This window comes from Vulpes lagopus, chromosome 17, assembly GCF_018345385.1.
Source record: "Vulpes lagopus strain Blue_001 chromosome 17, ASM1834538v1, whole genome shotgun sequence".
Lineage (NCBI taxonomy): Eukaryota > Metazoa > Chordata > Mammalia > Carnivora > Canidae > Vulpes > Vulpes lagopus.
The window spans coordinates 35,849,719-35,920,951 of NC_054840.1; the positions used below are offsets into that span (position 1 = coordinate 35,849,719).

General features: G+C 51.0%; 1 protein-coding gene across 1 annotated transcript; it reads left to right on the top strand.

Moving 5' to 3' along the window:
- The first annotated feature begins 13,067 nt into the window (after positions 1-13,067).
- On the top strand, positions 13,068-53,893 carry UBE2QL1 (ubiquitin conjugating enzyme E2 Q family like 1). The gene is made up of 3 exons (XM_041731868.1): positions 13,068-13,437; positions 13,479-13,992; positions 52,550-53,893. The coding sequence occupies exons 1-3, from the start codon at positions 13,154-13,156 to the stop codon at positions 52,679-52,681; spliced, it is 930 nt and encodes a 309-aa protein (XP_041587802.1). The 5' UTR covers positions 13,068-13,153; the 3' UTR covers positions 52,682-53,893.
- The last annotated feature ends 17,340 nt before the right edge of the window (positions 53,894-71,233 follow it).

Below are 71,233 nucleotides of genomic sequence, written 5' to 3' on the forward strand. Positions count from 1 at the left end.
TATTTGATAAGACTCAGCAAATCCATGACCTTTAAAGAAAGAGTTTTCACCTGTCCTCATGACCTCAGACTTTGTGACGTTGGCATATCATCAGGAGATGGATCACACTTTCCATTTTGCACGCGGACTAGTTCTATGTCGCAGGCACGGCTTTTGTGTATTACTTTTAAAAATAACCCACTTTGGTTCCATGCCAAAGTTGGCTGCTCGTGTGCTTCTGCATTCGCTTGGAGAGGTTCCCAGGCTGGAGGGTCGGCGGAGATGTGTGGGAGACTGCAGATCCCAGCCAAACCTGATGTGGCCCGAGGCTTGGGGACAGCTAGCCAGAGGCTGCTGTTCGTTCCTGTCCTTGAAGCCCTTCCAGGAGGCCTGACCACTTAAGGAACATGTCTCTGAAATCCGGGGCTGGATTACATGTGTCTTTAGGGCTCATTCAGCTGGGAGTGGGGGAGCAAGGAGCCCCATAGACAGACGCCAGCCTCTCTACCCGCCTGACAAGTGCCAGGCTCAGCTCAGTTGGGCCACGTCTCTGCCCATGCTCCTTCTCCCCACTTCCTTCCTTTACAGAGTCCTGGGGGGCCTGTCCATTCCACCCTTCAATAACAGTATGAGGGATCCCTGGGTGGCGCAGCGGTTTAGCGCCTGCCTTTGGCTCAGGGCGCGATCCTGGAGACCCGGGATCGAATCCCACATCGGGCTCCCGGTGCATGGAGCCTGCTTCTCCCTCTGCCTGTGTCTCTGCCTCTCTCTCTCTCTGTGTGTGACTATCATAAATAAATAAATAAAAATTAAAAAAAAATAACAGTATGAAGGGACAGGGGAGAAAAAGTCATTTTTGTCACTGGGTGAATTTCCTATGTTGGGAAAGGGAAAGGAAGGGAGGGGAGGGAGCAGAGGGCAGGGGGAAGAAGAGAAGGGAAGGGGAGAGGAGGAGTGGGAAGGTCTCCTTTGCCCCTCACACCCTCCACTAAGGACAAGGCCCCCATCAGCACAATCCCTATGTCCTTAGTGAGGATCTAGGGTACCAGGTACTCTGCTGGGTGTTGAGGGTTACAGAAGAGAAGGTGAGGTCCCTGCTCACAGGCAGTTCAAAACCCATTTCAGGAAAAGAATAAGCAAAACCACCTATTAAAGCAATGTGCTTTCCAGTAGAGGGATGAAGGCAGAGCTGCAGGACTCGGCTTCCCTGGGTTCCAACCAGTGCTCCAGCACCACATTCTGGGAAAAGCAAAGGGAAGCTCCCAGTGGTACCAGCAAAACAAAACCCAAGTGAGCCCTCTGGGGGTAGAGGTTAAGTGTGTGTCTCTGTCAGTCTGAGGGATGGTGAGATCAAGTGCAGAATGAATGGCCAGGACATCATTCCATATGCTAAAAGTTTCAAAGGCCACTGGGCACTCATTCACTGCACACAATAGTGTTTCAAGGGCAACCACATTCTGTACTCTGGCAGGCTTAAAAGTGAGCCTTGACAGCACAGTGCTTCCCAAACTAGTTGGAGAGGGGGTTGAGATAGGATCCACGGCCATCGAGAGCCGACAAGGAATCCATCAAAGCTGTCTCCCTGTGCCCTGCACAAACGTAGGCTCATCCGGGTGGACTCCTTCGGCAGGCTGTGCTGGTTCGCTGGCACTCCCATTACGAAGTACTGTCTTCTCACAGTTCTGGAGGATCGAAATCCAAGATCAGTGTGGCACCAGGGTTGGTTTCTTCTGAGCCTTCTCTCTCTGGCTTGAAGACGGCCAGCTTCTCCCCAAGTCTTCCCACGCTCTTCCTTTGTGTGGGTGCGGTCTGTGTCCTAATCTCCTCTTTTCCTAAGAACACCAGTTGTGCTGAATCAGGACCCACCCGAATTACCTCATTTTACCTTAATTCCCTCTATAAAGGCCCCAGCTCCAAATACAGTTACATTCTGAAGTCCTGGGGGTTAGGACTGCACCATGTGAATTTGCAACGTGGGGAGGACACAAATCAGCCCATAAGAGGGGAGATCTGTGCATGGATGTCCTGGGGTATGGGGTGGGGGGACACAGCATCCCCCTCACCCCTGACCCACGCTCTTGTACATGTGGCTGAATAATCCAAGTACTGGCACTCTGGGGGGCCACAGAGGAAAGTGAGCTAAGGTCATCCCAGGGAGGGGTGAGCCCCTTAGGGTGAAGCAGGGATTATTTTCCAGCTCAGAGAACAGACAGGGGCGTGGGGAGCAGGGGCAGTGGGGAGACAGGCCAAGGCGAGTGCCTGGAGGAATCTTGCAGGAGGGAGGGGGTGCCAGGGCCCCAAGGTGGACAGGAGGGCTGGACTCCACCTGCTTCTCAGCCCAGAACTGGCCCCAGCAATCGGACCAGGCAGGTAGTCCAACACATGCATTTCACGTGAGTGAAATGGCTGATAACCAATTGAAAACGTTCCACACCCCCGCTTGGGGTTTCCTCCAACTCTCAAAAAATATAAATATGTTGGCAAAAGTGCTCTGCCCTTCAGGACAACAGTCTAAATTCTTCTATCCAAACCCCAAAATGTTGTTTATATAATGAGTTTGAAAACAAAAGGAAAATATCAGAAGGCCTTCTTCATGATTCTGATACACATATTATTCTGTTCAGAGGCCTCCTAATTATAAAGCTACACAATAAACCTCAATTCCCACAGAGTTATTCTTCTCTATCAGGCAGATGGTAATTGCTTTTTAAAATATATGTGTGTGCATGTGTGTGTGTCTGTGTGTGTGTACAACTCGCGGCTTATCTGTTTAAGTTATCTGTTTTGAGGAAGTAATATCTATCTTTTCAAATTGCCTAATTTTTTATTCTGCAGAGGCTAACTCTGAATAAAATTTCTTTTCAAGAAACATATTGCTGCCTAGATGAAAAAGCAGTGCTAGCAAAATAGAATAGATTCTCAGAAAAGATGAGGCTGCAGAGCAATGGCTTCAGGGGGCGGTGGTACAAGCCCCCCTCCCATGCACCCAAAGGGCAGAGCAGCAAAGGTTCTGGCTGTTCTGCTGGCAACATGCCAGGCAGGTTGGGACGGAAGTGGCCTCCAGGTCTGGCCACATCCCAGGGGCAGGTAGACGTGGCATTCCAGGCATTTTTGGAATAGCTGAGTCCTGGTTACTCCCAAGGATTTAGAGGATCATTCCCTTTCTTTAAAGATGGCTTCATATTGAGCTCCAGTCTCAGCCCAGAATAATGCTTTCCTGCCTATAAAATGTTCCACGGAGACAAATATTTTGTGGTGGAGAGAGGGGGTTGCCTTTCATTAGTGGAGGACGATGTAGGGCAGAATTTTAACGCTGTAGGTCAAAGCTTATTAGAAAAGAGTGAAGTCAATTTAGCATTTTCTGAAAGATGAAAGATGAGACCAGACTAGACCAAATGAGGACACGACAATAATAAGCAAAGAGCGCCGGGCCTGGCGCAGAGACAGGGTGAGAGCTATCTTGTAAGCCTGTAACGCTTTCAGAGTTAAATGCCAATCCAGCGTGGGTGTCCACTCACCAGCCACCCACGCTCAGGGCGGGAAGGGTTAGGGCTGCCCCTGAGCCATCAAGGCCTAAACCAAAGGCACTGGAAGTGGAGGAGGCCACTCAGACCGGCAAGCGTGACATCAGGTGCCACGCTTCATCAGGTGCCATCCAGTCCTGCTGGATGCGGCGCCCAAGCTCACAGGAAAGCCACATTATCCCGGCTTGCTCGCCCGCAGAACAACAAACAGGTCCGCCTAGTCTCATTTGTTGACTCAGGAGCTGGTTTCAACAAGAGGTGCAAGTCTGAGGCAAAGAGAGAAGGGTCATCGCAGTATCATTGTGCACTAAGATACACCATCCTTGCAAACACGATAATGAGACATTTTGGACAATTTTTTTAAGGGTCCACTTGCTTCTAATGAATTACTATAGATTTTTCTGTCATGGTGCCTGTGTATGTTACGCCCACCCACATATCCATCTGTCCCAGACACGTACATTTCTTGCAGAAATGTTTATAATTAAAACTTACATTTTTAACAAGATAAAGGACAAAATGAAACCCAAACATGGGTTTAGCAGTAGAGAGGCAACTCAGAGTCAGCAGCAGAATTCCAAAAATATCATTTGCTCCCGAAATAAACTGAAGTCTCGAACCACCAGCATCATTCCCCAAATATCTTGCTTTCATCCAGTTAAACACTCTTGCACTTTGGGATCCCGTGGGATTCTAGAATCATGATGGGACAGTGACAGCCTTAGGTCTTCATTACGGCCTCTGCATTCCATCAAAATCGTCATGGTGTTGGGCACTGGCTTCTCCCATCTTTTTCCCCCTCGTTAACGCGTACTCTCTATTAAACTAGAATTTAGCGTGTGGCTCTCCACCTCAAGCCCTTTCTAAGTGTTTGAAAGACTTCCATGCCAGGGCTGCCCAGGCAGCAGATTGGTCTGTCAGGGGCTCTTGTCACCCCGTATAGATACAACCCTTCTCATTCCTGGATTAATTCATCTGCACATGCATTCAATCCTTTGGTAAGAGTGCATTCAGAAAGGCTGTCCACAGAAAGACAGCAGACTAAATTTTATCTCACATTGCTCTTGGAGATATTCATTGCATATATTAAAATCTCTGGTCTTGCTCTTTTAGCATTGTTTCAGATGTTAGTTCTTTGTTTAGAGAAACGCTTTTTCTCAAATGTTTGGTGGAGTTTTATTCACTGTGAATATGTGATCGCTCAGGAATTCCTGCCCAAATCCTGAGTGAGCCTGATTCTGAATTTCTGGTCTCCCATGATTGAGGGTGAGGAGTATCCTTCCAGAAGGAGTGAACAGGTACTGATCAATCAGGTGAGTATCTTCCCCCTCATCCCGGGTCTCTAGCTACACCCATGCTTTCTCCTAAGTTTGGGGACATCTTGCCAGACACAGCCAGGATCACCTTGGTGACTATCTGGAACCACTTCCTGTTCTTTATCTCCACTCCCTCTGAAACCACTCCAAGCTTTGTGGAAGAGCTTCTGGGCTCCTTTCTCTGACAATCTGCTCCAATCTGCTATTGTCTTTCAAGGGCTCCTCCAAATTTCATGTCCACAGATGAGCCTCTTTCTTGTTTTCTGGCAGTGATGCTGGTGGGAGTGTTAACTGGTACAGTCAACTTGGAAAAGCATTTAGAAGATTCTTGTAAAGTTAAACATATGCCTAGCCTTTGACACAGCCATTCCACGCCTTGTCATAGACCCGAGGGAAGTGGAAATATAGGTCCGAGAAGACTTGCACATGAGTGTGCATAGAAGCTATATGCACCATATTCAGAACTGGGGAGCAACCCAAATGAGAAGAGTCAAAACAGAGGGTGTCTCCGGTGGAGTGGAGGGGCAGGGTGGGCTGGAGCAGAAAGGAACTTTCTGGAATGACAGAATCAGTCCATATCTTTATGAGGTATAAGTTACGCAGGTGCCTATGTTTTTTTCAAAACCCACTGAGATGAGCAGTTAAGATCTGTGCCCTTCACTGTATGTAAATCAATCCTCTATTTAAAATAATTTTTAAAATAAGATGCTATTTCTGAGCAGGAAATATGCAAGGTTTATTTTTAATTATATTTTTCAAAGCTGACATGAGGCAAGAAGACATTCACTGTCTTACACTGCTGGTAAGATAAACAGCAAAGAGGTTCAAAAGATCCCATTACATTCTAATGCTTTGAAAATGCATAAGATAAATATAATACATGTTCTCAGTTTCAGTTAATTATAATATTTCACTCACCACCCCTCAGCTGTGCCAGGAAGCAGAACTGACTTTCCTTCCTCAGAATACTATATTCCGACCTATATTTAGACCGAATATTTAAGGTAACTTTGAATAGAGATGCCACCTTGACACACAATATCAGCTGTCATTTCACACTTCCACACAACCAGAAAGTAGCTGCCTTTGCCTCAAGCGAAGATGAAAAGGACAGGAAAAATGAGATGATTATCTCTGGAAATCTCTCTAAGACCAAGCGGTTTCTTCTTCAGAAAAGAATGCATGACTCATTTCATCATTCAAGCATTCCTTCAACTGTCAGGGAAAGTCTATATTCCATAATTACAAAAGCTGTCTCAGACCCTTCCTTCTCTGCCCAAAAAGCTAAGCCTAGCCCAAGAGGAGCCCTGCAGAGATTGCCACGGTGATGGTTCTCCCGGGGCCTCCAGGTAGGCTGCACACTGACTGCTGTGGACAGAACCACCTGACTCTCCGAGGTCCCAAAGTAACCAAGGTGTCGTGGTGCGGTGCTGGCTCCCACGGATGCTCCAGGGACAGCAGAGGCCAAGCAGCTGTGGATTCAGGGGGCCCTGGCATGATGCACCTGCAGCCCTCCCAGCACCCACAGCAGCTTGGCCTGTGACCCCTTGTGCTCCAGCTGCTGGAGGTGAGCTGCTAACACCATAGGGTAACACACCCCTCCTTCTTGTGGCTTCCTTGGCACCCCTGTTTCTTCTTTTGTTTCTCAAACATTTCCATGTTCAGTGACCCTTGTCACCAGTTACCTGGATTGAATCTCTTGCACTGAAACACAGTGTGTCTCTGTGTTCCTCATCAGACCCCAATTAATACAGAGTTGAGGACGAGGAGCAGGTTCCAAGCCCGGGCAAACTACCTAATGCCTTTGACCTTGAGCCCAGTGATGATGGGCTTGACGTTGTGGTTAGGACGTAAAGCGGCAGCAGCACAGCTCTGTGATCACAGCCTCTGTGGTCTGAGATGAAGGACGCACGGAGAAGAGAGAAGGTAGCTGTGCACCTGGCCAGTGGGGCAGGAATGCAGACACCAGCTGGGAAGCGCAGGAGGGCTGCACCTGACTCAGGCAACAACTTACAGGAGAGAAATGGCAAGCCTTGGGATCCGGATCGGGACTCTGAGCTCAAGATGAGTCAGAGCCGGCAGGACACTCCATGAAGGTCCTAAGAGGCTATCACGATCCTTATAGCAGCTGTAGAACTGGCACAGCCGAAAATCAGTCCCCAAATTTGATTCCTAGAGTTGCAGAATTAAATAGTACCTTGAATTCACAGCCTTGCCAACCCTCTGGTGCAGAAGTTAGGGCATCAGTTGGGAAAAGTAGCACCCTGACCACCAAAATGAGTCCATTGAGTTGACCCAGAAAGCTTCGAGATCCTATGACCCTAAAACGCCTTAAGAGTCCCTTGCTTGAGAAATAGTTTCTCCTGGCCTGGTTGAGAATACTAGCCTCCCTGAAGACCCATAATAATCTTGCCCAAGGAAGCTGCCTTGTGAAGGAGGGCCTGTTGTCCTCAACACTCACCCACCACTTTTCATAGCCACCAAACCGGAGCTGGCTCACCCTGAGGGAACACATGCCGTGTTGGATCCAAGAGGAGAGATCTTATACTCCAAAGGAATTGCAAGATGATGTTATTCGAAATGGCAGAAACCTGTGTCCCAAACCGAAGGGGAGAGTGGGGAGCTGCTCAGGTGCAGGTCAGAGGAAATGTGAGCAAAGATTGCGTGCACGCATGACCCAAAGCCCTTCATTCTACATTCCACTCTCCTAAATTGAGCTATTAAAACTCTACCAGGAAGGTTCACGTGGTAAGGACTTCTAAGGGACTCCCAGACCTCCCCGTTTCCTTCTAGAGAGTGGCAGCTGGCACCTACTATCCAGGGCAAGACTGCATTTCTCAGGATCCCTTGGAGCCAGGTGTGGAGTGGGGTACGAGTCAAGGTGGTGTATCTAACCTCCAGGGCATTTAAGGACAAACATTTTCAGAACCAGGAAAAGACATCAACAGAAGCACCAAGGAAGCCATGGGGTAACTGCCCCGTCCCATTACATACAGGAGAAAGTAACTCCTTATATGAGCCTCTGGATTATTTTTTGTTAAAGCAACTTAACCAGTGCTCTAACCAAAACAAGACACACTCTTAAAACATAAATACTCCTAGGGAACTATACATTATTTCAAATTTCATATGAATTAGTTTCACCAAGGTGTTTTCTTCCAGAATCTTTGAAGTTAAGTCAGACAGCCTGGTGCTTCGAACACCGCCTGCCCAGCACTTAGGGCAGACAACCATAATTGATGATCATGTTCTCCAAGCCCATGCTAGTCCTCATCACAGCACCGCTGGCAGCGGTGATCCGAGTGGGTGAGGACATGAAACCCCACTTGCCATCCTGAGTTAGGTTTGGATGGGAAAGAGCAAGCTGGGTTGGTCACTGAAGAAAAGCTTTGATAACTAAGAGCAGCGCAAAGGCCCCAAGAGTTATGGAGTGAGGGACAGTGAATCGTGCAGAACGCTCAACCATTCCAAGTGGGGACAGTCACACTAGGATACAAGTTGTAGAAGTCAGAATACTTGCTTACAAACAATAGAGTTCATCAATCAAAAAGGAACATATAGATGTCACTCAAAGAATCTCCAGGATGATCAGGGATTTGTTTTGGAGGCTACACGGCCTGAATGCACCCACATGATACACCTGAACTACCCCAAGAGACAGTTCTAACCGGCGTAGGAGCCTATAGATGGAACCACCAGCCCCGAGCTCCAAAGCCTCCCAGGAGTGGCTACTGCCTCTGAAATGGCTCTCTACTCCTCCCCACTCCCCAGAATGAAGCCTTATTGGGCCCCTCCTGTCTTCTAACCCAAAGTTCTGCTGTTACTTGGGATTGGCTGAGACCTTAATTTCTCTGTGCCTCAGTTTACTCATCTATAAAGTGGAGATAAATGTAACACTTACTTAGTAGGTACCAACTTAAGGAAAATCACTTAACGAAATTTCGCTTAATGAAAATTAAGTGCCACCTAAGTGCTAGCTTTGATGATCAATTAATGAAAGGCACACATCGTGTATGACCTGGCGACCTCAGAGATCCACACTATGCTGCCTTGGAGTGAATTCTTCTGGCAGGAAATGTTACTGCATTTTGATAGTAAGAAATCTTAACACCTTTGCTTGAGAGCATGAACATTGTGTATGCTTGGGGACAGGTATTTTGAGGTGGTCTGGTTGACGCCTTGGTGACTACAAGATTGGAACTCATGAAGAAATAGAAAAACTGGGATGAGTCTTTTGGGGCAAAGAATAAAGGGGCAAATCCCACTTTGGCATCTCTTTATAAAAACTGCAACTGGAGACAGCTGACCCCTAGGACCATTGATTCAAATGCTCATGGGAGAGTCATTGGCAGGTACAGAACAGTTCCCAGAGGATCAGTGATTGTGACAACCAGCCTCCCTTCCTCCCTTCCTTCCTTTCATGGCAGATTGGCAAGGCTCTTTCTGCAGACAGTCCCTAAGTGTCCCCTCCCCCGCCCCAACACTATTTGATAACAGAGAAGCCAGAGACCCATACTGCCTTTGAGACCATTTTATTTAACTAAATGCTCTCAATTCAACTGTCTTGATGTAAACTTAATCTTCAATAAGCTAATTTTTGAATTTGCTAACAATTTTTCATTATAGCTGCAATATATTCCTTTTTAGAATATTTGAAAATCAAATTTTAAAAAAGGAATAACTATATCAACAAAAGGTAACCCCTACATATTGCTGGGCTCAGTAGGTATCCACTCATTTCTCTGGGGACGTAGAACTTTCCAGAATCTTCTGGGATAAAAGAATGACGGAGATTTACAAACCATAAAACCAGGGGCAGACCAGGTGGCTCATCAGTTTAGCGCTGCCTTCAGCCCAGGGCCTGATCCTGGAGACCCAGGATCGAGTCCCACATCAGGCTCCCTGGATGGAGCCTGCTTCTCCCTCTGCCTGTGTCTCTGCTTCTCTCTCTCTCTCTCTCTCTTGCTCTCCTTCTGTGTGTGTGTATGTGTGTCTCTCATAAATAAGTAAATAAAATCTTTTTTAAAAAAAACATAAAACCATACAGATCTTCCTTCCTTCCTCCCCTGCTGAAGTAAATGTCTGGATCCATGGACTGGAGCTGTACTGCCTATACTAACATCATAATTGTTACTATGTAAATTCTTCACCGTCTCTTCTTTTGTCCTATGCATAGTTTTATGTTGTTGTAGCCACGGTGTAGATATAATTTTGCACTCTGCTTTCTCACTTAAAATTATTATGTAGATCATAAATATTTTCATTTTGCTATATAATCCTCATAACTGTAATGTTATTGCTGCATAATACACCCTCAAGTGGATTAGGTATAATTTACTTACTGCTTCTCCTCTTGTTATAAATTTAGGTTGTTTCCATTTTTTTGCTAACATTTGGTTTTAGCCCTTTGGAGAGTTGATCAGAGATGCTGTAAGTGCGATAGATCCTAAGTAAGATGACTACCCATCCTGTGTGTTGGTCGGTACTGCTGTGGCCTCTCGTCCCAGCATTTCCCTCTCAAAAAGTATCTGCATTCAGACAATAAATTATGTGACTACCCTAGTAATAATCCCATTCAAACATAAAAGTTTTACACTAGATTTCTGGGATTTCGGCTACACTATTCTCAAATCACACTGGATGACTTCCCTGCTTCAGGTAGACATGGTCACCGTCACTGCCACAAATGTTTCTGAGGCCTGCTTCACCCAAGGTCAGCTGACTGTGGCGAGGACACTCAGGCCTGTCCTGGTGGAGGCTTTCTCATCCCCCCTGCCCCCAGGGGCTGGGGCTGATACCCCACCCAGAGTCCTGGCTGTGTGCTGCACTGTCAGGAACCCCTGGTCAACCCAGACCACCAGGCTGGGAGGCGTGGGACCAGGGTGTAGGTGGGGCACAAGGCTGAGCCCGGCCAGTTGCTCTTTGAAACTAGTTTTCTTCACCAGTAACGCTGGGTCAGACAAAACCCAAGAGGGCTTCTGAGGCCATAAAATGAGAACATTTGTAATGCCTGCCCGTACCCCTCAATGTCACCTTCCACTGCACACCCCTCTTCTTGCAGATTAAATGAACTCACAGTTCTTTACAGACAGACATCATCTTCCTTCTCAACCTATCCTTACAAAACAGAGCTGGACAAAACGAGGTCACCAGAAAAGCCCATGAGACCCAGACAAACAGACCTTCAGTCCGTTGCAGCTGAGATCTGATCACCATCGTTGGTCTTGAATGGGCCACTGCACGGCTCTCGGCTCCGCCCACCTGAACACAGCCTCCCGCTTCCGCACCTTTGTACACAGGCGGCTCTCTCTGGGGTCCTCGGCGTGCAGGCCTCTCAGCTCGCCCCCCCCCCCCCCCGTGGTGAGGAGTATGCTAACACCTCCTTTTCGCTGTAGACAACCCCAGAAAACCGAACCTCGTACCCGTTCGGTCTCTGCTAGTCTCCACAGTGACCTGATGCGTTATTTTTCTCCGTGAAAATATTTATAATTTGGAAAAAGTGAAAATAAGAAAGACGCTCAAAAAGCGAAAAACAAAAAACCGTGATGGCACCAGAATGAACACGCTCTGTGATGAACTCAGAGGCTCCTCAGGTTGAAAGCCAAGTCGGGAAGAGCGGCGAAGTTTACAGCGCTCAGCCCTTGAAGTTCACGGGGTGATTTCTCCCGTGTTTCACGGAGCTCGCACGCCTCCCAGCACCGCGCAGTTTGGCCGCACGCCCGGGAACCAGCGCGGCCGCGCGCCTCCCGCAGGCCTCCGACTCCGCCGTACTCGGGTCGTTCCGGCTCTGGAGCACCCGACGAGCTCTTGGCTTGAAATTTCAGCAGACCAGGAGAAGTTTCAGTGGGTTAAGGCAGAAAGGGGGGAGAAGGACCCCCTCCCCTTCCGCGGCGGTCCCGAGGTCCCCGCGGGGACCGGGGACTCCGGGCGGGGAGGGGGGCGCAGGGGGCCCGCCGTGCGCCTCGGGCACCCGCCGGCGCCGGATGCGTTTCCCCGGCAGTTTTGGGAACCTCTCCCGAAAGGCCGCGCTCGGCGGTCCCCTCCTCCCCTTTGCCGAACGCTGGGCCCCGGTGGCGTGGCCGGCCGGGGGGCGCGAACTCGCGTAACGTTCACCCCTTGGAGTCGGGACCCGCGGGAGCTGCGCTGGAGGGGCTGCGGCGGGCACGCTCCCCGCCCCCGCCCCCGCCCCCGCCCCCGCCGTCCGTCCTGATGGACGCGTCCCCGCTGCCGGGCCCCTAGTCCCGGGCCTCCGCCGCCCAGGACCGCTGCGCGGGGCCCCGGGCTCCCCCCGGCCCGAGAGAGTCGACAAGCAGGTTGCTTTCGGCCCTTGCCCCCGCCCCTTCGCCTCCAGGTTGTTCTAGCGAGGTCAAGCGAGGTCAGAGGCTCGGGCCGGCGGCCGCGGCGAGCCCGGGTCTGCGGCCCAAGGACCCTGAGCCTCCGCTACGCCCCCGAGCGCGCCGCCCCGCCCCCCGCCCCCTCCCTCCCCTCCCCTCCTCCCCGGCTGCTGCGGGCGGCTCGGCCCCGCACCCCGCACCCCGCACCCCGCGCCCGCGCCCGCACCCCGCACCCCGCGCCCCGCGCCCGCGCCCGCACCCGCACCCCGCCGGCCCGCCGCGCGCCGCTGTCTCCCCCCAGCGGCCGTGGCGTGTCGCGGCGGGAGCCGGGCGGCGGGGGCGGCACGGCGCAGGCAAGCCCGCGGCTCCGCCCCGCGCCCCCCCCGGCCGGCAGGGCCGCCCCCTCCGCGCCGCGCTCGGCTCAGACGGAGCAGCCGCCTCTGCAATGTCAGCAGCCGCAGCGGCGGCGACGCGAGCGGCAGCGGCTGGGGCCCCGCGGTAGCCGCCAGCGCAGCGCGGCACGGCCCGGCCCGGCGGGCGCTTACGGCGCGAGCCCGCGGCCACCTCGCTGCCTCGGGGCGCTGCGGGCGGCTCTGCGCGCCCCGGCGCGGCGCTCGGACTCGGGGCCAGCCCGGCCGCGGCCGCGCACAAAGGGCCGCGGAGAGCCGGCTGCGGGGGCTGCGCCCGGGGGCCCGGGACACGGCCCGCCGCCCCGCGCCAGGCGGCCGGAGCCCCAGTGGGAGCCCGGCGCGTCCCATGACAGCGGCGACCCCGCGGCCGCCGAGCGCGCGTGCTGCCCACGGGGCTGCGCCACGGCCGCCGGCGCCGGGGGTGGCTCGCGCCGCGCCCCGCTGAGCGCTCGCCCGCGCCCCGCGCCCCGCGGCAGGAGCCCCGCGCCCCGCGCCCCGCAGCAGGAGCCCCGCGCCCCGCGCCCCGCGGCAGGAGCCCCGCGCCCCGCGGCAGGAGCCGAGGGAGCCCCGCGGCCGGAGCCGAGCCTAAGATGGCCACGCTGCTCCGCAAGATCGGGCTCATCCGCCTGCACAACCGGGACACCGAGGACCCCAAGCACCACCACAACCACCGCGGCGGCGGCCAGCAGAGCGCGTCGCTGCGCGGCAAGGGCGGCGCCAAGAGCGGCCACAAGCCGCCGCCGCCGCCGCCGCCGCAGCTCCCCCACCCCCCCGGGGGCGCGGGCGACGCCAGCCCCGGGCCCGGCAAGGGCAAGGCCAAGCGCGCGGCGGAGCTGGCCCCGCGCGACAAGCAGCCGCAGCCGGGCGCGGGCGCGGCGGGCGCGGCGGGCGCGGCGGGGCGGGCGCGGGCGCGGGCGCGGGCGCGGCGGGCGCCGGGGGCCCCCGGGAGCGGGCGGCGGGCGCCAGGGCGGGGCCGGGCCCGGCGGCGGCGGCGGCGGCGGCGGCGGCGGGGGGCGGCGGCCTGGTGCCCGCGGCGCGCCAGCAGCACTGCACGCAGGTGCGCAGCCGGCGGCTCATGAAGGAGCTGCAGGACATCGCGCGCCTCAGCGACCGCTTCATCTCGGTGGAGCTGGTGGACGAGAGCCTGTTCGACTGGAACGTGAAGCTGCACCAGGTGGACAAGGACTCGGTGCTGTGGCAGGACATGAAGGAGACCAACACCGAGTTCATCCTGCTCAACCTCACCTTCCCCGACAACTTCCCCTTCTCGCCGCCCTTCATGCGGGTGCTCAGCCCGCGCCTGGAGAACGGCTACGTGCTGGACGGCGGCGCCATCTGCATGGAGCTGCTCACGCCGCGCGGCTGGTCCAGCGCCTACACCGTGGAGGCCGTCATGCGCCAGTTCGCCGCCAGCCTGGTCAAGGGCCAGGTAAGGCGGGGGCGGGGCGGGGCGGGGCGGGCCGCGGGCCTGGGACCGGGACGCGCGGGGCGCCCCCCCCCCCGGGCCCCCGGGGCTCGGGCTCCGCCGCGGCGGCCTCAGCGCTCGCGCTCCCGGGCCCGTGGACCTTGTGCTTTCCCGCCGGCTCTCCCGGCTGCGCCCACGCACACGCCGGCCGCCGCGTCTCTCCCCTGCTCCGACCGCGCGGAGCCCTCGCCGTCCTCCCACGCGCCCCGTCCCTGCACCCCCTGCCCTTTGCGGCCAGCCCCACGCCCGTCCACCCCTCTCCCTCCATCACTCGCTCCCCCTCTCCCCTTCCTCCCCCCCAGCCCCTCCCCTCGCCTCTCCCACCCCCTCTTCCCCCTCATCTGCTCCTCCGTAGCTCGGTCCCCCATAGGTCCCCCATAGCCTCCCGACGGTGGAACTTTACAGGTACCCCAGGACCTGAACGCCCAAGCCAGTTTATCACACACACACGTGTGCCCATGCGCACGCGCGCACACACACACACACACACACACACAAAGGTCTTCTCCCCAACATCTCAGGTGGGTGCTGTGCAGGTGGGGTGCGCTGCAGACACTCGGCCTGCTGGTGAATCTGCTCCCCGGCTCTGCTTTGCAGGCTCCTTCTGAGCATCATCTAGGGCAAAGGTGAAAACCGTGCTCTTGAGAAATTTCACTGGAGAAGCAGAGGTGTAGTTTGAGTGGTTCCTTAAGTGACAAGGCCAGACTCTGTCAAGGAAACGCCTGGCACCTGCTCCCTTGCAGAACCATCACCTCTGGTCCCCATCTCTCTCACATCGGTTTCTTCCCTGGGCTTCCTGGTGCCTCCAGGAGTTGAATCCTTTATCAGGGCTAAGGATTTTTAACTAAGTGCCGAGATGGGGGGTGGGGGGCTCAATGCCGGAGTCTTCTTCCCTGTTACACCAGATGGCAGCTTTATCGAAAGAAACCCAGAGAACCTAGAGCAGAGAATGAATGGATCTTCTGAAATGTGTTCCCACCTCGCTGCAGACAGGGGCATGATGGTTTTATCTTTCCACACTGTGTGCTCTTGCTCATGCTCAGGTTGGTTGATATTGTCCTGAATCAATAGTAAACAGTTAATAAAATCATGTTTTATATGGATAGTCGTATGGAGAACCGTCGTTTTGTTTAGAAGACCCTGCATGACCTCGATTTGATCATTCTGCAGCCGCATATCAGAAGCCATCAGTTCCCTGTCACCTGCCTCTGGCCCTTTCACTGCAGGATCTTTCACACCAGTCAAATCATGCTTGTTCTGCCAAGTTCACTAGAGGTGGAGCCCCTGGGATTCCACTCAGATAGCCTCCTAGCTCCAGCGGGGAAGGATTTCATTCTGGACCCAAGTCTGTTGTTACCAAGTAACGATCCTGCCAGTCCATCGTTTCTGGGATTTAGATTCCACTTATTCCTTGAGTTAGGAAAGGGATGGCTATGAGAGGTTCATTCCGAATTCTTTCCGTTCAGTGCTGGCTCTGATGGAAGGTGCCTGAGATTTAATAGAAGCCAGAGGAGTAGGGGCGGGGGATGGGGGGTTCGTGTCACTCTGTTTTTCAACAGGGTTTTTACAAATCATGTGGAAAAATATTCTGCAAAATGCCTTTGTTATCTGTTTCTTAAATCATTGGTAAACAGAAGTCTCTGGAACAGTTGCTTACCTTCTTTCGTTCTCCACAGTGAGATGACTTTGGGGATCAGGGGCAGAGGAACATCTTTTTGCCTCATAGAGTCACAGAATCATGACATGTTAGGTTTGGAAGGGATCCTAGAGGTCCCTTGGGCCACAGCCTGCATCTTGAAAGATGTAGAAAAATAAAGATTTCAAGTGGGAAATGAGGAAGTTTCTTAAAAAGAGATACATCTTTGTAAATTTAAGTGGTTTCCATGTTTAAACTCATGCTGTGCATCATAGCTGCATGGACACCTGGGCGCTTCTCTTAAAATAAGCGGGTCCTTTGGCATATATTCCTTTCCTTCATAATTGAAATTGAGAGCCTCACACACAGTTTGCAAGTTAGAGACTCCAGCGTTGAAAGTAATTATCAACATTTCTATTTATTATTTTTTAAATCTCACTTAAGTGAACTCAGGGCCCTCCAACCAGGCATACTGTATTATTATCTGTTCTGAATTCTAGTGTATAAAATATCTGCACTGAAGGCAAGAACACAGCAACTTATGAAAACACCAGTTCAATTTCTTTGCATTTTCTGTGCTGACTTCAACACCCAAAGGGCACTGACGTGACATACACATACATACACTCTAAAGAATGCAACGTAAGAATAAGAGAAATGAAATCATAATGTTTCAAGATCCTGTGCGCAGAGAGATCCTAATAGTGTTTCGGGGACCTGAGCGTTATGTGCCTTTCCCTTGATGAAGTCCCTGCCTGCAGACTGCTCAGTGCACATATTGTAGTTACCAAATTATTTCCATAGTTAAAGGTAATAGGCTTTGGGAAAGGAATCAAAGTACCTGATTAGCTATTCAAAGAGAACCGGGACTGCTACCAAACCAATAATTAGTTTAAAAGAAAGAATCTAGTTCGGTTTCTCCATCTGTTGGCATTTCTTTTTTTAGGACTCGTTTTTCTTAAGCGACAAAGTTAAGACTTGTTTTCCTCTTGCATAACTGCTCAGCTTTACTTTCTGAATTGAGCATATACTAAGTTGATTTTGTTTCTATGCCTTCAGAGATATCGTAAAATATTTTTAAAGGTTTTACTGGTAATACTAACAAAAGATTTGTTTAACGGTTTTGTGCACAAAAAAAAAAAAAGTTTGGGGTCATCACTTGATTTGAGAAATGCGGTCATTTCATCAGAACTTTATCTGGCTGTTTGGCCATGCTGTCAAATCCCTTCTGTGCTGCTTTATAGATTGTGGTTGTTTAAAATTAAATTAACATACATTGCTCATAAGATGTATTCTATGTAGAGGTAGTGAGAGACATGCCTGTTTATTGTCTATTACTAATCCTTCTCTTGACTCAGTGGAGACATTTTTGGTCATTCTTTTGGTTTTCTGCAATTGAATGAAAAATTCTCATACTTTTAAAATGAACCAGTGAAAATGTTAAAACTTTAAACAATTGTTTATATCCTTTATCATTGACCAAACCAAAAGAAGAGGATCCATAATCCAGGGTAGGATTTTCGACGTTCAGAAGCCATAAGATGTTGGTCTGGAAAGTAAAGCCAGTTGTAGTGGGACCACAGTACTTGCACCTAGTAGGTAGCCCCCCACACAGACCTTGTTTGCAGAGATTTCTGAGGACAGGCTCTGGAAGCCTAGGCTCACCAGCACTGGTGTTCGAGGGGCCTGCCAGGAAGCTCACTGTCTTACATACTGGGTTTGGAGCTTGTGATCATTGAGTGATTGGACAGAGACCCTCTAGTTGCAGCTGTCTGAGCAAAAGGGTTCCAAAAAGTCATCTGAGGGGGCTCTAACTCAGAGTCCTGTTTTCACATCACTTTACCTCCTGAGTGTCCCCTTTTCAATTAGCTAGATGTTGCCAGGGGCAGGGAACCAGATGGCACTTGAAAGACTGTTCCATACTCCTCCTCCGCTTCCTCGGAGCCAACCACACAGCGCAGGCCAGCAGGCACACCATGCTGCTGCTAACTGCACCTCGCTCTGTGCTGAGTCCCAGGCCAGCCAAGTAAGTACCGAGGCTGCTTCACCATACTTGGTGCTACTGTTTCCGTGGTCTCTGTACAGGTGAGGGAACTGTAGCTCCACAGAGTCCGGTGAAATCAATACCTCTTGTTCTCATTCTAGCAGCGAGTGGCAAAGCTCCAGAACCCGAGCCACGGTAGTGAGGCCTGTCCAGAATGGCAGAGCCAACCCCTCAGGGGCCACCCAAGACATTGGCTGTCTCCAGGCAGTGGTCTGCTCCCGGTGACCCACATGATAACCGTTCGTGTCCACAGAGAACAGGCACCCAGTCAGGCGTCAGCAGCAGAATGAGAACAGCAGGACTGACACACCTTCAGATGTTAGTTTTTGAACTACAAACTGGTAAGCGATTGCAGGACAATTATGTTTGCCTCCCAGAGTTAGTTTCTGGGATCTTTGAATAAGGGAAGCTGACACGTGTTGTGGTCAGGTTGTGGGGGACAAGTAACGGGCTCTGCAAATCCACTGTTTGATGCTGCGGTGGGTCTCTGAGCTCGACCCTAGGACTTAAAGCGCTCTGCATCATGAGTGTCCCTCAGGATGGTGCATGCACACACATGCACACACACACAAATACAGTCTTCTTCAGAAAACTGCCAAAGGATGAGGCCTAGGAACAGCATTTTACTTATGACTGGAACTTCCCCAGGTCTTAACAGAAAAGGTGATGAAGATGACCAGCCCTTTGAATCCCAAAGTGTAGTGACTTCCAAGCTGTTATAACAGGCACCTGCTTTGAAACCCTGTATTAGTCTGCTGGGGCTGCTGGATGGCTTGAACAACAGAAATGCACCGTCTCACAGTTCTGGAAGGCAGACATCTGAAATCAGGCGTCAGCAGGGTCGGGTTCCTGTGAGGCTGTGGGGGCGAATCTGTTCCCAGGCCGCCGGCTTTCCGTGGCTGAGAGAGACGGCTGTCTTCTTCCTGTGTCTTCATGTGCCCGTCCCTCTGTGCGTGTCCAGGTCCTAAATTCATAAGAACACCAGCCCTATTGGATTAAGACCCACCCTAACAACATCAGTTTAACTTGATTGCCTCGGTAAAGACCCTCTCTCCAAATACAGTCACATTCCGAGGCGCTGGGGATGAGGACGCCAGCCCAGGAATTGTGGAGGGTCTCAGCGCAGCCCAGAACCAAGCCCAAACAAGAGTTTTGTAATTCAACCTGGCATCTCTAGAGGCTTCTGCTGGTTTGCAAGGGTACATAAGTGGAGCCAACTCCTGTGAAGGTAGGACCACACTGAGGAGGGCCCAGGAGGGCCGACTGGGGTTAGAGTTGGTAGCCCTCGTAGAGGGAAGTGCTGGGGGATGCAGCACGTCGTAAACAGTGATCACCAGGGGTGAGTAAAGCCACGGGCTCACCAAGGAGAATGGGTTGGCGGGGAGTTCTTATGAGTCACTCTGTCATTTTGTCCTGTGCCGAGTGTAGGTGACAGAGATCATTGCCCACCCAGGATGACTCCGCAGCTTGAGGTAGCCATGTGCTTGACTGTTGGAAGAAAAAATAGCTTGTTCTGATATCAAGTAGGACGGGCAGGAGGACACAGACAGGACTCGGTATCCTAAAAATAGTCCCATGCCAAGTTGGCGGGCTCCCACGGCTCGCTCCCTGGCGAGTGTGCACCGCCCATGGCTGATGGTACAGTTAATAATAGTAGTGACTTACTTTACCCTGAGTTGAGGACCTTCGAGAATCTGAATTTGTGAGACGGGATTGTGAATGCATTTTTGTTTCTTTTTTCTGATGGATACGAAGGGATGTAAGACGTTAAGGGACAGCATAGTTTTGAGGGTTTTCATTTGTTCGTGGAAACTGCCAGTAAGTTAGAACAATTCAAAGTTGGTTTTAAAGCCTGAGGCCCACAGTCCAGAGTTCTTCCCTTTCTCTTCCCTAGGAAGGGGTGTGTGTGAACCACTTTGGGGACAGCTAAGGAACCCACCAAAATGGCTTTCACGGTTGGTTTGGGGGTTTTTTTTGAATACTTTTCTTTTTTTCTTTTTGAAGATTTTACTTATTTATTCATGAGAGAGAGAGGCAGAGACATAGGCAGAGGAAGAAGCAGGTTCCCTGGGGTATCCCTATGTGGGGCTCCATCCTAGGACCCCGGGATCACACCCTGAGCCAAAGACAGACGTTCAGCCACTGAGCAACCCAGGCACTCTGGTATTTTTTTTTTTAACGGATTTATTTATGATAGACATAGAGAGAGAGAGAGTCAGAGACACAGGAGGAGAGAGAAGCAGGCTCCATGCCGGGAGCCCGATGTGGGACTCCAGGATCGCGCCCTGGGCCAAAGGCAGGGGCTAAACCACTGAGTCTCCCAGGGATCCCCAGTTTGGTTTGGTTTTAAAGTGGCCACTAATAGTGGTTCTTGGAGCCACATTTCAGATCTCGGGAAAGGGGGACCTTGCTGGGATGCTAAAGTAATGGGGAGGTGAGAAGAAGGAGGGTGGCACATGTAACTTCTTTCCTCTGTGCCAGTGGTTCTCAGCACCCTGGTAAGTTAGACACCCTGGAGGGTTTACATTATTCTAGTGCCAGGGCCCTACTCTCAGAGAGTCAGACTTCATAGGTCTAGGATCAGGCCCTTGGTATAGAGGCTTGGAAAAACTACTGAGTGATTCTGATGTGTGGCCAGGGTTGACAGAGCCACCCTTGACCAGGAGTTGCTCAGCTTTTCCACGTATGCTTCACTACCAGCAGCCACAACAGGAGCTGCAGGTGGCTGTAGATATAATGGACTTTTTACCTCCCCTCCTCCTGCCTCAGTGGACTCGCTGTCCTGTGTCAACCCTGGCGGATCCCCCTGGAAGCCCTCCTTTTGTAGAGGAGGCCATCAGAAAACCAAGTCCTTCCTCCTTGGATGGAGAGGGAGCATGGGCCCTGGAAAAGGAAGTGTGCTCAAGGGAGTTCATTGACCCACGAGACCCAGTTGTGAGGGCTCAGGTGCTCGGACTACGCAGAAAGAGCTAGTAGGAATTTCCCAGTTCCTGTAGTACAGGTGGTGAGTGCCTACTATATGCTGGACACTTACTAGGCACACAGTGGTGCGTAAGACGTGCATAAAGTGCCTGCCACCAAGAAGTATCCGCGGGGACAATGAGAAACCCATTCACACCTGTCTTTGGCATGCCTGGCAGACCTTGTGTGCTGTTTGGGTTTGGGCAAGTGCCCATTCGTTGAGTATCTCAGGCCATGACAACCGGCAGTGGCTTGTGTGTGCAGTGGGGACTTGGGAGAGCTGGGGCTCCTGGGGTCCACAGGGTCTTCACACCTTCTGCGTGATACTCGCAGAGGGAGCCATCTCCTTACCGGTGGATGGGACCCCAGCATTCGGGGCTTGCCTGTGCTTCTAGATGTTGTCTTGTTGCCCACAAGTGGGAAAAGATCAGGCATTTCCCAAATACACAAAGGAGTGGTTGTAACGGCAAAAATGTTTCCAGTAACGTCCACGCTTCCCTACCAGGGAGTCAGCAAACTAAAACAAGGGTTACTTGTTTGCTAATTCTGCCTCTCATCACACTGCATCCGTTGGCTGACTCATCCCTTCCTCCCGCACCCGGCGCTGAGGGTCTACAGTGACCGTGGCCCCTGTAGCCGCGTCCACCTCGGTGTTCCCATGGCGCCCCTTCACCATTCTGTGTGTCATCCCTGGTCCTCCTCCTGGCCAGCTCCCTGGCCAGCCACTTTGGTGGGAGCCCAGGGGGGAGTAAATGATGTAGGAGGACCCAGGGCCCCAGATTGAGAAAGTTGGGGGAAGAAGCCGACTTGGGACAGAACAGGTGGCAACAGATTGGAAGAGGAGGGCAGGGCGGGGCTGTGGGGGAGGAGAGGAGTGACCTGGTGCGCCCCTTTCCCACCAGCAGGCCTGGGCATGGTCAGGAAGCCGGAGAAACTGGGACTCTTCCCTTTGTGTTGCCCCACCTGCCTTTTCTTCACCTGCTCGCCTGCCTCCTTAGATGCTTGTCATCTCCTGCTTGCACTCCTCAGTGCTCCATCCAGTCTCTCTGTCCCCTTCCTGGCTCCTCCAAGACACAGACCCGGCTCTCTCACATCCTTCATTATGACCTTTATGGAACCCCCCTCAAACCTCAAGTGCTACCCACACATGGTGGCCCTCCTGCACCTGCTGTGGCCCCCATGGAGTTCTGTCCTGCACCATGAACCCCAACCCTAGCCCTCGCTGGTCCTTTCTGTCCTTAGCTCATGGGCTGGCCCCCTCCCAAACATTCACTGGGTGAGGCTCAACCATCCCTGATGTCCCAACTCCTCTGCAAAAGGCCCTCTTCTGAACCACCTCACATTTTCTGGAAGACACTCATTTCTGTCCTGATCCTGTGACTGCATTTACATATTACGTCTGTATTGCCCCTCCCAACGCACGATGCCCGACACATCGTGTGTGCCAGATAAATTGTTGATCATGCAACTTGCTTGTCAGAGCAGATATGCCGTTCCCTCCGCTGTGTTCCTGTTTGCAGTAAAAGACCGTGAATATGTATCCGGCACTTACCATGGACGGGCTGCTGTGCAAAATGCTTTCTGTTGGCCATTTGATTAAATCCTTGCAACAGCCTGTGAGTCGAGTGCTGTTGTGATTCCCATTTCATGGAGGAGAAAACAGGCTGAATCTGTGCCCAAGGCAGATGGCTAGTGAAAAGCAAAGCTGAGTTGTCATCAGGCAGGTCAGTCAGTGCCAGAGCTACCAGGTTTCAGTGAGCTGGTGAGTTGGCAAGTGGAAGCCACCCCAGCCAAGGAGCCCCTGCAGTCTGGTTGTTCCTCATAGGTCCCTATGCACCTTAGGGACATCTCTGCAATGATACTGTGCTTGGTTTGGTACAACACTCAGGATTGATCCGCAAGAGAAGGGAGGGAAAACATAGCCATTGAATCTATGGAATTAGCAGCAAAGTTGGTCCAGATAAGCTCATTGTACATATTGTGTGAACTAGAAGAATGTTTTACATCTTTCAGAACCACAGGAGAAAGATAATTATTGTTGCTTTATTTTTTCTCTACACAAAAGGGAAAGGCATTTTAAAATTTCTGAAAAACTAGAGAAAGAAATGCTTTTTTGAATATAATTGCTACATTGGTGAAACAACTCAGAGTGAAGAAATTACCACTGTAAAAATAATTCCTGTAAGATAAATACTCATTCTCATCACAATATTTGGCAAGCAATTCTGAGATTTATTATTATTATTAAAAGTTCTTTGATGAGAAAGGTAAGGAAATACTATCTCAGAATGAATTAGATTACACTTCAAGCTGAAACATACTCAGCTCACTTGGGAATCAAAGGAAGAATTTCCAGAAAAATATTAAAGTGATGCTTTCTGTTTTTTGATCTTGAAAATCAGACATTTCCAAAAATCAGAATACAGAGTTACAGAATTGATTATATATTGGTTATGATAAAGAAGAGCTATTCCTGTTTTATAAATTTGGGCATGTTGTGCACATAATTATTCAAACAATTATTTTTGTCCTGCTGACACATATGAATTAGGGTGAATTTTCAGCTTCCCAGGAGACATCAGTCAGGAATTGGATGTGATTGTACAAAATACATATTAATTGCTGCAAAGATTAATCTGTATTGAGGTCTTGTTTCTTTTTTTAGGATTTTAAGATTTTATTTATTTATTCATGAGAGACACAGAGAGGGAGAGAGGCAGAGACACAGGCAGAGGGAGAAGCAGGCTCCATGCAGGGAGCCTGACATGGGACTCCATCCCCGGTCTCCAGGATCATGCCCTGGACCAAAGGTGGTGCTAAACCACTGAGCCACCCGGACTGCCCTGTATTGGGGTCTTTCAGTATAATGACAGACCCTGCTTCACTCTGCTTCCCAACCAGGGAAAAGCAGAAGTATTGCTAGGAAACATGGAATTGAATTTGTTACAAGTTTAAATTAATTGTAACTAGTTGAATATATAACCCTTTAAAATGTAACTTTTAAAAGTCATCAAAGTAGGAAAATAATAATTTCATTAATCTCACTTTGTGCATGGGAGCTGTTTCTCAGGGAAGCTTCCCCTAGCCGTGCACTCATGGGCAGATTACACTCCCCTGGGCTGGGAGCCCCCGGCAGTCCTGCCTGGGGGAAGCAGAACCCACTGGGATAGGGTTCTGGGGAAGTGCCCTCTGTCAGCCTGAAACTAGCACGGAGGAGCCGCCCAGAATGGCCCCCACGACCCCACCCCTTACATATCTGTTCGTCTATTCTTTGATCGCCTGTACGATTGATGCTGTGAAACATCATATAGTCTTAGCTCGTGGGAGACAGTCTCTCCAACTATAGGATCAACCAGTGAACTTATACAGACCTTAAAGGGAACTTATTATAATTCATAAATAAAACCAACCTAATAAAAAGTGAGTTTGAACTCTGCTGGATGGAATTAGGGTGATTTTTTTTTTTTAATGGTTGTATTGAAAGGGAGATCCTGGCCTCTCCCTTTCCATGGCTAGGAAAAGATAGTAGTCTCTTATTGGTTACTCTCTCAGATCACTCAGAGAGGAGCCAGAGACCCCAAATCCCTACCTGCCACCTCTGACTCCGATAAGGCCACCTGGAGCACTGCATGGCCCCGTGGCATCTGGGGAGGCCTGTGGACCCCTCCTCAGCATAATTTTTCTTTAATGCACAAAATAAAATTTCAAAGGAAATCAATTACATTCAAATACATTTATCACATTTTTAAAAGTGATGCACTGAAATAGGAAGTTAAAGAGCATGTCTTTATTAACATATTTAATATTGAGATCTAGAGACAGGTCTGACAACTCCTCTAATTGCACACAGTAATGGCATTTCAAGATATCCACACTAACAGTAACGTGATTTTCTTTTTTTAAAATCTGGTTTTCTGTTGGTGACAAAGGCGAGGCATTGCTAGCACTGCTGTGCTAGCAATCATAATTCAATCATAATTAAATGACGTGCTGGATTGCGATTAGGAGGTGGTGAAAATAAAGTCATTTTTTTCCATCCAAGCTTATGCACCCCTGTAGCGCTGGGGATGGCCCCAGGTTAAGAACTCCAGATAGTGCATGGCTTTCAGTGTTGATGGCTGTCTTGGGAAAGCCCTACAAGCTTATGCAGCTTATGGCCAGAACACTGGGATTGAGGTCCAACATATGCGTCCATTCTACCATCACCCTGTTGAGTGGAGTGGGGATAAAGCCATGGGCATCAAGGCAAGGGCAGGGCTCCCATACTGTACCTCCTCTCCAGCCTGCTTCGCCGCTGGGCAGGTAGCCACCTACTCAGCCTCAGGTGCCTCACCTGAGATGAGAAGTGTAACTCCATTTCACAGGTAAATTGTGATGCCCAAAGGAAATGATGCACACAAGCGCCACACACAGAGGAGGTGATCAGTAGCTGTTCCTTCTTTCAAAGAAGTAGAATATGTAGTGAAATAAACGCACAAGAGAAGTATCACCAAAGACCCAGAATTGGACTCACAGTCAAATCCACTACATGCAAGGATCTGCTTTCATAACTGCTAGCATTTGGGGCCATTATTGACATCCAGTTGGCTCAAATTATTCCCACTTGCCCGTGATCTTACAGATAGTCACAAAAATCTCAGGATGGCCTGCTGCTGCTGCTCACTGTGGGCTCTTGTTATGGCATCTGTTGGCTTTCCATCCGGGGGTCGTCATGCTCCGTCAGGATGCTGGTTTCTGATCGTAACCGGACCGTTTATTATCCAAGCACAGATCTGAGAGCTGTTGCTCACCTTTGTGACTTTGCTGTCTTAAGAATCCTATTTGTTAGCAGTATCTTTAAATTAGCTCAATTTTCTAGGCTGCTGCTAAGTTACAAACTTACACATGAGAATGTTGTAACTTAATATATTTATTTCATCATATTTCAGTGCACGCCCAATGTTTTCCTTAACCATTAAATCTTGTTCAGATGCTATATTCATTATGGAATATGAGAAGGATGGGAACACTTTCAGGTTACCATTTTGTTTCAAGATGAAGACCTGGCTCAGAAACGAAACTTTAACGTTTTGTAAAACTCTGTGGATGCCAGCAGTCGCCACAGGTCAGCTGGAGCGCCTCTGTACAGTGCAGAGAGAATTTCACTGTGGTCAGGCATCCTTTGGGTTTTCTAAAACATCTTCAGGAAAGGCCTTTCCTTTAGTGGAATTCAAGGGAAATCTAGTTGAAATGTTCAACCTGCAGGACTTGTTGCATTTTCTCAGAAGCATCCTGGGGCTGATATATGACATTGTGGCAGTTGGAGGCTAATCGACAGTGAACACCTGAGCCTGCCTCACATTCTCATTGCTCAATTAGGGCCCTGAGTGTGGGCCCCGAAACTACCGTAAGTCTTCCTGCATTTGGTAGGAGAGCACCTGGGTGTCTGTCTCCAGGATCCTTGCAACCCCCAAGACTGGTGGGTGGGAGCAACATTCTCACAAGGAGAGGAGATGGCACACAGTTCGCTGACCCTCCAGGATTTATATGCTGTTTCCATTGCACTCTGATGATTTTCCATAGTTGAGTCATACTGAAATCTGAAACCCAACCTCTGAGGTCATGAGAGGCGTATCCTCTGCCCTGTGTTTCACAGCCTGCTGCGCACATCGGTCGAAGGAGGGGTGTTCTCTTGTACGTGAAATCAGAGTCTGTAACATCTAAACTGGTGGATGGGCTTCAGTGGGTGTGGCCATAGTCACCTCTTGCAGTGGGGACTGTCTTCAGCGTCATAGCCGGCAAACGGAAACAGTTCCACTCACTGTTGCTCACTCTGATTTTTCACATTTATATTTCTTTTTCTCTCCTGTCATGGAATCTTTTGGTTGAGATCATGTCAGTCGCCCTAAGAAAAATATTAAAGGACCTCCATCCAAGCACCGTGGCCCCAACCACCCAGCACCGAGTCTCTCAGCCCTTCGTGGTTCTGCCCTTGACGGGGCTGTAAGCTGCACGAGGACAGGTGACACTGTTTAATCTTTAAGTCCTCTGGGAAGAAGGACAGGTGGTGCCACCTCAGAACCGGGTCTAGGTCAGCACCCAGCTGGGAAAGGCATTCCATCCTGGACATGGGAGCAGGTGGACGGAGGATGCAGACATCTCTAAGAGGCATGAGTGCAGGGGGAAAGGCGTGAGGGTTCCCCCAGCAGGTGCCGGTGGGGTCAGTGTCTGGGGTGGGCTGGCGGGAGCAACACAGACCCCCATCCCATGGCATTGTTGGCATTTAGCTTTACCATCTCCAGAGCACTTCCACGGGCATGGCTTTCTGGAGGTCCCAGACAGGGAGGGGTTCCGGCATGAAGATGACGCCGATGGGCTGGCAGCCAGGAGGCACGAGGCAAGTGCCTGTTTTCTAGAGCTCCCGCTGGTAACATGATGGAGCCAGACCACTGCTTCTCGAGTAGGAACTGAGGACTTAGAATTCCAAGGTGCATCTTCTTCCCTCTATGTGGTCTCATTTTTGTAGCATCATCAAGTGGGAAGTTGTCAAAGATTGAGAGACCCCCAATTTGAGAGAAGGTGTCCACTGTGAAGGGCCGGGCAGAAGCAGCTGGCAACAGGGCATAGCGTGCACTCAGGACAGAATGGGCCTCATCCAGATTTCCTGTGGGGCTGCCCCCCAAGGTTCAATGGAAACTTCCACTCTGTGCTGTGAAATGAAGTTGCCCCAAAGGGTTCAGGGAAATGTGAGGTTCTCTGCAGCAGGGAAATGCTTCTGACATTTCCAGCCCCTAAACCCAGGAAAGGCTATGATTCTGTAGCGTGTTGGTTCTAGGAAGAATGCAGTGATGCTCACTGGTCTCAGGTGTCAGGCATAGTTTGAATGACAAGAAGGAAGAGTCTCTGCAGCCATCTTCCCTTTCAGAAGTAAGGCTCTCCACATCACCCAGTTATTGGCAGTCAACCATGTCCTGTCCTTTGTCATGTGATTTTTGTCTACATAGCTCCAGTGAATATTGCTCTGTGTGTACCCACTCTTCTTGTCCTTCATCTCCTGCCAGTCTCACTGATTTCCCAACTTTCTGTGATTCTTCAAAGTTGCGATATTTATGAGAAGGTGGCATTTTAGAAAATACTTCAGAAAATTCTAGAAGGTATCACTCAGATTGGATAAATAAAACTTTCAAAACCTATTTCTTGCAAACCATACACATGTGCCATATGTTAAACTTCTAACGGGGTAATTCAAAGAAAGTCTGGGGAAAGAATGTAGGTCTGGGAATGCCTGCGGAGACAGGGAAGAGCCACTTGGATGAAGAGGAGTGTGGTGTTTGCTGAGAGGGGGACCTCCGGTGGGACACCCTTCCACATCTCCATTTTGGTGTCGACTCAAGAGGTTGTTGGCTTGTGGTGTGGCCACTACCCACCCCCTCCCATCCTGCATAGGCCTCAGGCCCCTGTCAGCCACAAGGGACCAGGAGCTGGGCCTTGATCCAAAGACTTCCGAAAGCCCAGGCTTAAGCTTAGCATTTGTGCTATGAGTTTAAACCAAAGGTTTTTGTCCAGAATATTCTAAGGTTGTTTTTTGTTTTTGTAATTTATAGAATCACATAATTAAGCTGGGTTGGGAGAAGTAGACATAGTGAATGTGCTCACCAGTAAACAAAGCTTTCAGTGACATTTATTGAGCTCTGATAACATTGGCATTTCTTTACCATTTAAAGCAAATTCTGCAAGAGATTTAAAATCCTGAACCAGACAGAATCCCAAAATTCCAAGGTCAGACTGGTGAGTTGTTACCCATCAATGGCAAAGAAATGAGAAACAGCTTCCAGTCTGTTACAGTAGAACTTTCCAGCACACGTTCTTTGTCTGTCTGGTCTTCATCAGAAGTAGTGGAGTTCTCTATCCCATACATGAGGGGTCTTGGCCACTGCTGGCCACTCTGTTCAGGTAGAGCTGGACCGGAGTAGTTGTGTGGAGGTCATGGGGAAAACTGAGGTCAGCCCTCCACCTGCCAGCCCTCCTCCACCATGCTCCGGGGGCCCCCCTCGTGACAGCCGCGGATCCGGACAGGCCGCCGCTGCCCAGGGCTCTTTGGTGGGGTGCACAGCGACACTGAGTATGCACACGGGCCTCAGGTTCCCCCTCTCCCCGCCACACTTTGGATTTTAAATGCCTCAATGACCTTTGCAAGGTAGATGCTTTTGGACTTGGGTGCGGCTGTTGCTGCTCTGGATGTCTTCACCAGGGGCCATGAGAGCCATTGAGAGCTCTGAGGGGCCACCTCTGCTGGTGCCCTGAGGACAAGCCACCCCTGTGATGGATTAATAATGTCCTCGGCCTGGCCCATGAGGACCAAGGCCAGAGTCAGGCACTTACTATATATGATGCCGCCTTAGTTTCTTAGGCTCTTCTTAACATGTACTCACCCTGGAATTTCAGAGCAAGGTGAGGTATCAGGCGATCTGAGATTATATCTCAAGAGGAGCAAGATTTTAATTTCCTAACAGAAAACCAGGAAATTAGCAAAATAGAACTCACCACATTGCTGCCCCGCAGCTGGCTGTTCTCCGCCTTGGCCTCCACTGCCCTGAAGGAAGAGAGGAGCTTGGGAACCCCTGGAGACCCTGCACTCCTGGCTCTGTGGGGTCCCCTGTGCCTCTCCAAGCACCTCCCCAGCCCCCAGGACCCAGGATCCCACAGTTCCCACTCTGGGTGCGGAGGGAGGAGGCCACAGCTGGAGCACGGGAGCCAGCTCACATCCTACGTGGGAATCAGCAGTCTCCACCCCAGCTCCCCCTGGACATGGCACCCACTCGTCCTTCCAGAGTCACCCCCCTCAGGCTTCAGGGAAAATGGAATCTTGACTCATCCTTTCCCCAACTTCAAACTCCCTTTTCCCTCCTGTGCAGAGCACTTATCTAATCCGCCTTTGTGTTTATCACCTCCCCGCTCACTACCAGCTGTCACCCTCTGCTGCTCAGGCCCTGGTATAGCCGGCCCTTTGCTTCCTATCCTCCCCTCTGCTCCTTCGTCCTCCACTCTACTCCCCCATCATCCCCTCTGCTGCTCTATCCTCCCCTCCGCTCCCCCATCCTCTCCTCCACTCCCCCATCTTTCCCTCAGCTCCCCCATCCTCTCCTCCACTCCTGTCCTCTCCTCCACTCCCGTCCTCCCCTCTGCTCCCTCGTCCTTCTCTCTATTCCCCCATCCTCCCCTCTGCTCCCCTGTCCTCCCCATCACTCCTCATTCTCCCTGCTACCCCATCCTCCCCGCTGCTCCTCTGCCCTCCCCGTTGCCCCTCCATCCTCCTCTCTGCTCCCTCGTCATCCCTTCCACTCTCCATCCTTCCCACTGCTCCTCTGTCCTCCCTGCTGCCCCCTTGTTCTCCCCTTTGCTCCCCCATCCTCTCTTTCCCTTCAGCTCTGCACCTCCTCTTCACACACTGGAACCAGAGTCACTTGGCATCGTGGGAGGACTCAGTGAGCTGCCCCAGGAGGAATTTGGCTTCCCCTTTAGCACCCCAAGGCCAGGTCTCCTCTTGGAATCACAGATCTATGCAGGCCCATCTCCACCCACATCCTCCATGCAGCCTCTGGCTCTCCCCACTGCTCTCCTCGTGGCCTGAGCTCTGGCTGAGTAGCTCCCTTCCCTGTGCAAACCCCAGAGCAGTCTGCTCCCTGCTTGCTGGATGCCTGCTTCCTCCAGCTATCCCTGCTGTGTCTCCCTGCCTGCACAACTGGATGCTCCCCATGGAGCAGCTGCTCCCATAAATGGAGCACCACATCCCCACAGGGGAGTATCTCCCCTCAGGAGGAGCAGCTCCCCATAAGAGCACCTCTCCATAGGGGAGCACGTCCCCATAGGAGGAGCATTTTGGTGGGGCTCCCAGGACACACATGGAGCCCAGGGAGATGGCTTAGCCCTGCAGCTGGTAGTCACTCCACAGCTATTGTAGGAAGACTGAGGTGATGACCTTCAGGTACCGCAGGATCATGAATCATCAAAGGAAGATTACGGGTGTGGAGCGCACTGTAATTGCAGTGTCGGGAAAGTGGACATTTTTAGCAACAAAACGACACTCAATCAAAAGGCGTTTGCTGGTTGACACCAAGTACCAAAATAATTTCGCCTCCAGCGCCATGTGCATCCCACATGATTTGAGTTTTCTTTTCTTCTCTCAACACCAGATTTACTGGTCATGGTGTTTCAGGAAACGAGAATTGGTTTTATTGTTTTTGTTTTTAGTCATATGCTCTTGAAATGTCATCATCCTACTTGCCAGAAAACACACAAGGCAGATGCCTGACAGAGGCCAGGATCTGGACTGCGAGAGGGACCCTGCTCCCTGTGCCCGGCTCATCCGTCCTGTTCTGGGGGCTGTTCGTTTTGTCTGACAGATGGGATTTAAAGAACTTGTCCTCAAACATCTTTTCCTTCATTTCTTCCTGGCCTTGTTCTGATCGGAGGTTTCTGTGCCACTGTGTGAATTCGTTCTGTCCCTCTCTCTCCCTTCCCTCCTTCCATTCAGCTGTGACTTTTCTGGTTGGAGCCTGTATTAGCCTGTATTATTATTGAAGGCTTCTGGGATCACAAGGCACCACAGACAGGTGCCTTCAACAACAAACATTGATTTTCTTGTAGTTCTGGAAGCTGACATGGGAGAATGAGGTGTGGGCAGGTTTGGTTTCTCCTGAGGTCTCTCTCCTTGACTGGACACACCGCCTTCTCCCTGAGTCCTCACCTGGGTGTCCCTCCCTGCGGGTCTGCGTCCTGATCTCTTACAAGGACACCTGTCATATTGGACTACGGCCCGCCCACATGGCTTCATTTTGTGTTATTCACCTCTGGAAAGATTCTGTGTCCAAACACAGTTAGATCCTGAGGCCCTAGGGGTTAGGACATCAACATATAAATATTGGGAACATAAGTGAGCCCAAAACAGCCTTTCTTTTGAAGCACGTGTGAATGTCAACTGTGCCACAAACGTGGCGTCTCACTGCCCTGGTTGCCTGGGGCCTGGCACTGGGGCCCCGCTGCCTCGGGGTGTCGCCTGTGATAACCAGGCTCCCCTGGCCTCCCACAACTGCACATTCCTTCTCGTGAGCTCCAACTTTTCCAAAGTGCTTTGTTTTTCCTTGGCTTTCCCAGAATTTCTTTCTTTTCTACTTTTTCCTGATAATCATGATGGCCTTTATTTTTATTTTTTTTTTAACTTAAGCAGGCTCCATGCCCAGCATGGAACCCAGCATGGGGCTTGAACTCAGGACCCTGAGATCAAGACCTGAGCTGAGATCGGGAGTCAGATGGTTAACCGACTGTGCCACCCAGCACCCCTTGATGGTCTTTATTTTTCCATGCTTTCCTTTCCCTTCCCACCTGCAGGGCTTCTTCCCCCCATACGTTTATCCAGCTGGGGAGCAGGGGCCCCATCCATCCGCTGTGCACTCCCCTGTTTCCCCATTCCTGCTCGCTCCATTTGCTTGACCCCACTTGACTGTTTGGCTATTTCCATTGAAATATTTCTATTGCTATTTCCCTGCTCTCATGCTGTTCCTCCCGTGTGTCCCTCCTTCTCACCTCTCTCTCCAGCCCTTACTGTCTCAACAGACCCACCCTGGTTGGAGTAGTTACCCATCCTGTGGCTTCTCTCTGGCTCAGGGTTTCTGGATTCCACTTGCCCCAGGGTCTGTGTCTGCCTCAGGGAGGCCTGGCCATCCCAGCCCTGGGAGCAGGTGGCTGGGAGAGGGAACACCCCAGCACATGCATTGGCCTGGGGCTGCAGAGAAAGAGAACATGGGGTGAATAAGAGAGTGTGGAGGGGTCGGCATGGTGCAGGTGATGCAGATAATCCAGGAGGACCAGAAGGTTGACGGTCATTTCAAACACCTTCCTGAGAGTCTGTGATCCTGGAACTCCACAGTAGTAGACACCTGAAGGCAGAAAGTAGAGAGAATGTGTGTTAATCAATTGGTTTTTATGCTGAAACATCCAAGGTGATGCATTTTTTTAATCAAAAGTTACTTTTATCATTTTAGAGGTCTTCATCAAACTTAGATGTAGGATGCTTTCTGAAAACTCTCAGTTCCATTTTCATGGTAATTTTACTCATTCAATTTATGGTTACATCAAAAGACCATTCTTAATTCTGAATTTTATTGATCAAACTGTTTGAAACAAGCACTTGGCTGGCTTTGGTGATATACCGTGTCCATCATAGAGTTTAAGGGGAAGGCAATTTGCACTTTGTGTGCTTTCCTATTTTATTCTAAGTAGAGAAATTCATCAAACTCTGCCCAAATCTCTCCACTAGCCTGCTGCCAGACCCCAGAACAGGCAGGGCTCCCCCTACAGGAGGACTCCCTGCAGAGCTAATAGGATTGACACACGGAGACATGGCCCTCTCCCCCAGGCTCCCTGGACTCCTCTTCTGGAGCTACAGTCCACCCTTAAAAACTCCCTCCTCTCTTGTCTTCCCAGAACTTGGGACTCTATGGAGCAAGCAGACTGGCTCCATCACCAGCATTGAGGGAGGGCAGCACCATGGTCTGAGCCTTCCCTGCAGCTGCTCAGTCACGAGCGCCTTAGTTCTGTGTGTCCAGACTCAAAGCTGGCACAGGGTACTCAGCATCTTTCCCATGCCCGACCGTGGAGGCCCACTGATCCCAGAGGGCTGGGGATGAGCAGAGGGCTTTTCCATAAACCTCACAAATATCAGAGCCCAGCAAAAATGTCAAAAGATTGGGTCCTTAATATATATAATCTAAGGCTTTTTATAATACAAAAAGGCATATTAAAGTGTTTATATAATTTTCTTATTCAAACAGAATATACTTAGATGTTCACATTTTAATATCAGGAGGAAATCCCTGACTTCCACAAGATCATAATTAAAATGGTCTGTAGGATTTTTTTCTTCCACTACATGCATTTAACCAAACAAAGCAATTAAATGGAAAGGAAACTGATTTTCTGTTTCTGCCAACTTTGATCTGCCTTCTTGATTATAATGATTTCTTAGGGAAATAGATTGCTCTAATGCAGTTCAATTTAACAGCATTTATTGAGTTGGAATCAGATGCCCTTCTGCAATGAAAGTGAAAACAACAGCACCAAAGATAGACACTCAGGCGAGATCCTGCATTGGTCAGTGGCCATCAGAGGTCAAAAGAGTGCTGGTGACGACTGAGCTGCCCTGGTTGGGGCTGAATTGCAGGTCAGCTTCTGCGCACCAGTGTTGAGTCCAGATACACAAAGGTACTTAGGAGATAGGGGATGGTGTAATGACCTGGACAGGCCCCTCAGAAGACCTGCCTTCCCAGAGGACAGTTCTGGAAACAGGCCTTTTCCATCTCCAGATGGTCCACTCGAGTCAGGGCCTGTGATGAGCCAGTTTGATATTATAGCCTTTATCATCATCATCATCATCATCATCATCATGATTTGGGATTCTTTTTTTTTTCTTTAAAGATTTTACTCATTTATTCATGAGAGACACACAGAGAGAGGCAAAGACACAGGCAGAGGGAGAAGCAGGCTCCATGCAGGGATCCTGATGTGGGACGCGATCCCAGGACCCCGGGATCACACTCTGAGTGAAAGGCAGACGCTCAACCACTGAGCCACCCAGGTGTCCCATGATTTGGGATTCTTGCTGTGAATATGAGTGGTTCTGTATCTCATGAAGGGACCAGAAAAAAGCATAGATTTAGTGATAATGCACAACAATGTAATGCTGTATGTTTATTCTGTCTCACTTTTAGAGCGCTTCACAGTTTTTTTCTGATTATAGACATGCTTACTGTACAAAATGCATGCAGTACCGGAATTTACAAAGTAGAGACCGAAAGCTCCATGATTCTACCTGCCAGAGATAAGCACTGGTTTTCTGCACACACACAGTTGCCCCCATGCAGCAATTCTCATGTATCGTGCTCTCTGTCTGGGTCTGAAGTCTGCACCCCTCTTCTCACTAGTGCATTGTGGATGTCACTCTCATCAGCTGGTCGAGACCAAGGCCACTGTTTAAACAGCTACCAAGCACCAGCAGCACTGGGTGGATTCCTGTCCTCTGAGCTGTCCTTCCCTCAGGAGCAACCCGCACATTTGCTCACTTGTGCTGTGTTACGGTGAAGGCAGCTCCCAGAAGGGGGTTTCTGGCTCAAAGGGCAGAGACACTCCACGTACTGATCAGATGCACGTTGTCACATTGCCCTTCGTGAAGGCTATGCCAGGCAACACTCCTGGGGACGGCAGGGCACAGTGGCGTCCCCACAGCTCTCCAACCCTGAAGGGGACAGGACTTCCTCATCTCGCTGGCAAACAGGTCTTCCTAAACTTACCTGACGTCTTATTTTTTGAGGTAGAGCATCATGCTATTCTGCTCCGCCCACCGTAGCCAGTGCCCAGCCCGGTCGGCTTGAGCAACAGAGTTACTTTCTCACGGTTCTGGGGCTGGAAGTCCAAGGTCAAGGTGCCGACGGGATTCTGGAAGGTCTTCCAGGCCTCTGTACTCAGCGTGCAGATGTTCAGCATCTTGCCATGTCCACACATGGCCTTTCCTCTGTGCGCGCGTCTGCTCTGGTGCCTCTTCCTCCGCCTATGAGAACACCAGTCCTACTGGATTAGGGCCCACCCTCGTGGCCTCTGAAACCTTCATCACCTGCTCAGAGACCCCATCACCACAAGTCACACCAGAGTTGAGGGCTTCAATGGATGGATTTGGGGCAGGTGGGAGATGAAATTCAGTTCATAGCAGATCTTCCACATGGTCTTTTTTTGTCATTTGAATTTTTTGCTTTTCCCCTTTGCCTGTTTGTGATTGTCATTGGTCTTATTTTAAGAACGTTTTTGTCACACTGATTCTGAGCACTTTGTGTTAGTTGACTATTGCTCCATTAACAACTGATCCCCAAGTTTAGTGACTTAAGACAACTAGCACCTCCTGCCGCACCATTTCTGTGGTTGGGGAATCCGAGCGTGGCACAGCTGGGTGCATCTGGCTCTGGGCTCTCCTCAAGCGGCAGCCAGAACTGCGGCAGAGGCCTTGCCATCCAAAGGCCTGGACGGGGAGCTCCGCTTTCAGGGTCACTCATGGTGCCACCAGCGTTGGGTTCCTTGACGGCTGTATGCTGGAGGCCTCTCCCTGGGGCAGCTCACGTGGCAGCTCGCAAGAGGATGAGAAGGTACCCCAAACAGAAGACACGTCCCAGCACCCCTGCCATACTCTGCTGGTTAGAAGTATGTCACAGGCCCCGTGCACACTCGAGGGAAGGAATCTCTCAAGGACATGCACGCCAGGGAGGAGTGTTCGTCGGGGCATCACCAGGGGCTGCCCATACCGGGGTCATGGGGTATTTGTTGGTACTGTCCACAAGCTTGTCTACTTCACATTTTCTAACCTGTTACCCCTGATAGGAAAATAATCACATTTTTGTATATATATAATATATTTACACAGATACATGACCTTACACCTCATTTGTTCTGTGACTGTCCTTTTGCCCCAGATGGAGAGAGTTGGGTTCACCACAGCTCCCCCTGGGCTTTTCATAAATGTTCTTTAAACTGCTCGGGCCCTGGTAAAGCATGTCAAGGTGTGTTTTCAGTGGTTTCATGAGCCATCCGCGTACCCTCCCTCATAGCTGTCACACTTGTGCTTGCTGCTATGCACACTGTGCCCAGCATCATCGACCACTTTTAATCCTCTGCTGTCTGGGGAGACCCCAGCCGTCCTCTGCTCTTGTGGTCACATAAATACTGCAGCTCACCGCCTTAGACTAGCCTCCTTAGGAACACACTTAGTGCAGACTTTCCTGGGAGCTATGTCCAGGCGTGACTCACCAGCATCAGGCCTGTGCATGCTGACTTTCTCTAGGTATTGTCAGAATCTTCCACAATCGCTTCCCTGACCAGTTCATGGGCCTCCCGAAAACCCTCTATCCTGAATCTTGCCCTGAACAGGTAATATCTTACCTCTGTTTTAAAGTCTAGTTCTCTAATAACCAGTAAATTTGGACATTATCCTCTGGACTTGTCAGCTGTTCAGATTTTTTTCTCTAAATAGCCTGTTCATATTTTTCTCCCTACTTTTCTTTGGGTTTTCTGGTTCTCTGGTTTATTCTTGCCAGTTTACAGGAACTCTCTTTGTCTTCCAGACATAATTTCTTGTGTGGGTTTTAGACGTTGTACACGTTTTCTCCTAGTATATGCATTTTCTCTCTCTTGCTCTCTCTCATATTTTACTGGAAAAAGAAAAAGCTCTCTAATTTTGAAGTTGTTTCTCCCTCTTTTCATGGTCAAAGCTGTGTGTGAAGACTGTTACATCACATCGTGGTCTATTTTCTTCCATTGGCTTTGTGACCATGCGTTTGCATTTAAATTTAGCCCATTGTCTTTCTGTGCTGTCCAGGTAGAAATCCACCTTCCTTTCCCTCTGTGAGGTGACCCCACTTCCTCCCCCATCTACTGACCCACCTGGCCCTCTTTTGCTACATTTATTTATTTATTTATTTATTTATTTATTTATTTGGGGGGAGGCATTTTTATCCTGTGTCAAATCCCCTAGATAGGATTGCTCCTGCACAAATACTATGTGCACGTGCCTTTAAGACCGGCCTCCTAGTCTAACATCCAGACAGGACAAGACCTCTTCTTTGCTCTTTGTCTTTGTTTTTCATGAGTCATTACTGTTCCATGTAAGGTTTTTCAATCACTTGTCAAGAGTTTTGCTCGTGGTGATTTACTGTCTGCAGCAGAGCATCCCCCGAAATCCAGCATGACGCAATGAACACATACTTCCTGCACCTGGTCTGCTGTGGCTGGATGCCCCTTTGCATCCTATTAGCCTCCCCATCGGGAACACCTGGCCCCTGAGCTCACAGGGACAGGGGATGGGGCTGGGTCAGCACATGGGCTCCGGATGCCCCCCCACCCCGGAAGGAAGGACGCATATCACCTCTGCTCCCAGTCCACTGCCCAGCGCTGGCCGCCAAGCCACAAGCTGATGGTGGGAGCTGGGAAGCACGTGGCTGTTTGCAAAGCCCTAACCTGTGCCACGTCAAGTTCATCAAAAATCGCCACGTGTTCAACTCACCCAGTTGTACCCATTAAATGCGTGCATGCGGCTCTTGATATGTCAACCATACCTCAATAAAGTGGTTTTAAAAAAAATAGCTAAGCCTGTAGGATTTTCTGTGTAGGTGGTTTTACCAGCTACAAGTAATGAGGTCAGCGGAATACTACATCCTGGTGGCACAGAAAAACTCTCGATATCATGAGAAGCAGACAAACAAATCCAAAGCAAAAGTATTCTTTTTGCCAGTTCAAATATGAAGATGGAAGAAGCTTCATGTCTGTATCCAGATCATCACACAAGCCAACAGAGATATGAAATAACAAAGCCGGAAGATTCATTTGAAAACCTGTGCCTCCACCACGTAAACCATCACTACAGAATATATGTGGGGTCAACTGCTGTGTTTGCTCCTAACTCCCCTGTCCTCTGGTTAGCAAGCCCCGCGACCGGCCCCCTGCAGAAGTTTGGACTGCAAACAGGACAACACGCTGCATGAGGTGTTTTCAGTAAACATGGGAGATTTCACTTTGAAATTCCAGTTTTCTGAACATGTTCTCCTTATAAAAGACACTTCCTGGAAAGCTGTGGTAGAGATTGAGTGCTGGCTGAAGTTTCTAGCCTGCCAGGGCCGGCACACGTGGGGTCTGACGGGCACTGCCCACCGCCACCGTCTGTGCTTCTGTGGGGTGCCTGTCCAGCACCGAGCACTGGCTGTTAACGACCGGTGTGGGCTGGGGGCGGTGTGTTGAGAACGGGGTGAGGTTGGAACGTCCTGGCTTACACAGACGTAGCCACAGTTCTTAGAGCCAACGGGATGCTGGTGTGTCCCATGAATGTCCGATCAGTTTGTAGAGGACACCATTTCCCCAGACTTTACATTCGTGGGGTTCTAACTCTAATACCAGAAATAGGCTGAGGTCGTTGAGGGACACTGTCATTTACCCTTTCTGCTACCACCAAGAAGTCACTTGCCTCTTTATTTTCCACCCGATCATTTGCAAAACTGCGACAAGTGTGCTTCGTGGGTGAGGCGCAGATGAGCTAATGCATGTGGAATACCACATGGGACACGTGTTGGGAAGTGGCAACCCGAGTGTACTACCATTGCTTTGGCATTCTAGCTGGGACGTGAAGTAGCCCTGAGGTCAATGTCGATAATTCTTCAAGATTCGTCATTTGCTCTTCAGGAAACACACTTACACACCGTTGCGTGCTGGGTACGTAGTCACACGAGGCTGGAGGTGAGGACTCGGGTACCCAAGATGATGAGCCACGATGCCAGAGCCTCGGGTCTTCATCATGACACAAGTGACAAGTGGTTTGCCCCTCAACCTCATGCCCTGAGTTCAGATGTGTAGGAGTTAGAGGTTCATTTTGGTCCCTTTCCTAAAATTCTCCCAATCTGTAGGGTTTGGTCAGATCTGCTGCTTAGTGCACTGGATAAGGTGGGAGGAATATGTAGGAATCAGATTGTGTCCCGGCCCTTCTTAGTGGGGTGGCCAAGCTTCCTGGTGGCCAACATGTGTCTCTGTTCCTGTATGGGGGAAGGGAACAGTGGCTCAGCCTGCCTCACCGGGGGCCAGATGCAAAGGAGAAAGGTCATTTGAAAATGATGTAAAAGCTGTTGCAAGCTTTGCAAGGACTGTGATCCAGCTGTAAGAAGTGATTCCCCTAATAGCCTTGTAAAACAAAGTAAACCCTCGAGTGGCCCCTGAGTGAGGCTGGTTCTGCCTCCAAGACACCCCTGCCACCGTGCTTTGTTGTTGCTCGCCCCCAACAAGGATGTGCTGCATGCATCCTCGTGGAGTCTGTGGCTGCTGTTCTCAGCATCCACCTGCGTTTGGATTAGAGAGAGACGCGCCCCCACGTGTGCAGCGAGTCAGTGTCATCACGGAAGGGACTGGAGGAAGAGAAAAACTTGTCCTCTGGCCCCAAAGCTCAGGGCCCTCATGCAGAGGAGGAAATTTGGGGAAAAGAGGAAATGAGTCAAATGCAATCCCGATTGGGGGTGAGGTGGGCCTGAGAAAGAACTTGAGAGTCTGAAATAAATAAATAAAGTGACCTTTGTTTTTCCAAGAGGAGATTGGCACAGTTGGATATGTTGCCTGAAAATCTGTATAGTGTTTGAATATGATTATGAAATGCTCAATTAAAAATTGCACCAATATCATACAAACCTGCTCATGAGTTAGGCACATTTAGGGTGTGGGCTGCTACAGCGGGCACCCCCTATTTATAATCCCATCACCTGTTGTTTCTGTCTCGAGCATAGCAGAGTGGTTGGGAGCATGGACACTGGAGCCCAGCTGCGTGAGTTCAAGCCCTGGTTTCACCACCTACCTGCTCTGTGACCTCGGCAATTGAACTCTGCCTCAGTTTCCCCATGATAAGGGAAGTCACAGCAGTTCCACCCTGGTGAGGACACAACAAGTCTGCACGTGGAAAGCCCTCAGCACAGGGACTGGCACAAGGTTTATCCATATTGTGTTATAAACTTATGCACTGCTTAGAGATCCCCAGTGATGTATATAAAAATCACTGATTGAATTCTTCTTATAATTTTTACTTAATCAGAAAGAAAAGATCTTATGGCAACACCATTATACAAATAAAAGAGTGGGAATCAGAACATCCCCAAAGTAATGACCTAAAAGTAATAATAGCCATCCTAGTTGCTTATAGAAAATCACTTTTAATTTTTATTAGGTCAGCCAAAATCAGTCCCTTGGTTTTCTAAACTGTTCAGCCAGAGCCCAGACATTTGAATTTAGAACCAACTTCCGTTCTTGATTGCAGTCTAAGACTATTTTGTGATAACAGAACTCTGATTTTCCAGAAAGATCCCCGCTCCCTGCTTTCTCAACACTTAGCTATTTTGTGCCGTAACATTGCCCGGTGTTTCCTTGCAAACAAAAAATGTGTGTGCTGGGACTGTCCCCTGCATATCACCGGCAAATATGGGGAGGTGGGATGATGGTGTGTAGCTCTGAATCCTTCACCTTTACCCTGTTATGCAGAGCACACTGCCAATGGACTGTAAATGCTCAGAGCTCTTACTTTAATGAGACCCCAGCGCTCAGCAGAGGGTTGGGGGTAGGAAGGCAGGGGTCAGGGGAAATGCAGGGGTAAGAGCCTGCGGGGAGCCAGAGGAGACCAGGGGTATTGGAGGGACTGCAATTCCAGGAGCAGTAGAGCCCAGACATGGGGGCGAATGCTGACGTCTGGTGGATTCAGAAATGCACGGGCTTTCCAGAACTTGCCTCTGTCATGGATGCTGTATTTCACCTCCAGACCTGCCAGAAAGTGTGATTTATGAAAATACCCTTCACTTTTTAAGACAGTGCATCAAGACAGCGTGAGATAGGAGAGAAGTTCATCACCCCCACTGATTGACAAGGCTCAGGACCCTTCGCCGTCCTCGGGAGTCAGGCTGGCAAAGTGCCTCAGGTGTGGCTTGGGTGTCGGGTGAGTGTCTGGAGACCTCAGGGGGGCTGGTCTCCCTCACCCTTCTCTTCTTTCCAGCAGCATGCAGTCTAATTATGGCCAGGAGGTGAGGGTGCCATGCCTCCCATATCTACCACCCTGGCACCTCATTAGCACCTCATTAGCAGCCAGTGCACAAAACAATAAAAATTGTGTTCTCAGGGCAAATGCAAGGAGGTTCAAGCTTACTTACTATAAGGTGTGTGGATATTAAGAGTTCTCTGGCATTTGGAGGCCCAACAGGGCCATAGGGGCAAACAGCCCATATTAAGACTCCATGGGGTGGTTGTCTGGGTGGCGGAGCAGCTGAGCAGGCATTGCTGTGCTGGGGAGCCGTGTGCAGGGCTTCACTGCAGTGACTCATCACGATGGTCCCACGAAACAGAAACTCCGGGGGGCGGGGAGCGTTCCTCACGTGCACAGAACCCTAGATCACGCCAGGATACATGAGCGTGCGACAGAGCAGACAGGCTCTGCAATGCACAAGCTAGCCCTTGGGGGTGCCTTTTCTGTTCCTTTCATGACTTGGGGTAACCTTCGATCATATTGGGTTGGTGACGCCCATTTGTGAGCTGTGTCCTCGGTAGGAAAACCTACTTTGGATTTGTAACAGCCAACCACAACTGTCTTCATGGATGCCAGTTGCCACCAATGATGACCTGCCGTTCACAGGGTGCAAGCGGCCCCCTCCTGACCTAAAGACAGGTAGAAACGTCTCTTCGCCCGGAGTCCGGTGACCCCAGATCCAGGGACTCAGGTGTGCCTGCCTCCACCCATCGTCGTGGGGAGTTTAGAGAATTGGAACCCAAATCGTACTATTTTAACATTTGAATTTTTCTGGAAAATATTCTCAAGAGTCCCGATGATTTCAAAGTCTCATTAGCTTTATTTATTTAATGTTGCATAATTTCCTGCAGTTTGGGAGTCCCTGTGCCAGCCGTGTTGTGTGGCAAGAGCTTTCTGTGTCATTACAAGTCATACCGCTTGGAGAGGTGGCTCAGAGACAAAGGGCCACCATAAATCGCAAAGACACGTGTGCCTCCTGAAACTGGAAACTGTCTCGAGAGTAAAAGCATACGTTGCCTTAGTTGCCTGTGAAAGTCTTGGTGTTCATTCTTGATGTGATTTTTCCAGAACAGCCCAGTTTGGGATTATTTTGTCAGATGCACGTAGCTCCTGCCAGCAGGCCACAGAGCAGAACACAGCGGACGCCCCTGTTTTGACAGGTGAATGCCCAGGGACGGTTCCTGTCACATTTTCCAGTGACATTCTTGGTCTCCCTTGCATCTTTGGAGCTCCTTTCAGTGGCCTTGTTGTTGCTGTTGTCTGTGTGAGAGAGTACTCTTCCACGCGGCGCTGTACGGCGGGACTGGGTGGACGGTGCAGCTGCTTACGGAGGGTCCTGACATCAAGCAGACCCCTGGCCGGAGGTGGGTCCCCTCCACTCCCGTGGGGCGAAGCTGCAGAGGTGAGGGATCCTTACCAGCAGACCTGCCTTCTGTGGGACAAAAGGCACGAGGAGTGCAGAGTGAGCGTCTCACCTCGCAGGCAGCCGTCAGCTCTGCTGATTCCCAACGGCCCTCCTGGGGAGAGGACGACCCCGGCCTGTGCCACCCAACTACCCCCCAAATCCAAGTACATCCCTCCTCATCTGAGGCTCCAGGTCCCCTGGGCCTGCTTCCTAAATCAAGGCACTGTGGCAACAAAGACAGCTTCTGGCATCGGGGCGTGTGGAACAGGTGGGTGGCCACGAGTCAGGGTGAGGGGAGTCCCGGTCCCTGGAAAGGAGGGCGCAGTGAGGACTGAGCCACCAAGAGCAAGCAGGTGGACGGAAACACCAGCGGGCGCTGTGGGGAAGATGTTGATCCTCATCCTTTTCAAAATGTGTTCCAAGGTGAGGAGAAATATGGTGCCCTAAGGAAGGTCCAGTGTGTAGGGGATGACGGTGGCCAGGATTCCGACCTGGGAGGTCACGCTGGGTAAGGAAATGCCACATTTCCTGCCGATCACTCAGCACAGACCAGATGCAGAGCGGGGCACCTGGTGGCTCAGCAGCTGAGAGTCTGCCCTCAACTCAGGTCGTGACCCCAGGGTCCTGGGATCAAGTCCCGCATCGGGCTCCCTGCGTGGAGCCTGATTCCCTCTGTCTGTGTCTCTGCCTCTCTCTCCATGTCTCTCATGAATAAATAAATAAAATCTTAAAAAAAAAAAAAAAAAAAAACAGATACAGAGCGATCCTATAAGAAGGCCAGGGCTGCTGAGACCTAGACAGTTAACATCACCTGTTCATGCCCATGGAGCCAGGTCCACGGGAGAAAGATTTACGTGAGTGAAGATAGGCCAGTGTGTGGAGCGCCCGGTGAGTTTGCCTGTGATACCAGGGACAGAGCTGTGCTGGCAGGACTTCTCTAGAACCCATTACGTAGGCAGCTGGATTTACCTCGTAAGTCAAAGACGCTGAAGGAGTGGCAGTTTTGTGCTAAACAAATCCTTTAGCCATGAAAATGGAATATGGTGTCCTTGGCTTGGCCTGTTGATGAGCTCTCTTTGCATTCTCTGTCTAGCAGAAGTGGCAACGATAGACTGCCCGTCATCTGGAGGGACAGGGACCGTGAGTGAGCAGGTGTCTGTCTCACTGAGGAAGGTCCGCCAGGGTTGAGGAGGGGACCAGGGGAGAACTGGGTAGATCCAATGCACATCAGCTCAGGGTTTAAATGAACCGTGGTAAATAAGGAACGGTGGGCCCGGAGCCCTCTGTTATAAAGAGGGTGCAGAGGGACGACGGAGGGGGTCAGTGACCTCAGCGCATCCCATGTCCAGTGGGAGAAGGCCGGGCTGGGCAGCATTGTGTGCAGTCGGTGGTCAGTATCTTGTTCTCCTTCTCTTGCACATGCAGCCTTTCTCCTTGTTTGTGAGAGCCGGCCTGGCCTTGGGCTCAATACTGCACTTACTCTGAGTACTGTGTGACTCTGAGCACATTACTTGACCTCTCTGTGTCTGCTTATTCATCTGAAAGTTGGGGTTGATTGTAGCAAAGCCTACCTGCTGGGCTTTCAGGGAGGGTTTAATGCGTGTGTTCAAACCCTGTCCTGAGAACAATGCCTGACACACAGCTGCCATGCCTGCCTTTAATAAGTACATCTAACTATCACTTACTGTGTTCTAGTGCCGCTAATGAAACCCACGGGGACCCGGCTGCTTAAGCAGAAGTAGAAGTATTAATGGAATCCCCCCCCCCCAAGATTTTTTTTGAAATGATTATCTGAAATAATTTAAATTTTTAGCACAAATTTTTTTTTTCTATGCTTGCTTCTTCCAGGAAAAGACCATGTGTCTCAGAAGAGATTCAGTAATTGCTAGAGCTGTCTTTAAAGTGTAAAGGAAAGAGATGCTTATGTTTTGCAAGCATCAGAAATATCCATGAGCCATGCCTTTGGTGCTGCCAGTGGCTCAAGGATGTTTTATGATAATATTAAGTAAAGTAGCTCCAGTGTAATTCCTACTGAATATTATCCAAGTTTATATAAAATTGATGCTGTCTTTGACATTCTAAGATGTTCACAAATTTAAGAGAAAATATCTGAGTACATTTATTACCAGTCATTGGGAAAATAGTAGAGGCTCTAGTAGAGAATAGGTTATGTAAGATTTCTCAATGGAAAATTCTAGTATGTTCCAGCAAGTGAACAATCCTTCCTGAGTGAAGTGGCTTTGTATCCTGAGCAATATTCTGGAACTCCACCCTGGTAAGACCCAATGCCATAGGAAAGCAGGTCAGTGGTCCTGCCAGGACGGGGAGCTAGACTCTGGCCAAAAGTGCTCATTCATTCATTCACCCCTGCCTCCACCCCTAGGCTCCTGGGTGCAGCCCTGTGCGTCTCCCTCACCTGGTCTCACCTGGTATCTCCAGCAACCCGCTGGAGCTCTGTTGGGTGGTAGGCACTGAATAAATCTTTGGGAAATACAGGTTACTTTCTTGGGAGTTTATTATAGCCAAACTGTATTTAAGAACAGACTTGTTTGGTATTAATGGCAGAGATTGCTAAAGTATAAAGCCAAGAAGAGTTTTTAAAGTTCCGATTTCATTATATATCATGGGAGCATCACACACACCATGGGTGCTTTTCTGGCTCACCGGGCACCTGTGCACTGCCAGCCGGAGCACTCCTGACATGCCCTTGCCTGTCCCCGCCTGCTCCCCAGTCCCTCTCTTGGGGCAGTGCTAAGACAGTATGTCACTGGCTCTGCCATCACCAGGCTGTGCTCACCACCCGGCATCTCGGCATCTCACCACTGCACAACGGGCCAGTTCCTTGTTACCCCTCTCCAAAGGCTCACCCCTGCAACAGGTGTCAGTGTGCTTGGGACTCAGGCACAGAGCTAGGCACTGGGAGAGCAGGTCACTCAAGAGCCAGTGGCCATGTCCCCTCCCTCCTCTCTCCCCAGTGGACCCTCTCCATGTCTGTCATTGGACCCCATGATGTGAGAGCCCCAAGCACCATCTCCAGCAGCCTCCTCCAGCTCTGTGTGCTGCATTTCTGATACACATCCCAAATCCAGCCACCTCCAAGGGACTCAGGATCTGATCCTGGAAACCTATTTCCTCCTGGATCAGAAACCCAGAGTGTCCCAGGCCTCCTTGGTCACATGACGGATTCTTCTCCAATTGGCCACCGTCTCACACTTGACCAGCCACCCACCTCCCAAGTGGACCTATCCCAAAAGGACACCTGACTCGATTTGCCACCCACAGGAGAGGTCCAGATGCTGCAGGATGATGGTAGAGGATCTATCACCCTTACCTCTGCAGTGGGAGGGCTTATGTCCCCCAAGCATATATTGAAGTCATGGCCACCCCTTCCCTCACCTGTGAATGTGTCCTCCTTTGGATGAAGGATCTTAGCAGATGTAAAGTTAAGATGAGGTCATCCTGGGTTAGGATAGGCCCTAATGCAGTGGTCAGTGTCCTGGTAAGAAGAGGGAAGTTTGGAAACAGAGACCCGCTGGGAGAAGGCCATGTGAACATGAAGGCAGAGATCGGGGTGATGTGTCTGCAAGCTAGGGGTTGCTGGCAATGGCCAACAGACCACCAGAATCTGGGGGAGGCCTGGCAAAAATTCTCCCCTAAAGCTCCCAGAAACAGCCCTGCTGGCACCTCAATCCCGGACTTCTGGCCTCCAGAACTGTGAGAAATAGATTTCTGTTGATCTCAGCCCCCTGGTCTGGCATTCTGTTAAAGGAGCCCCAGGAACTAATGTATCTCCTGTCCCAGCCTCCTCTCTCTCTCTGTCCTCCCAGGAATACCTGGACGCACACCTTCTAATTTGTCCTTTGAGTCCACCCTCTGAACACCTCCTCCAGGAAGTCTTCCCTGCCTGTCTAGCCCCGAGGCCAAGGTAGATGCACCCATGTGCACTCACCCAGCATGCTCCCTGCTTGACCTAGAGTGGGGAATGTCAGAGGATACTGTGGTTGTGGAGACGTGGTTGTCACCACTGGCACGGGGCAACTATTGGCATCTGGTGGGCTGAGGCCAGGGACGCTGCCGAGCATCCCAGGGCACAGGACAGGCTCCACAGCCACAAACGGTCCAGCCCCAGATGTTGGGAGCACCGCATCAGTTTGCCCCTTCCCCTTCTGCTCTCCTAGCTCCTTGGCGCTCCCCCTCCCTGCCTTGGCTGGTGCTGGGCAGACTCCCAGGCAGGCGAGGGGTCTCCCAGTATCCACTGACCACCCCCCAAATGGGCCCATTGTGGCCTGGGGCTTCCCTGACTCAGCCAGGAGGGCTTCCCTCAGGGTTCCTCTTAGGTTCTGTCAGCGGCCACTTCACTAAAGGGACCCTATATACATGCACGCACACACACTCAGATATCCACGTGTGCACACACGCATGCACACACACACACTCATATTCACGTGTGAGCACATACATGCACACACACTCCTATCCACATGCATGCACACACACTCATATCCATGTGTGAGCACATGCATACACACACTCATATCCACATGTGAGCACATGCACACATACTGTCATATCCACATGTGAGCACATTCATACACACACACACTCAGATATCTACATGTGCCCACATACATGCACACACTCCGATATCCACATGTGCACACATGCATGCACACACACACTCATATCCACATTTGAGCACATGCATGGACATGCATGCCAACATGCATTCTCACACACACATTCTCAGACCCCTGCTAAGTGCTGCAGAATCAAATCAGCACATTCCTGCTCCCAGCTTCTCTTTTTTGCCTCACTGGATGGGATCCTGTTGAAGTCCCTCCCTTGCTGGCCAGCAGCTCAGTGTAACTGTTTTGATTTGGAAACATTTCTTTGAAGCTGCCTCACCTGTTGTAAGGTCTTATCTGTTCTCTAGAACTTTGTAAGCTGATCTGCTTTGCAGGTTAGGCCTTAGGCGAAATCTCGGCTGCCTTTCCAGGTAGACCTCCTTTCAGAGATCTGGCGAGCACGCCTTCTCCTCTCCACGGCCCTGGCACTTCCTCTGTTCTGGGTCTCCTCTTCCATGTTAGGGAGGGAGGCTGAGCAAACAGCACACATTAGAAACTCCTTTTGGAGGGGTTAGGGATGGTGAGCACTTGTAAACTAACAATTAAACTTTCAAAGACTTTGAAAACAAGTAGCCGCTCTGTAATTCAGCCCAGGAAATGAGGGAAAGAACCCCAAAACTTCACATGAGAGTCTGGAAACTCTGTTTTTAAAAGAGCAGAAGCCTATAATTCATGGACGAATGAAATGCAGAAATGCCACGGAAGTAGGTTTGCAAAGAAAAATAAAGTAGTAAGAAGAAAAATCTAATCAAGGGAGAATATAGAATGAGTGTATTTATCTCAACCTGTTAAAATAGACGTTATTGAAAAAGCTGGGAAATGAGCCACATAAATGTCAACTACTGGATTTGCCCAAAGACGTTCTGTGACAGAATAAACCAAGTCATAATATACACAAAAAACAGAAAGAATATGTGTCTGTGTGTGTGTGTGTGTGTGTGTGTGTGTGTGTGTGTTTTCAAGAGGCCAGAATGAAGCTAACTTGGTCAAAAGGTGAGATTGTCTGTGATAGTTCCAAAACCTAAAAGCCCCATTTACTGTGTCCACCCGTGCCTGGCGCTATGCCAAGCATCTTATCTTACGTGTTTTAATACATTAAGTCCTTATAAAAACCCAGGGCATATCACGTTCTTCTTATGCTTATTTTACAGATAAGGAAAGCAAGATTCAGAGAGGTTAAGTAACTCACCCAAGGTCACACAGCCAGGAAGTGTTGGAGCAGGGATTTGAAGCCAAGTCTGTTGAGTTCTGCACCCTCACCCTAGCACACATGTGCACACACACACACACACACACACACAGGCCCTGTGCCCCAAATTCACCAGTGTCTTTTCCATTGTTCTCTGAATACAGCCAGCTGTTTCAGCTTCTGCTCCGGGACCCCTTATGCTTGCCACCACAACCTGGTGAGCACCTGCCACCCACATGTCAAGGCTCAGCTCAAGTGTCATCGGACACAAGCCTTTCTTGATGCAAAGACAACCGGCGCTACTCCCCCCCCCCACCCCACAGTAGAGCCCATCCTCCCCTCCAACCTGTGTGAGGACCAGAATCATTTCCACCTTAGAAAGCTCTGCAGTCCCAGTAGCCAGCAGTTCCTAAGTTGGGAAGACTTATCGCAATCCTTTGATAAACAAATAGGAAACCAAAGGACCTCCTCTTTGCCCCATGCCCTCTTTATTCCATATGCCAGCCATTCTCAAAGGGGGTGATCTGACCCCTGAGGAGACATTTGACAATGTCTGGAGACCATCTGGTTGTCATAACTCTAGTGGGGCAGGTTGCGCTGTATCTAGTAGGTGGAGACCAACAACACGGCATAATATCCTAAAGTTCACAGGATGCCACCCACAGAGAAGGAACTGGCCCATGATGCTGAGGACTGAGGCTGGGAAGCTCTGATGTGCACCTTCTGTCCCTGCAGCCCATGCCATGATGGCTCGAAGCTCCTACAGGCAGGGACCACTATCCCTTTGTCTTTCTAGACCCTGTACCCGACATAATGAATGAATGAATGAATGAATGAATGAATGAATGAATGAATGAATGAAATTCACCATGTGCATTGAGGCCATGGAAGCCATTGAAGGGACTGACATGTGGATCTGAGTTTGGAGTCGTGTAGAAAAGTGTAGACATGTGTAGCTGTATAGAATTTTTCATGTTGGATTATTGTGATTGGCCCCTCCACACAAAAGTCAAACCGAAGTACTAACTAATGGTTTTTGGTTTTGTTACACACAGCCCTAGAGAACTAGTCTCATTAGCCCCGCGGTGCATCAGCGTTACGGTGAGAATTTTTAAGGGCATTAGGGGAAAAGCCTCCGGTTGCTCTTACCTGTACATGTACCGTGTGGGCCTCAGGAGAGAGAGGGTGTTTACTTATCTGAACTAACGATTACACGAAGCTATCACAGCGGGTTGAGTAAATTGTCACATCCAGATCTGTTCACATTAAATACAAGTAGAGGTGTTTTAGGAGAAACAAGATTTATTCCAGGAAACCCTCCAGGAGAGACTCTGGTTATTAGTTACATGGAACCAGAGAAGGAAGAAATACGAATGTCACGACAATAAGGACCGTTTTTCAGTCATTGTAATGCAATTTACGTTTTTCAAAGTGCTTCCAAGTTCAGCATCTCATCTGATGCTCATAATGATGCTGGGCAGGGAATCCTGTCCCCACTTAAGAGAGGGCAACACAGCGGGTCAGAGCAGTTGAGCCAAAGGTTTCCCCACAGTCCGTGTTCCAGGGGACGGACGGCACCTGGAGGGAAGACCGGGAGCCGGCCCCACAGCAGAATGACCTTGAACATCAAGGGCCCGGGGGAACATGGAGCATCCCCACTTCTTGATGCAGTGGGCACCTCAGGAGCATCTTAGCAAAACCAGCTCAGCCACCTTGGCTGGGCCAGGCAACGTAAGTGGTACATTTCAAGCTCCGTGTTCCCCTGGGTGATATTGAAACAGCCTATCAAGAAGGGGACAGGCAATCTGTGAAGAGAGATCTGTTAGCTATAAATTAAAACTCCAGAGACACCAGATGAGGAGAAAGGTCTTCGTGGGCAGTTGAGGACAGCGAGGGCACAGAGACCTGGCGGGGTTACAATAGGCTCTGTCTCCTGGTTGCTGAATTGACTGAGTGCTGGGGCTTGATGTTCATAATGTTTCCTGGGAAGAAAGGGAAACAAAGAGTGGTCTGTTCATTTGGGGTTTTGTCCGTTGTGTTTTGTAATAGTTGGGACTTTCAGAAAGAACAGGCAAAGTGTATGTTCACGCCAAAAACAACAGAATATTCCAAGATTATGGTGAGTTTGTGTTTGCCTGTCTGTTTTCAGTTCAGAATTGTCAAACCATACCACAGACTTTTGGGGTTAGAGACAGGACTGATAGAGATGGCTAGGATTTGCATTTTAGGCGAAAGAATAAAGCTTGATATTTGTTCCTATTTGATGTAGAAATTGATGCTGGTATCCCTGCAAAGATGTGTTTGCTTGTTTAATCAAGCAACTTTAGACTGATCTCAAGCCATCAGGATGATCATTATAAATGTATTAGCTTCCCATGGTCCCTTTATATCAAATGTGACTATGCCGCGTAAGCAATGGAGGAAGTTATAAAATTCAAACTAGGAGTCGCATGCTGGAGAGGCCTGGGGAGGTTTCTGGAAGTCAGTGAGTGGCAATCTCCCGCCTTCTTCTCTTTCATCCTTCCTTTAGCACCACTTTTGGTGTGAAGCGAGCAGCAGATTAGATGAGGTGGCACTGCCCCCCATCAGCAGATAAGCCCAGCCAGAAAGATGTCCAGAGAGGGCAGGCCCAGCGGCAACTCTGGATTTCTGGCTCCTTCCCTGGGCATTGGTCTGAGTCTCCAGTGTTAAAACACCAAATGTTGAACCAGATGTTCTGAATTTAAGAACACGAAACACTCTTTCATTCCTGGTTTCTGGCGATTGAGCACCATTTTACCCTTGAATGACAAGGCCGGTACGACGGCCTTCCCCCCAGAATCGTCAGTGGATTATCCGACACCACTAAGATGGGGTAGGCCTTGCCTGCCTATAGTCACACAGGCCCAGTGGCCACTGTCCTGGATGCCCGTCCAAGGGAGCACCAGTCAGGCTGCTGGTGGTGAGGCCCAGTTCCAGTTCAGGTCACCTTGCGACACAGATGACACAGGTGTGCCCCAACAGAACTGTTAGGTGTCGAAAGGCAGAGGGCCTGTTCACAGAGACTTGTTAGTGGAGGAGATGGTTGGAGACGGTGTGTGCAGCTTGCAGGCGGGTAGATGTCAACGAACTCCTCCACTCCACCTGCAACATGCATGCATGAGATGCTCAGAAAGACATGCAGGTCTCCCAGGAGGGGCCCAAGGAAGTGAGTACCGGGGAGCGTGCAGGAGAGGCTCCGGGTGTTCCTGGTGACCAGGAGGCCTCGTGAAGGACCCTGAGGCTGGGTGGTGAGAGCCGTGCTGGCCCTTGCCGACCGAGGCTCCCTCCCGGCTGGAGCTCCTCTTTGTCTTCCATGTGTTCCTTCCCTCAGATGCCAAATAAACCTCATTCCCACTGCTTTCTGGAAAGGAGAGCGTAGCCTGAGACACAGTCATGTCAGTAGTGCCTGCAGGTTCCTTCTCCCTCATGATCTAGAGCTTTCTGCATCCATTCTGAGATGGTTTAGATGCTCTTGTCCACTGCAGATGCAGATGTCCCATCTTTTGGGTCAGGAACACCTGGTCCCGGTGCCCCGATCAGTCTCCCGGATTGTGTAAAGGACAACCAACCCTCATCTTTGCTCCCTCTTGGGACTCCAGACAGACTCCCTCCTCCTCAAAAATGCCCTCCCCGTCTTCTCATGAAGTGGCTCCCACGTGACATGAATGACAAGAAATTCACCCATTGGTCCTGAGCTTGACTTTTGAAATGTGCGTGTGAATAGCTGCACGGACACATCTAACTTTGAATCTCTGCCTCTTCGGTTGTGGGGGAGGCTGGAAGTCACAGGGAAGCATCCTCGGGGAGCGAGGAGGAATGGCCGTAGGAGCCCCCCCACCCAGGGACCCCGTCTACCTCTCCTGGGACAGCCGTGGGGAGCCGAGGACACAGAGCAGGTGCTTCCTGGGCCCAGGGATGAGGCGCCGGTGGAAGCCGGGCTGCACCCCTCCCGTCCCGACAGCTCGGCGGCCCTGCTCTGCTTGGCGCCCGTCTAGGGGGTTCTAACCTGGTGTTCCTTTCCCTCTCCCGCAGGGGCGGATCTGTAGAAAGGCCGGCAAATCCAAAAAGTCCTTCAGCCGCAAGGAAGCCGAAGCTACCTTTAAGAGTTTGGTGAAGACGCATGAAAAGTACGGCTGGGTCACCCCGCCCGTGTCTGATGGCTGATGTCCTCGACGTGCGGGAGACGCTCCAGCCACCTGTCCACACACACGAGTTCCCGACATCTCCTCCTCAACGCCGAGCATCCTCACCCTTTTCTACTCCAGCCGGAACTGAATCCTGAATGCCAAGGAGACGTTTAAGTTATTTATGAACAGATGTGTTTACAGGGAGAACGAGGGAGCGAACGCTGTTCGGGATTAGGTTTCGATGGTAAATGAGTGGCCATCTCAAAGTCACCTTAGAACCCATGTTGAGCTGGTGACGTTCCCCAGCCCGCCCGCCCCTCCGCCCGCCCCCTCACACCGCCCTTGGCTTCTTCCCAGACAGCAGCTCCGAAGAGCAGACAGGAGACCAGCGCCTGCTGCTCCACCCACTTCACGCCCATGGCACCGCTCACATTCGCTAGGAACGTCCTGCATCGCTGTGCTCTGTGTCTCTGTTTCTCTCCCTGGCAGGTCAGCGTAACTCGGAGACGTGTCCTTCCGTGGCCCCGTGTGACGACATGTAGACTTCATTCGTGCCCTGGCCTCTGGCTCCTGAAAAAAATTTCACATTGCCAGGTTCTAGCGACTTCAAACTACAACTGCCCACTGGGTGAAAACGTGCGCTCTCTGCTGACGCTGTGGTGTGCGGCTGTCCCCAGATAATCCGGTGCCCGGGGACAAAAGGCAGGGCCGCTGTGGCCGCCGTGGACATGCAGCCGTGCGGACGCGGGGCCAGCTCCCCGACGCGCCGGCAGTGGGACAGCCCCCTCGGTACTCTGAAACGCTCCTACGACACCGCATTCGTGTTCCTGTCTTCTCCCGGCTGGTCAACCCACCACCCAGAGCAAGAGACGATTTCCCATTCCCTGAAGTCAGCTGACTCATCCTATTCTACGTGCTAGTGACAGGGAATGCCAGAACTGCCAACGGATCCCAAGTGACGGTACGAGGACTTGCATGACCAGGTCTATTCCCTCACCCTCCTGTCACTTGTGTGTCCTGGGGGGGCCGGGCTGCGTGATGCGTGAGCACCCTCGCTGTGATATAAACTCCCCGTTATTCCATCTCCCACACTTTCATTTTTCTCTTCTGTTAAGTTACTTAGAACTTTCTAAGAAACTCCATGAAGTGAGGAAACACTGTTTATAATAATACGTGGGAAGAGGTAAAATGTTCATCCCAGGTGGAAAATCTTATTGGACACATTTTAAATAAAATCATGCATACCTGACACATGGCCTCAAGAATCCAGTCATTGGGGGCTATCCTGCCACTGAATACATCTAATCTGTTTTTAGAACTTAATATTCTGAAGGCCACGATGACATTGTACAACGAGGTACAAAACATGAGTCTTAGGAACCCATGGTCTTTGCAAAACTCCAGTGGATTAGCAGGGTCCCCAGAAGCCATCAGGGAGGCAATTAGAAGCTAACAGGAAGCATTAAGGGTTGATTGGGCCAGACTTGGGTGTTGCTAACTATATTTTCCCATTGCAAAGGAAAAGAAATATTTGCTGATTACATAAAATCCTTAGGGCAGTTTTGGCTAAGTCGCGGACCTGTTCACCTGTCCCAGGTTGTCAGAGGTCCCAGTGACCCAGCCTCAGAGGACAGGAGTCAGCTCCCAGCATGACCGACCATTCACCAAATCGACCCTTTTTTTGCTGCTTTTATTTTTAACCACTTTCTCCTGTGCCCCTAATACACACGCAGCTCTGTCCACCAGGACAGCAATGCGTTGAGGACGCATGGCTGCCCACTCACGTTCCTGCTGAGTAATTATAGTCACTAAATTCGATGACAAAGAACTGAAACCATTCTTTCATCCGATCCTCCCAAGTGGCACTCTCCGTCCTGAAACCTGACATTTTAGTGCATGGTCTTGGGCCCTCGGGCCACTTGTTGTCCTGGGATATTGGAAGAGTGAGTGTCAAAGATACAGGACAGAAGCAGCCTACTGGGGGAAGCTCCCGAGCTTATTTCTTTCTGGATGCTTCCCTCTTCTGATGTAAAACGTAAAGTAACTTTCTTTCTAGAGACATACGGATGTGTTTGAATAAACAGAGTATATACTGTGTAGATACACATAAAGTATACACCATGTGTATACCACAGGGAGTGTGTATCAGGAGCCTGCTGCTCCGTGCTGGCTGCCAGCTGATCGAAGACACGTCCACGGTTGGTTCTGGGTCTGCCACACTTGCATGTGGCCAGGAGTTTCGTGACCACCTGAGGGTGGGCTGGGTCACTGCCAACAGTGATGGGGGTGGGGGTGGGGGACATGTGGCCCAGTCTCAAGCCCTCCGCACACCCTGAATTTGATTTCTTTTGCTTGTGATTTCCATTAGGTTTGTTAAAAACTGAAAGTTGTAGAAGAAATATTCTTTAGTGAAAGAAATGCCATTTTTCACTTAAATTGATAAGACTTTCTCATTTGAAAAGCAGGGGAGAATAATTGAACACACAACTATTGCTTTGACCCTTCCTCGGAAGAACTACCTTTTCAGCAGCTGGAGGCATCGCAGGCAGACAGCGTTGGCCAAACAGTGGGGAGCCTGGCCATGGCCAAGGCCTGCTGACCCCGCCGACCTTGGGGCCCAGGGTGGGAGGGACGCTTGCTCCAGACCCAGCAAGTGGTTGGCTGGGGTCATCTTCCCACATGGGCCAAGAAAGCTGTCCCTCTTTAGACAGACAGCAGGGGGACGACTGGCCAGGAGTGCAGACATTATGTCCTCAGAGCCACAGAGCCAGAGGAAGGAAAGAGTCTAACCCCTGCCCACCCAGCGGGGTTCCCGGGTCCCCTCCAGTCGGTCTGGGGTGTCCCCCACACTGCAGGCCTCGGGCTGCTCAAGTTCCATGAGAACAGCAAGATGATTGGCCTAGCACCACACACATACACTCACACACACACACACACACACACACACACACACACACAGGCACATGAACAAGTGCCCCCAGAAGACTCACAGTCCCTAAAATCCATTACTCAGGAAAAAAAAGGCCCCAATTTTTTAGCTCCCAAGTTCACACCCTCTATCAAAATTCAACCTTATTTTTCGAGAGGGAAATCTAAAGCCTCGTGACAGAGACCCAGATAGAAGGGCAGGTGGCCTTATGTCCGTGTGTCTGTGTGACTCTGGCAGGTAACACCACCTGTTCAAGCCTCAGTTTCTTGGGCTGTAGCCTCCTATGGGATTACTGTGAGACCTGACCTAAGCCAGGAGGGAAAATGCTTGGGAATACCAGAAATTGTCACTTGAACTTTGTGCGTTGCTTTTCTAGTATGAGGAGCTTCACGTTAAACAACGGGTTTTATTTTTATTTTTTTTTTTTTTTTCAAATATTTTTTATTTATTTATTTATTTATGATAGTCACAGAGAGAGAGAGAGAGGCAGAGACACAGGCTGAGGAAGAAGCAGGCTCCATGCACCGGGAGCCTGATGTGGGATTCGATCCCGGGTCTCCAGGATCGCGCCCTGGGCCAAAGGCAGGCGCCAAACCGTTGCGCCACCCAGGGATCCCAAACAACGGGTTTTAATTAGAACACCTTTAAATAGTGGCTCTGATTGAGTAATTGCAATGATTCAAATAGAACTGACTTGTGATCACATACTGGTGTCCTGTCCCCAGTCCCCTGCCAGACTTATTGGCCATGTCTCCACGTGCCCAGACATAGGGAAGGGACAAGTTTTAGACATGCTCCTTCCCTAGAGATCTTAGGAGACAAGAATAACGTGCAGGAGCCACCAACAATGAGTTGAGACCAGAGACCGCTAAATGCTTCACTGCACTGTGGAAATTGTAGACCTTGTACGAGCCCAGAGGTTCACGGATTGGCAGCCAGGGTGGACTCCACAGAGAAGTCAGGGGTGAGCGATGGCTAAGCAAGAGGGAAGAGGGGCAGGTATAGAAGTGGGGGAGGGCCAGGGATGCCCTTGTAGAGAGCATGATGTTCCCCTAGAGAGGACGCCCAGGCAGTTCCTTGCCTCTCTCACCTGCAGGAGCCCTCTCTATAGATCTTTCAGTAGGCAAGACACGGGCTAACCTTAGAGCCTAACAGGGCGTGTGGGGCTGGCCCCTTCTCTAAATTAGATGTCTGTGTTTTATCTGAACCCTTCTAACAGCATGCAAAATTTCAATGGACTATGCTTTCTAAAGGGGCAAAATACTTCCTTCCCAACTGCATTGAGGGTTGACCACTGAATCTTGGAGGTCAACTTAGTCTACCTTCAGACACTCTGCAGGGGAGGAAACAAACCCAGATGGATTGAGTGGCTTTTCCAAAGTCAACCAGAGGGATGAGGCCAAGGCCACCATCTTGCTGGTGCTTTCCAATCCTCCATGATGCTTCCCATGGACCTTGAGGCAGTTCGCTTAGCCCACATTCAAGCACTCACTTTTGAGCTCACCATTGGGTTGCCTGTGAGCCACTGGCCTTCCCAGCTGGTTGAGAAACACCCAGAGTGATCCATTACACAAGAGAAGCAAGTTAGTGAGAAGGCAATTTGCTCTCCCAAGTGCTCTGGGGAGCTATGGCTTGGAGCTCAGCCCATGTGGCCATAGTCTTTCCCTCCAAAGACATTAATGTAACATACAGCTCCATTCCTTAGCTTTATGTTATGTTTTATCCTCTCTTTCTGATTTTTACCACCTCCAGTTTACATAGTACAGAGTTTCACTCAACCCTAGGATCCATCTGACCCACAGGATGTGGCCAATGACCTGGAAAGCCTAGACAAACACTGTTGACATCCAGGAAGGCTATAAGCAATGTTCCTTTGGTTCCAGAAAAAAAAACAAACACAGAAACGAAGTATGCTGGGCAAAGAGACATAATCAAGGCAGAGCACTTGAATAGAGTGTAGGTACAAAGGGAGGCAAGGTTTAATTTCAAGGTCATAGCAGGGCTGGACAAATGGCAGAGTGCACTGGGGGGAGTCAGGTTCCAAGGTCATCCTCTTGGGTCAGTAAGGCAGTATGTGTTGAGGGGATAAATACCTGCACAGCTTCCCCCTGCAGACTGACCTTGTTTCTCCTAGAGAATTAAAAAGAAAGGAAAAAAAAGAGGATGCTTCCTCATTTCTTCTACTGAAGGAAATTAAGTGGCTGTCTGTTTTGTAGACATGCAATCACTTTGTATCACTAGATCTGGTGATGTCAATAACTGAGCAACAATAGAGCCACTGCAGCTGAGTGTGCTTGGTTTTATTTCTGCTCACCTGCTCCACCAACATGACTTCATTCATGTACATTGTCCCCATTATGACCATAGTAGGATGCTGATCTACACATCTTGCGCTGCCTCAGACTTCCAGACAGAGCCTTTGGAGTATACTTTTTCTTTTTTAGATTTATTTATTTATTTATTCATGATAGACCTAGAGAGAGAGAGAGAGAGGCAGACACAGGAGGAGGGAGAAGCAGGCTCCATGCCGGGAATGCCGGGAGCCCGACGCAGGACTCGATCCCGGGACTCCGGGATCGCACCCTAGGCAAAAGGCAGGCGCTAAACCGCTGAGCCACCCAGGGATCCCCTGGAGTATACTTTTTCTAAAGTCGCCCAATTCTGTTGTCCTCAAAAGAAGCGGGAGGAAATAGGAAAGAAATGTTGACTTTCAGAAGAGGGTGAATGCATGAGTCAAATAATCTAGAGGCACTGTCCTCATGGGAAAAACAACGATTGAGAAAAGCAAGACTTTAAAAGTAAAATGTCTTTCCATGGGATGTTTGTTGAGTCCTTCCATGGTCTATGTTCAGTATTTGTTGGAATTTCTCTGGGTCTCCATATACATTATCCAGTGTAGTCCACTGCGGTGGGGGGGGGGGGGTGCATCACGTATGTGCTGCCCTCTGATCTTTTGTGCTTTGATTTGTTTGTGGTTTGCTAAATCAGAACTTTGAAGTGTGTCACTAGTGTTCTCTATAAAAATCAATGAAATGTAACTGAACCACATCTCATTGGGCATCGCTGTGATTTAGATTTCTCCTTCAGCTGCCATTTGCATTATAAAGATTGTCGAACATGTTTGCCAAAGAGTCCCATTAAGGTTGAAATTGTGTGCTTAGCTCACTACTCTAGCCTAAACTAATACTGAATTACAGAGAGACTTCTCTGAAAAACTGTTGTAGAGTAGTAATTCTAGAACATGACCGTTTTCACACACCCTAAATTCAATCTATTTAAAAGGTACTACAGCTAATTTTTCACACTAGAAGTTGGTTTCTAGTTTTTATTTTAAACTGTTTATCAGAGGAATTGCCCAGTCTTTGTGTGAATATTTTAAATCATTTTCCAATCAAGAGTACATTTTTCTCTTAAAATCTGAAACTGTTTTAGTATTGAGTAGGTGAGGGCTCTGGGATCACAGCCTTGAACCCACCCTCTGCCTCTTGTCGCACTCGGGTAAGGAAGTTAGCCTCCCAGACAATCACTTAATTTTTCTTACCTGCCACTTTCTTACCTAAACTTGGAAGTGGATATCTGCTCTTGAGGGTGGCTGTGGCAAGGCAGGCAGTATATGGGAAGCATGAAGCCCATGCCTGGCCTGAAACAGATACTCAATACATCACTTTAGAAATAACAGTGAGATTGATCTGGAATGATCCAGTCGACAGCTTGAGTTGCACGTTGGAATCCACTTGAGGTTGTTGGTTTCATCTCTTTGGAGCGAAGGCATGTTACATCCACCCTCAAGAAGGCATTGGCTCTGAATTTCTCTTGGGCAATGGAAATGAGTATGGGACCCATCACATACTCTCCCCAGAGCAGACTCAGCTCTGCTGGGTCCCAGAGTTGATGGCAGTGGCTTGGGTAGTCTCTGTCTAGGGACATAGTTTTCTTAAGGCAGAAGTTAGAGACCCAACAGGATTGCACTCAGACCTTGACACTAAGAATTTAAGGTGTGGTTTCTGAGTCAGTAGGTAGGGCCTGATCTAAAAGGACAAAATGGGGGCACCTGAGTGGCTCAGTTGGTTAAAAATCCAACTCTTGATTTCAGCTCAGGTCATGATCTCAGAGTCCTGGGATCGAGCCCCACATTGGGCTCCTTGCTCCATGCTCAGTGGGGAGTCTCCTTCTCCCCCTCTCCCGCCGCCCCCACTCTTACTTGCCACACCCTCTCTCTCTCTTAAAGAATTCCATTCCTGCCAGAATAAAGGCAACATGCTAATGAGGACAAGTTATTTTTCCTTAGACACGAGGAAATGGTGAGATACTGAGGTGGACATACACACAATCTATTTACCAAAATGGAGTCTTTTATTTATTAAACAGATGGTGCTTAGTCTGCTCAGCCTGCAAGTGTAGGGTCCTGGACAACCATGCAGGATTGGCCAGCACAGAGGCAACAGGGTCAGGATACAGTGTGTTTTGGAAATACAACTTTTTGTTGTTGTTGTTTAAATTTATCCCAGAGCAATTTTTAAAACGATTTTTGGGAGGGTCATGAAAGATTTTCTAATAAATCATTTTGAAGGTTAAATCCAATCAAATAATTCTAAACAATAGGAATAAACTTTCCCGTAGGAAACATTCCTTTTTTTTTTTTTCTGTTTCTACATTTGCAAACCTTATAATTTCTCAAAGACCTTTTAGAACTCTCTCCTCATATCCTCTCCGTAGGCAAGGCTGCGAGGTAGATTGCGCAGGCAGTGCTGGCCAAGCTTTAAGACAGGAAACAGGCGTGAAAAGTGTGAATTGATTTTTCTAATCTGATTTTACTTAAACATGGTCAATTGATTTCCTGTGTCACTAAAATATTACTTTAAGTCAATCCTAAAACAATTGTTAAGTCTCTACCCTCAGGGAATATTTCTAGCTACAACATTCCAGAGTTTATTCCTCGTAAGTGATACGGATCACTCTTCACGTGACAGTACTTCTTACCTCTACCAAATCCACACGCGCGTGTGCCCACCTGATTTATGAAATCTCATTCTCATTGTTTCCAGGTTTCTCTTTTCACTTGACTCTGGTTTCAACCTTTCTCGATGTTGTTTTTCCACAAAACGCATTACCTTCCCAAACAAGATACAATCCCATGCAGGCTGTCTCCTTCATATTCCTGCCATTAGAGCCTCCCTGGGGGTCCCTGTGTCACCTGCTGGGAAGCTCGTGTCCTCTGTCTGTGGTCCCCAGAGCTCTGGACTCCACGGCATTCCATGGCATCCAGTGTCAGATCTTTCTACCACATTCAAATGGGGGGGGGGGGGGGACAAAAGCTGTTTTTAGTAAATGATGGCTTGGAGCTTGCTAAATTTACTCTAGAAAGTGTTGGAAATAAAAGCAAAGGCTCCCACTCCTGATCTTCATGCCAATGATTTATTTAACAAATGAACTGGAAAGGGCCTCAGAGAGCACTGGAAATAACTCTGTCATTTACTTTGGTTCCGTCTGCCCTCGGCTGAGCCCTCAGCTCAGAGCTGTTCAAACATTTCCTTCCTAGCACACAGAGGGTTTAAAATGAGGCTATGCCAGTAACTTCTAATAGTGAACGGATTCTTTATAACCCAGAGATCTCATTTTTCCGAAGGTGTTTTAAGGTGCAGAAAGTTACATTCAGAGTCCAGGGTCTTCATCTAATGCATTATAAAGATAGGATCAGATATGGGGGCCTTCTAGTTGTGTTGCCTTACAAATGTAAAATATGTCTAAACACACACACACGTGGTGCATCCAAGAACTAGGTACTATCTTAGAGCATGAAGGAAAAGATACATACACATACAGGAGTGGGTTGAATAGTGGTCCCCAAAACAATATGGCCAAGTCCTAAGCCCCGGAGCCTGTGGACTCAACTGTATTTGGGTTAAAAAAAGTCTTTGCAGATGCACTGAAGGTAAGGATCCCAAGATGAGACCCCTCTGGATTCAGGCTGGGCCCCCAAATCCAATGACAGGTATCCTTATGGGAGAAAGGCACGGGGAAGCTTGAGACAGAGACACAGGGAAGGTGGTATGAATAGGGAAGCAGAGATGGGAGGGATGAGTCAACGCCAAGGAACACCAAGGGTGGACAGAAACGCCAGAGAAGAGGGAGACATCTAGGAGCGAGACATTGGATGGATTTGCCCTCTGAACCTCCAAAAGGAACTATGCCCGATTTGAGACTTGTGGCCCTCCTTCATGGATTGGCAGAAGATTCGGTGTTCTCTCTCCAAAAGCTATCCCTCTTGAGCTTCTCTCTTTAAATCTCCAAAAACGTTTAAGTACCAAGATCTTTCTTTTTTAATTTTTTAAAATTTAAATTCCATTAGCCAACATATAGTGTATCATTAGTTTCAGAGGTAGAAGTCAGTGATTTATCAGTTGCATGTAACACCCAGTGCTCTTCCCACCACATGCCCTCCTTCAAGTCCGTCACCTAGTGACCCCGTGCCACACCCACCACCCCTCCAGCGACCCTCAGTGTGTTTCCCAGAGTTGAGAGTTTCTCGTGGTTTGTCTCCCTCTCTGATTTCTTCCCGTTCAGTTTTCCCTCCCTTCCCCTACGATCCTCTGTGCTGTTCCTTATATTCCTCATATGAGTGAAACCATACAATAATTGTCTTTCTCCAGTTGACTTATTTCACTCAGCACAATACCCTCTAGTTAAATACCGAGATTTTAGGGGCATTGGTATTTTCTTAGGGAAGGAGAAAGGGTCACAATGGTGTGACGGTGGGCTCCAGGTGTGGGAAGAATAAAGCTGGAAGAAATTGAAGGCTGCTGGACTGCAGAGCCAGGAACAAAGATGCCCCAGCTGCATCAGCCACCCCTGGAGGCCACCCCTGGATGAGTCACACTGTTGTACAGTCCCCTTTCCACGGTGGGGACAAGCCAGTAGAACATGTAATGCTAATGGGATAGCGCCTATGATTACATCATGCTATATGGCAAGAAGGACGGGAGGAGTCTAGACCTTCCCTGAAATAAGATATTCTCCTGTCGGCCTTGAAGAAGTAAGCTGCCACGTCATGAGGGGCCACGTGGGGTTGACGCCAGGGTCTCTGGGAGTTGAGGGAGGCTCCGGCTGACACCAACAAGAACCAGGGGTCCCAGTCCAATGGTGGAAGGGACTACACTCTGCCAAGAACTGAGCTTGGGGAAGAGCCCAGGCTCCAGAAAGGAATGGAGCCCAGCTGACACCTGGATTGCAAACTGGTGTGACCCGGAGCCAGGGACCTGCAGAGCCAGACCTGGGCTCCGGGCCCACGGGAATCGTGAGATAGCACATGTGTGTTACTTTAACTGCTGAAACTTACACAGCAATAAAAAAGAATATACCAGTCAAACCTCACATTTTTGCCCTGCTCTGCCCCTACCCGGAGACATGGAACTCCATGGGGAAGAGAAGGTTCTGGTAGAGGAGGGTGGACCTTGCCCAGATGTTTAGTTGTGGTTTGTTTCTTTGGGATCCTTGGCCATTGTATTTATTTCCTGGGACCACCACAACAGATCACCACGAACTAGGTGGATTAAAACCACAGGTTCTAGAGGCCTAAAGTCCAAGATCATGGTGCAGGCAGGGCCATGCTCGCTCTGAGGGCTTTGGGGGCAGATTTCTCTTGCCTCGTCCAGCTTCTGGTGGCTCCTGGCATTCCTTGGCTCATAGATTTGCCCCTCCCATCCCTGCCTCGTCTGTGTTGAGGTTTCCCCTGGCTTTTAGAAGAACACTTGTTGGATATAGGGCCCACCTTGATAATCCAAGATGATCTCCTCATCTCAGGACCCTTCATATAACAACAACTGCAAAGACTCTTTTTCCAAATAAGGTCACATTCCCAGGTATGGAGAGGTTAGGCCTTAGACCTTTCTTTTTTGAGGGGGCACCATTCAACCCACTCCAGATGTCTTTGTCAGTGTGGAAATTTGCACTCACATGCATATCCCAGCTTGGCAGGCCTTTGGCTCTGGGGCAAAGCCCTCCCTCCTCCGTGATCTACAGATCACACTCTCTAGGTACTGCTGACCGAGCTTGCATCCCCATAGGCATCATGCCTTCACAGTGGAAGCCCAAGCTCAAGTCATCTTCATGGCATCCGGGTGCTAGTGGGAGCTGGGGTGCAGGCTGGGCCATGTCTTGCCGCACTCAGCATATCAGGTCACCCAAGTCCCTGCCACAGGAGGGACTCATGGGCCATAGCTTCTATAGTGGACACTTTGGGGAGGAAGCAGGAGGAGAGGCCTACCAGGGTCAGCTCGATCTGAACAAACATCCACTGAAGCAACTCCAGGTGAGCTTATTTCACTAGGAAACCCCACGGTGACTCCTTTGGGGGAGTGGATCACCAAATGCCCAAGTGCACCTTTCTTGTGCTGGATTTGATTTTACCAAATCAAATGGCTCCGAGTGATGCCATTGATCTGCCACGTGTCCACAGGGAGGTGTTCACTGGGTCACCAGCTGAGGGCAATCGTCCCGCCCTGTGGCCCTGCAGACGCCTTCCCACAGTCCTGGCTCGACACCTCCGCTGCCTGCCACCCACCTGGCTGTCAACTGATGACATCTCAGTTACAACATCAGAAGAAAAAGAAAAGGAGATTAATTTTGCTATAAAAAGGTCAATCTCCTCCAGGAAGAAAAACCCCCAGCCCTACAAATTCGTCACCAACAACTGCTAGGAGACACAGCTGCCCTCGGAGAAGTACACCTGCCTGGATGCCCCTGGAGCACATGGCAGGCCCCCACCACCACCCGGGACCCCCAAGGGAGAAAGCCCACCCCCCCCACCCCCATTCCCCTCTTGCCCTCCTGGTCTCCTTCACTACCTGCTTCTCTCTCTCCACCCCAGGAAGTCCCAACTCCTCCCAGGATGAATCCACAGGGGCAGTGCCCCCCATACCGGTGGCCCTCGTAGCCGTCGTCCTTGTCACCTGTGGCTAGAATTCAGCCCTACGCACTGTCGGCTGGGCCCCAGTGTGCACAGTCCAGGCTGGGAGGCCTGGGGAGGAGTTCAGTAGGAAGAGAGAAGGTTCTAATCAGCCAGAGGTCAGGAATAGGGACAAGGGAGAGAGATAGGCTGGGTATCCCCCTTCCTCTGTGGCTGGCATCTCCTCAACGCCATGTGGGGACTATGGGTGGTTCTAGGTGATGCTAATTACTCGTCCCCCCAAAGCTGATCCTCACCCAGGCTAAATGAAGCACCGAGTCTATGTGGAGTAATCACACTGCGGTCGGATCAGATCCTCTCACCGAGATAAGGAGGGAGCTTGGAGCTGGTTCTGACGGTTCCACCGGAGCCCAGGGTCCCAGCGACCACGCCTGCCGGGGACCCCGGGGTGAGGGTGCGCCTGGCGCCAGGGCCACATGGCTCCACGGGGTCTGCTGGTGAGACGGGCGTGGGAGGGCACCTGCCTTTCCATTCCAAGCCTGACAGAAGACCGGCATTTCCCAAACATGAACACGACAGCAAGCAGGCACAGAAACGGGAGTGATGCGGAAATACCCATCTGGAGTTCACCCTGTAATTCCTTCCTCTCTTGTACAGAGAACTGTATTTTCTTTCTTTCAAAATCTTCCTCTCCTTCCCCATGATGCTAAACATCAGACAGAAGTAGGAGATGCCCCACCAAAGCCTTCCTGTCCCGCAGGGGGTGCCTGGACCCAGCGGGGCCGTCAGAACGAGCCGTGGCAGGGAGCGAGGCCGCGTGGGCCTGCAAGCCATAGAATTCGCACAGAGCGGGTCCACACTGCCCAAGGGAGCTTCCCAAGGTGCTATTCGTGTGGGCCCTTTTTTCTTTTCCATTTGTTCCATTTCAGTGGGGGAGAAAGCCGTATATTTCCTCTAATTTTTTACTAAAAGCCAAAAAAAAAAAAAAAAAAGGAAAAGAAAAAAGAAAGGTGCCAGAGCAATGAGAGAAGAAACAGGGACAAGAAACAACATGTCAGGACACCCAGAGGGCGTCTGTTCGAGCCAGACGGGTAGGGAAGAAAGCCGGTATAGTTAGGGTGCTGTCCCCAAACCAGGCAAATAAAGGGGAGCAGGGATGGGAGGCTCCTGATTTATCTCGGGGGCTGGTAAGGGGTAAATAAAGGAATAAAGCAAGGCTGTGGCAGGACAGTGGTTCCTCCTCGCTCCCCAGAGGCTTCTGCAGGAACGCAGCAGCTCTGCACACCTCGAGGGGGTATGGGGGGTGTGGGATGCCCAGACCAGCTTGGGGTCAGTGGTCACAAGGCCCTTTTACCCCCGGCAGACACGTCAGCTGCCCCACATGTGGAAGTCTAAGCGTGTGAGAAGATGGCTTGCAGACTGGTCGGTGCCAGGGCAGCAGACACCCATACTACGGGCCGGCACCCCTGCCCACGGCGGGAGCCCCAGCGAATGTGACTGCAGGCATGCTAGAGGGATCCTAACCTCAGGAGCTGTTCCATTGTGACCTTCCATGGCAAAGCAACTTTTCAGGTGTGATCAAGTTGAGGACCCTCAGATGGAGAGATTGTCCTGGATTATCTGGGTGGGTCCAGGGTGACCAAAGTGTGATTTTATAAGAGGGGGTAGGAGCATCACAGTCAGACATGTGATGACAGAAGCAGAAGTGACGCTGGCCAAGGGGGGCAGGCGACCCCTAGAACTCAGAAAAAGCAAGACAGGCATTCTCCCTTAGCCTCTAGAAGTCATGGTCCTGCCAACGTCTTGACTTGGGGATTTCTGATTCTCAGAGCTGTGAGGTAACAGATGTGTGTTGTTTGAAGCCACTGGTCGTGGCACTGCGACAGCAGCCTCAGGAAGCCCACACCCCGGGTATGCCAGAGCCAGCTGGCTCGGCTGCAGGTCCCCACAGGCATCCCGGGGTGGCGTGGCGGTGGGAGGAGAGGCCCAGACGGTTGGTCGCAAGCCCGGCCCAGGTGAGGAGCGTCCCCCAGGGCCGGGTGTGTCAGTGATCCTTTCCATCATCCAGCCGGGCTCCCAGGAAACAGGATGTGCATGGGGGACTGATCCCAGGAAAAGGTGGACGAAAGTGGGGGGCAGGGGGGCCCAAGGACAGTTCTGGGACCTGGGTCAAGGAACACCTGAGCCATTAGCCCTCAGATCCAAACCTGGGGGAGCAGGGCAGACAGAGGAGGCCACCGTGGGGGCTGCACCTGTGTGTGGGTCGCCCCGGCCCTGAGGACCCTCCCTGCAGGCCTTGGATCAGCAAGGGCCTCCCAGACACTGTAACCACAACCTCCCTCCGCCCCAGCCCCACTCCTCACAGCACTCACTGGGGTTCTAGAATGGGGCTGTGTCCTCAGGCGTCGGGCTGGTCCTGCCCTTCTACCCCTCGTCGTCCTCCTCGCACCCGGGGCCCTGCAGCCCCCGTGCCCCCGGCACCCAGCCCACTATCGCACCTGACCTGGAGACCGTAGCATCCACCCCGGCAGATGCCCTGGGGGTCCCTCTACAGACACACAGCGGGTGCTTGATACGTGTCTGTTAGCAGAGTGAAGTTCCCAGGGGTTCTGGTGGGGCCGCATAGGCCCGGCCCTATGCGAGTGAGAAGAAGAAAGGGCTCCTGGATTATTGAGCCATGACCCTTCCCGCAGGGACGGACTTGCCACTCCAGGAGGGTGGCCAGATCCAGCAAAAAAGAGCCCCACAGGAAACCAGTTAAAGTTCAATTTCAGGTGACAATGGATAAATCAAGTATGCACCACATATTGTATGGGGAATAGTGAGCCCGAAAACTTTTCATCTGAAATCTAAATTCGATTGGGCATCCCCTATGTTATCTGGCAATTTATTTCACCTGTTGCCCCTGGACATCCCAGATGATGCGCAGAAGCGAGATTCTGGGGAGGCTTGGAGGCAGCATGGGTCTAACAGCAGTGGAGCTTGGGCCCCGCTGGGAGAGTCCCCCCGCCCCCCCATTCTGTTCCACCTCACTGCCCGCCCCAGCCCAGAGCCCTGGCTCCTAGCACAGCAGGAGGGGGTGGCCCCCCCGGGAGAGGTCCCAGTGCTGGCTTTGAGGGCACCCATCCGCTGGCGGCCCCTTCTGCCCACCTCAGCCCCCTGGCTGCCCTCTCCAGTCCTGCTCCCTGGTGGGGACAGGGCACCAGGGGCAAACCCCTAACTGCCTTTAAAAAGCACGCAGCCTTAAAAAAAAAAAAAAAAAAAAAACCACGCAGCCTTCCCGGGTGGCCCAGCGGTTCAGTGCCTGCCTTCAGCCCAGGGCATGATCCTGGAGACCTGGGATCAAGTCCCACATCGGGCTTCCTGTGTGGAGCCTGCTTCTCCCTCTGCCTGTGTCTCTGCCTCTCTCTGTGTTTTTCATGAATGAATGAATGAATAATAAAATCTTAAAAAAAAAAACCACGCAGCCAAAAAAATAAATAAATAAAAATAAAAAATAAAAACCACGCAGCCCACAGAAGTGCCTCCAGCAGGCGGTGGGATGACCTGGGAGCAGATGAGAGGGAAGCTGGGAGCCCAGTGCCTGGCAGAGCAAGGAAAGTGAGCATGAGCCTTGATTCCTGGTCACCCCGTGCTCCTCAAGCAGGGGACCCTGAGACCGGCCCTGGAAGCTGCCAGAAGGCAGACCCCAAATCCTCAGCCATGTGATGAGTTAGAAGCTTGAGCCTCTTTCTTCTTGCTCAGGAACAACATGCTGGCCCCACAGTCCCTGAGCTCAGGCAGCCTGACCCCGGGCCTCTACACCCCATGCCCAGCAGGCCCCATCCTCAGGGATCCACACCCAATGCCCAGCGAGTCCCCTTCCCTGGGTCTCCACACTCCATGCCCAGCGTGTCCCCCTCCCCAGGGATCCACACCCCATGCCCAGCGGGTCCCCCTCCCTGGGTCTCCATACCCCATGCCCAGTGGGTCCCCCTCCCTGGGCCTCCACACCCCATAGTCAGCAGAGTGAGTCAAGGCGTCATCAGTGGCATCTGAGCAGGAGACCCCCCGGGAGTGCCATCACCTGTTTGATGTCATGCTGGAGTGTCAACCGTGCTCCCTGGCTCCTCACGGGGTTTCTCACCAAGGATGCCTGCCCAGCGGTGGGCACATGGCTGGGGATGCAGGAGGTCCAGCGCCAGGGGTGCAGTGTCGGGAGGGAGATCCAGACCCACGCGGGGCAGAGGGAAGGCCTGGAGCCTGGGGGCCGGGGGCCGCAGAGCCGGCTGGGGGGAGCTGGGCTGGCACTGGCGGGAACTCCTGCGGGCGGCCACACGGGTTGAGGCGCCGCCTGTAACTCAGCGAGTTAGGACCTGGCATCCAACAGGGCGACAGGCTCTGGGCTGCGGGGCCGATGCCAGCCGCCGTGGTGTAGACGGGTCCTCGTGGATCCAGGAGGAGCAGCCACTGTGTCTGCCTCGCTGGAGCCGCACAAAGTGAATTGTTTTAAGTCTAGACTTCATGCCTCCCTGCTCGCCCTGTCCAGGCGGGGAAAGATTACAGAACCTCTCCTGCCCCAGCGCACCTGATGAACCTGGGTGGCGCCTGGTTTTCCGACACATGGTGGAGCTTACAGGACAATAAGGCAAATCTCAGATCCAGAGATCTGAAGGCTCGACCCCAGATCCAGAGAAGTTAGGAGGCCCTGAGCCAGAAGCCCTGGTGATTCCTGTCCCCGGGGGTGTCTGTTTGTCTGGATATGTGGGGACATGATGCAAGCCCTTGAGGAGACACATCCCACAGAGCCAGGACCCCTGGAGGCCTCCCCTCACTAAAGGTGATGCAGGGAAGGGAGCGGGCACAGAGCCACCAGGGGACACCTGGGCATGGCGGCCGTCGGCAGCAGCGCGGAGCCCGGGACCCCTGGTTCCGGTCACCCAGCGAGGAATACCAGCACCTGCAGGCCTGGGGTCGTGGCCCGAGGGCTCCATCACCAACAGGCAGGACACAGGCTGTGGGCGGGGGTGGGGACCACAAGCTCAGCCACGAGGGGGCATGGAGGAGGACAGGGGTGCTGTCCAAGCTAGGAGAGCTCGCAGCTTTGCATCCAGTCTCAGGAGAATGTGAGGCTCAGCCCGGGGCCGGGGCTCGGGCAGGAGGCCCAGCTTCTAACTCAGGTGCTGCAGACCCGGGGTGGGGGGGATGGTGGTGACAGGAGCCAGTCCCTGGGCAAGGGTGACAGAGGACATGGGGAGAGGGCCCGGGGGGCACACGGGGGTGGGGCGCCCAGGCAGCAGCGACACTGGCCTGGTCCCAGTGGGGCCCTGAGCAGGACGCAGAGCTGAGAACCTGATGTGTCTGAATGGAACCAAGCAGGTGTCTGAGGCTCTAGGAGCCGCGCATGCTTGGCTCCAGGCCAGCGCAGGACAGGGCTGGTCCCAGCAGGAAGACGACAGGGGTGGCTGTCACAGGAATGCTTCTCGGGCCCCCACAACAATCACCACGGACCAGGAGGCGTAAGCTGCAGACAACTTTAATTTTCTCATCGCCTGGAGACTGGACATCTGGGATCCAGGTCCAGCTTGGTTCCTGGGCCCCAGGTGACAGTCTTCTCGTGTCTTCACATGGCCTGTCCCCTTCACAGGATGGGGCCTGTCTTCACATGGCTGTGGCTTCCTCTTCCTAGGAGGACTTCCTCTTCCTAGGGCCCCCTAGCCTCAGGTCACTGCAGCCCTAACTGGGTCCCAGCAGGACCCATCTCCAGCGACAGTCGCCCTGGGAGCCAGTGAGCCCACGGTCCTGTCTGCACACAGAGGCTGCGAGGTCAGGGTGGGCCCTGGGAGTGTCTGGCGCCAAGGGGGTGGATGGGGCCCAGCAGAGCGCGGCCCTCCAAGACCCCAGCGGCTCATGGCCCCCTGACGAAGCCCTGAGTGGAGCTGACCAGCCCGTCCCAGGATGGCACATCCCCCAGGCTGTCCTGAGCCGGACACTCTGCCCCCTCACCATCCACTGAGCCATGGCCCCTGCACTGCGCTGCTGCCCCCTGTTGCTCGTGGCCTGGCTCCATGAGCCCCAGGGGACGTGTGCCCTCATCGTCTCTCATGGGGCCATCCCCTCTCTCCTCTCCATCCCCTCATCCCCTCATCCTTTCCATCCCCCCATCCCCACCATTCCCACCATCCCCACCACCCCACCATCACCACCACCCCCGAGCTGCTCCCTCTTCTTGCACCCCAAGTCTGAGCCCATGAACACCAGCCCCACACTCCCATTCCCCGGGCCCAGGCGGCCACCATCTACTTTCCGCGTCTGATTCTGTGCACTCTGGGGACTTCATGTGAGCCGAAGCCCTGAGATCCGTCCCTTTGTGACTGGCCTACTTCACTGGGCGGGATGCCCTCGAGCTTCATCCATGTTGCAGCAGAAGTCCAGATTTCTCCTTTCTAAGGCTGAATAAAATCCCCTGTATGGATGAGCACTGTTGATCCGTTCATCCATCCGTGGACACTTGGGTTGCTTTCTCTGCCCAGAGCACATGAAGACGCCTTACCCAGGGCTGCACGCCCTTGTCACGGGGACAGCCATGTGTGTCCCAGCTCTGCTCCCTGCTACGCTGTGTGCTCAGGCAGAAACAAAAATCACAAGGTGTCTGTCTAGACGGAGAAATAACAGCGCGTCCCCAGCTCGCTGGCGTCGGCACTGTGGCCTCCGGCTCCTCGCTCCACAGCTGGTCTTGTCCCCAGGGAGCGCTGGGCCGTGGTCCAGAGGCCTCC

Bases quoted from the DNA above. Each gene is read 5' to 3' on its own strand.
- UBE2QL1 (XM_041731868.1), top strand. From the start codon at position 13,154: ATGGCCACGCTGCTCCGCAAGATCGGGCTCATCCGCCTGCACAACCGG. The intron at 13,438-13,478 runs GGCGGGCGCGGC...CGCGGGCGCGGG, and splicing joins CCGCAGCCGGGCGCGGGCGC to CGCGGGCGCGGCGGGCGCCG. The intron at 13,993-52,549 runs GTAAGGCGGGGG...CCTCTCCCGCAG, and splicing joins CCAGCCTGGTCAAGGGCCAG to GGGCGGATCTGTAGAAAGGC.